This window comes from Chelonia mydas, chromosome 3, assembly GCF_015237465.2.
Source record: "Chelonia mydas isolate rCheMyd1 chromosome 3, rCheMyd1.pri.v2, whole genome shotgun sequence".
In the NCBI taxonomy this organism is placed as follows: Eukaryota; Metazoa; Chordata; order Testudines; family Cheloniidae; genus Chelonia; species Chelonia mydas.
In genome coordinates, this window is record NC_057851.1 from 192,668,834 (window position 1) to 192,740,922 (window position 72,089).

At 44.3% G+C, this 72,089-nt stretch overlaps 3 long non-coding RNA genes across 5 annotated transcripts; 2 read left to right on the forward strand and 1 right to left on the reverse strand.

Annotated features, from left to right (window-relative positions):
* Positions 1–2,497: 2,497 nt before the first annotated feature.
* On the reverse strand, positions 2,498–18,670 carry LOC119565873. The gene is made up of 2 exons (XR_005224959.1): positions 18,524–18,670; positions 2,498–7,919 (listed from the first exon to the last, which is right to left on the reverse strand). It is a non-coding gene; the product is annotated as an uncharacterized LOC119565873 (long non-coding RNA).
* Positions 3,983–56,748, forward strand: LOC119565872. 3 transcript variants are annotated; one of them, XR_006289959.1, is made up of 4 exons: positions 3,983–4,569; positions 4,858–5,052; positions 49,789–49,906; positions 52,989–56,748. It is a non-coding gene; the product is annotated as an uncharacterized LOC119565872 (long non-coding RNA). The 3 variants fall into 3 exon arrangements; XR_005224957.1 differs by having other exon boundaries at positions 55,872–56,748; XR_005224958.1 differs by lacking the exon at positions 49,789–49,906 and having other exon boundaries at positions 55,872–56,748.
* Positions 15,074–21,791, forward strand: LOC122465255. Its single transcript, XR_006289960.1, has 3 exons — positions 15,074–15,142; positions 19,989–20,153; positions 21,005–21,791. It is a non-coding gene; the product is annotated as an uncharacterized LOC122465255 (long non-coding RNA).
* Positions 56,749–72,089: the final 15,341 nt, after the last annotated feature.

Here is a 72,089-nt window from a genome sequence, read left to right on the forward strand (position 1 = left end):
AGAAAAACATCCAGTGTTGATTTTAGAAATTGTCATTGGTGGAGAAACCACCACAACCCTTGGTTAATTGCTTCGATGGTCCCTGTCAAAAATTTACATCTTATTTCCAATCTGAATTTGTCTAGCTTTAACTTCCAGCCATTGGATCATATTATACCTTTCTCTGCTGGACCAAAGAGGCTATTATTAAATATTTGTTCCCCTTCTAGATATTTGTAGACTGTAATCAAGTCACCCCCTTAACCTTCTCTTTGTTAGACTCAAGGACCTCTATCTGTTTTGTTTATCACTATAAGGCATGTTTTCTAATCCTTTAATCATTCTCATGGCTCTCCTCTGAACCCTCTCCAATTTATCAACATGCTTCTGGAATGGTGGGCACCAGAACTGGACACAGTATTCCACCAGTAGTCACACCAGGGCCAATTAAAAAGGTAAAACAACTTATCTACTCCCCTGTTTATGCATTTAAGGATTTCATTCATTCTTTTGGCCACATCATCACACTGGGAGCTCATGTTCAGCTGATTATCCACATGACCCCCCAAATCTTTCAGAGTCATTGCTTCCCAGGATAGAGTCCCCCCATCCTGTAAGTATGGCCTACATTCTTTGTTCCTAGATACATATATTTAGCAGTATTTAAGTATGTATTGTTTGCTTGCATCCGACTTACCAAGTGATCCAGTTGCTCTGAATCAGTGACCTGTCCTCTTCATTACTTACCACTCCCCCAGTTTTTGTGTCATCTGCAAACTTTATCAGTGATGATTTTATGTTTTCTTCCTGGTCATGGGTGAAAATGTTAAATAGCGCAGGGCCGAGAACTGATCCCTATGGGACCCCACTGGAAACACCCTTTAGCAAAGACACACATAAAAGCAAAATAGTTAGTATAAATGCTATTAAGTGAGGGGCATCCTGAAGCCATACCTCTGATCAGAGCCCCAAGGCCCATATACTGATTTATTTTTCTTCATCCAAAGAACAATGAGTCTTCAGTTCCATTCCTTTTCTTGTTAAGTTTAACAATGGGTAGCAGAAGTGCAATGAGGAACCAGCAGGTCAGTATCTTAATACTATTCTGCACTGCTGAACTAACGCATCAGTACATTAAAACCCATTTTGTCAGGAGTGCGGGAGGAGATCTGCAAATGAATTGTCTTCCATTCATCTTGAAGCAAACACAACAGCCAGTAAAGGGCAGCCCGCCAGCCAGGCTGGCTCTCTGAAGCTGCAAGTGACCTGTCACAGAAATTGGTGGTGGTTTTTGTTTTGCTGCACCTAGAACAATATTGTTACCCTCATTAGAAAGGACTGAGGCCCAGCTGGCGATTGACATTGGCAGGGGAATTAAACGGGGATAGGAGCCGGCTGCTGCGACTCATCCCCAAACTGCAGAGCCACAGAAATGGCTGACGTTTGGGTGGAGATGTTGATAACTAGGATTGTTGCTTGTCAGCCCCCGGAGAGGCGGCAGTGTTAGAGTGCTTCAGCTTGGTCTTCGATACGACAAGAGCGCTGCTCAAACAAGAGGCAGGGGGTCTGGCTCTCTTCTCACTCACCTCGCTGGGCTTGACTCCTGCCAGTGTAAATCAGGAGTGACTCCATTGATGTGAAGGGAGTGACACAGGTGAAAAAACAGTGTAAGTTTGATACAGCACTCATCCAATTTCTCCTGCCGGTGTGAATAAAGAGGCCTCAGCAGCAGCTGGCAGCCTGGTGAGGGGGGAATACAAAATCCAAACAAAACAAGGGGAGTCAGCACGACGAGAGGAAAGTGGTGACGCAGGAGCAGATGAAGGACAGGTGCTCCTAGAATGTTTGCTGTGGCTCCCGGGGTCTCATCATCCGGCCATGCCAGTCCTCTGGCAGCGCAATCCTAAACGTCCTAGCGTGGTCTGGTCTGGGGCACCGGGGGCGACCGACCAACTCTCACTGGGGGATAACTGCCTCTCTCATTCCAGATGTTACCCCTGCTGCATGGGGATTAGTCTGACGGTTAATTCAGGTTCAGAGAAAGAATTTTCGAAAGCAGTTTGTCATTGAGATTTGAACCCACTCAAAACTGCGACAAAGCTGTCTGTGCTACTGGCATACGCACACATGGATATTTATGGCATATTGAGTCCCTTCAGACTCATTCCAATCTCTCCTAGGTCACTGGGGTGACTCTGTTTAACATGCCAAAAAATGCTAGTGAATACAGCTGGCGCCTGACTTTCACAGGGACTGGAAGACTTCACCGGGAGTGACAGGCAACGAGAGCATGAGTGTGGCTGTTAATATTATGTAAATCTATCAGATGTGCCTCTAATTTCATTAGCTGTGTGTAACCCGTGTGCCAGGTGGAGCTGGCAGCAACCAGGGCCAGGTTCAATATCGAGGGGTTCCTTTACAACAAGACAACACAGAAGTGGCTCTCGCCCCCATTACACACCACCCCTGCGTGCTTCTGAGAGGCAGTACTTCCCCACTCACAAGCACAGAGTCTGACTATAGCAAAGAAACTTTTAATGAAAGGAGGTAAATCACCCGACATTAATTAGGGAAAATGCTGCAAGCATGATTTATAAAGCTAAAACTGTGAGCAGGATGCCCACCCCAGGGTGCATGGAGCAGAGTCTTCTGCCTCATGTTCTTGAGTTATACAACCAAAAGTTCCTTTACTGTGCTCCCCTCTGCTCCCTCACCACACCCCACTCACAGTGGTTGTCCTTGGTCGGTGAGGACACAGGGTTCAGAAGTGCCTCTGTGTGAGTTCACCTCCCACCCGGGGAAGAAGTCACCTGGCTTGCTCCGCCGTCTTAGCACTTGATTTGGCTGGCCGCGCTACCAGCTGACTGCTCGCCATGCCCATCAGTCACCTCCTGCTGCGACCTCCGTAGGTCAGTCTCTTAGTGATTTTTAGCTCTCAGCTAAAACACTGCCCCAGCACAAGTGATTTCAGATCTCACTGAGTACTTAACGTAACAAAAGCCTCCTAATGAAGCCTATTTAGTTCTATCTCTGAACATTGGAGAGGAACAAGTTAAACCAGACCAGGCACGCATAGGGACAATCCACACCTTCTGGCTGGGACATCTGTTCCCAACCCTTTTACTTTCACAGGGGTCTGGCATTTGAGCCCCTAGCTTAACGAGGTCCTATTAGCTGAGGGTGATCCCTTCATTTGGGACAGGTTAAGCACAGTTCTGCTCCCCTTTATTCATACAATAAAGAAAAGAACATTGATAACAGCATTTCACTGCCCCTGCATTCAGCACTAAAGTGATTTGTAACCCAATACCTGCCAACGTTGATCACTTTTGAGCAACACCGCTCTATCTGCTGAATATCTAAGCAGAGTACCTGTGTTCATGTAAATACAGTTTGCTTCTGAAGTTTCTCCCCCTCCCAGCTAGCTGTCAGGGGAGAGTTCATTCAGACCCTGCTTACATGTGTAAGGGGCTTTGGTCCATGACCACTTCTTCATTGTGTGCTAATGAAGATAAGTGGAGGGATGATGGGGGGACAAACAAGAAAGGTATTAAAGGGGAGATACAAAAGTCATCTCAGAAACCTGCTCTTTCAGAGCTGGCCATCGTCTTAGGGCAAACTAGAATTCTGTGGTGTAGAAAAATCTACAGTGCTTCCCCAGTCATCTGGAAAACGGGGACAATTTATCATGAAAAGACTGCTGCTTCTTGTCTGTGTCACTCGCGTGTGCCTGAAGAGATACAGGGAGGCAAGGGAGTAAACAGAAAATAAATTGTTAAGAGACCGTGAAAATGGCCTCAGTTACTGTTCGGTGGCAGGCGCACTCTGCAATCAGCTCTCACCAGCTGGGTCCTCTTGAGGATGGGCTTTCATCTCCCACTGTCTTTCTGACAGGCCTTTCTCCTGGTGACTTATAGTTGAAATATAAGAGGCTTGTTAGGCTGTGAAAGGACAAAGTTGCACATAACTGCACATATTTTCACTATAAGTTTCATAAGTTTCATTCCCCCCCCCCATCCTTGTTATGGGCAGAGAGGCCCTACACCAGCAGAGAAGGGGTTAAGGAGAGCCTGTGGCCCCCAGCTAGCCCTGCCTCCGCTATACACGAAGCCAATGCTAAGCGTGGAGGGGGAATAAAAAGAGAGAGTCTGGCTCAGTTGTGGACTGGCGGGTCAGGAAGGAGGATGGAGCTCTGCCTCTGTGCTGCTAACTGGAGCAGGAGCAGTCAGACGCCACGAGCGAGCGATGCATGAGCAAGAGAAGGATGGGGCGCCCCACTGGAAGGCTGGGGGATGGTCCAGCATTGAGTTGGATTTGCTTTTATTTTGGAACTTTTGGGGGCTCAACTCCCCCACCAGGGAAAGTAAGACTGGAGGGACAATTAGCTGGTGGGCCAGAGCTCTGCTACAGTGCACCCTGGAGGTGCAGACTTCTTCCCTGGGAGACGTGCAGCCACACTGGGGCAATAGAAGGCCCACAGAGGAGGACTCTGTTCCTGCCACGGCACTACACTCCTCCTTCTGAGCTGCAGTTTGAGCCTCAAGTTTTTCTACCAGGCCAGTAACATTATCCTCTGATGAGGAGGCATAGGTGAATATAGCTGAGAAAATAATGGTTATTTTTTTGGCTCGCTGATAATTCCAGGGAGGGAAAATGTTTGTGGTGAATCAAAATTGAAACATTTCTAACTTTTTGATGAATTTAAAAGTTAAAAAATACTGTGTTTAAGGTTGAAATAAACTTTGTTTTGATTATGACCATTTAAAAACGTTTTTGGTTGTTTCAAAATTTCTTTTAATTTTTTTTTAAGTTGTTTCAAACGTAAAAATCAAAAGATTTCATTTCAAAAATGTTGAAAGAAAATATCTGTTTTTTCAGAAGCTCTTTCAGACTCTCTTTCCAACTGAAACATCTTGGGGGTACTGAGGTGAACTTGTTTCATGTTGCTGAATCTGCATTTATCTGCCGAAAAAATTCATCAGAAAAAAAATTCCTTCAGTTCTACACATGAACGCCTTAACAGAACCAGCTTCTGCGCTCTGTAAAGGGGAAATCTCAGCTTCTGTTGAGAAAGTAAGTGTGTTTCTAGCACATCTCCTTGCACAGATAACCTTGAAAAAGAAAATCAATGTAAATTGATCTGATGAAACAAGGAGCTGAGCTGCACTCAGACTCCTAGCTGCTTACGTGTGTGTGTTTGTGTCTGTATCACCTCTGCTTGTTGACATTTACAGCCATTTCTCAGTTGGGAGCTAAGCTGAAGGCTATCTACAAAGGCACCTACTTCTGTAAGAGGAGCGCCCCTTCTCAACTGAAGCATTGGGTCCATTCTGGGCACCACAATTTGGGAAAGATGTGGTCAAAATTGGAGAAAGTCCAGAGGAGACCAACAAAAATGACAAAGTCTAGAAAACATGACCTATGAGGGAAGATTGAAAAAATTGGGTATGTTTAGTCTGGAGAAGAGAAGACTGAGGGGAGGACTTAACAGTCTTCACGTAAAAGATTCTATAAAGAGGAGGATGATAAATTTTTCTCCTTAACCATTGAGGACAGGACAAGAAGCAATGGGCTTAAATTGCAGCAAGTGAGATTTAGGTTAGATGTTCTGGAAAATTTCCGAACTGTAAAGGTAGTTAAGCACTGGAACAAATGGACTACAGAGGTTCTGAAATCTCCATAATTAGCGGTTTTTAAGAACAGGTTAGACAAACAGTTGTCAGGGAAGGTCTAGGTAATACTTAGTCCTGTCTCAGTGCAGGTGACTGGACTAGATGACTTATCGAGGTCTCTTCCAGTCCTACATTTCTATGTTTTTCCATTCAGAGCCAATCCCTGAGTGAAGGAGTTGCTAGAATTGCAGCGTGTTGAGGACTGTGGTGGAGGTGTCCGCTATCACTTTAAGAGCATGGGTTTCCTGATCCTGCTTGCAAGCTAGAGGGCTCTGTAGCAAAGTGTAGGGGGCCAGCAGCAGAGTCAGTCTGGGAAGAGCTAGCTTAAAGCAAGGTGGGGTGAGTTGTACCTCTCTGCCTTAGGGAAAAGCCTGCATGAGCACATGCGTGTGCGTGCTCCCTGTGGTTTTGAGTTCTTGTGTGTTCTGCATTCTCAAAACTAGAATATTTGTTTTCATCTGCTCCTCTGTTTGCATGCTGGGAAACATAATAACCAACTCCTGTTTTTCATAGGCTGTCCTGATGTCCTAACAACTTCTTTTCAGAACATCTGAAAGGTTCTGGCTTTTCTTCTCATCAAACAATGCGGTTGGGTTCTTTAAAACTACAAATGTTTGTCTCAGACATGCTCTTTCCTCACTATGAAATGTTTTGTGCTGCCCCACTTCTCTCTTACCATATAGCCAGCGTATGTTTCACACAAGCCATGTGCCAAACTTGTCAGGTGACAACATTGCAACCTGAGTCTGAGGAATCAGTAACACAGCCTAGTCAGCACAAGCCTCCTGCTCTGGCCCTGTAAGAGATGGGGTGCCAGAGCCATTGGAAGGAGGGAAGCAAGGGACAGAGGGAATAGGAGGTAAAGTTCTGCCTCTTCCCCACCTTTGACAGGCTCCTGGCAGAGCTTGTCCCACCCAGGAAGGGCTGATCAAAGAAAGGAGCAGAGCTAATCATGTTTTATACAGCACCAGGCACAATCATTTAAAAAAAATAATATTTAACAATGTAGCAACCACTTCCTGCCCCTCCCCTCTGGAAAAAGGAACAAGACCTCTTTGGTTACCTCCATTCCGAAATCACACTGATGTGGTATCATAGGTTTGTTCTTCTATGCCAGGTTGCTGATTTGTTTTTAAAGAGCAATTACGCTTTTGTGATGACAAAGACACAGAGAATTATAGGGACTTTGCAGAGAGAGACAGGAAAACAAAGGGTGTTAAATCTGGGATTTACCAACCTTGACAGCTTCTCTGTAAGTTTGTAAAGTGATCATTTTCAGCAGAATGGCTTTTAATTAATGCTCTTCCTCTATTAATATAGGAAAGCTAATTTTTACCTGGCATGTGTCATTTCTGATCTACAGTATGTTAATTAGTAGAATAATATTTCAAATGGAAAGCGTCAGGAAATGTATTTCTGTGGGAGCTGTCCTGTCTAGCATGTTAATGAAGTGTGATATGGCACCAGCCTTGTGTACAACAATACAAGCTGAATGTGGATAATATAATTATTTATAATGTAGCACAACTGCTGCTCTAGTAATGTAACTGACAATGAATGTTGTTCTGATAGGAAGGTCCTGCTAATGCCACTTAGTCTTAACATCAGTTCTTGATAATATCCTGTGACCCAAGCTAATAAATTGGAGATTATGTGCATTTTGCACCCTTATCTGTATGTGAACGAGGGTGCGTTTGCTAATACAGCTATAAAGAATCCTATTGGCAAAATTATCAGGAAGGCTGTACTTTGAAAACAAACCATCACCACTAACAACAAAAACAAAACCCAAGCCTGCTGGAGGGGGGAAGGGAAGGTTGGCACATTTGCTTCAAATGGAGGTACAGCACACTAAGTAAAAATGTCTTCTGCAAAGACAGCAGAGCAGCAGGGAAAAAAATACACAAAGAAACCGTAGGCTTGCTACCAGCCAGGACTGTTACATGTGCTACATGTGTTCAACATCCCTATTGAATTTCTAGTGGTGTGAAAAGCCGAACAGCTTTGGCTATCACATGTAATGCAGTGTGCAATGGCAGGCCCTTGGGTCGTGTTTCTGCTGTTTCCAGGCTTGCCAGCTGCACTGCTGAAAAATAGAACGGTTGTATCAGCAAGAACGAGGCGTGCCATGTGCACGGGCTGGTACTGAGACCCAAACGAAACTGCAGGAGATAAAAGAAGGGTCTTTTGTCTCTGCTTCTACGCAAAGTGAAAAACTGTGAGGTGTGTCAGCAGGGCTGGAAAGACAGTTATATATGTGTCACCAGGCTGGAAAGAGAAAAGAGACATTATTCAGGGAGGCTTTGCAAGCCCTCAGATGAAACCCTTATCCTCCCCAGAGAGTGTGAGCAATTCTCCTTTGAGAGGCTTAGAGCTTGTCTACGCAGTGCTGGCAAAGTGTACTAGAGGGATGTGATTTGAAAAGTACTCTAAAGCACCACACTCTAGCTGGCCTGTGTAGCTCCTACGGGCCTGCTCTGAAAGGAAGCTAAGTTCAGGTTAACACAGTCTGCCTTAACATGAAGTAGGTACCTTTTTAGATCACACCTGCAGAGTCTACATGGGTAGTTAGAGTGCAGAACATTAGTGTGCTTTACAAATCACACCTACCAGACCGTGTAGACAAGGCCTTATAGGAGGGCTGATGGGTAGCATAATCCTTGCCATTCACTGACAGAGAAACTTGAGCAGTCACTCAAATGAGGCAGGGATTGAAAAGGGCCCAAACTCTGGTGAGAAAGCAAATGAAGATTTGAAAAGTGGTGGATTATAGTGATGGAGAGGATGGGAAGATTAAACATTAGAGGGGAGAATTCCCAACAAATGTATTCAATGCATTTCCTCTTTTCTATCTGTCTATCTTAAATACTTATCAGGGCCCCATCATATAATATCTTAGCATCTCACAATCGTTAACATATTAATCCTTGCAGCACTGCTGTGAGATAGGAAAGGGCTATTATCCCCGTTTTACAGGCGCAGAACTGATACACAGAGAGCTTAAGTGATTTGCCCAACGTCACCCAGGAAGTCTGTTGCAGAGCTGGGAGTTAAACCCAGATCTCTGGTTAGCACCCTGACTACTGGACCATTCTTCCTGAACTGTTTGTGAATAGCTTGGGAAGATCTGGAGTGTATTCAGAATTATTCTTCAGCTAGTAATTTTGGGACTGCAGATAATTTGAATGGAAAAAAAATATTAACTATACTGTTCACAATAAGAATGGAGGTTTTTAGGAACAGATTGGACAAACTCCCATCAGGGATGATCTAGGTTTATTTGATCCTGCCTCAGCACAGGGGGCTGGACTAAATGACTTGCAAGGTCTTTTCTAGCTCTCCATTCCGATGATTCTATAATAGGATTTTCCAAAGTGTGCTGCACTGGCTTAACTCTGCTCCCATTGAAGGCAATGGGAGTTTTCCCAGTGATTTCAGGGGGAGCAGAGAAAGACGGCCACTCTAAAGCTGCAACTTTTGCCATTAACAAGCACAGCCTATGAGTTGCAAATTGTAGAGCTGACAGTAATAATAGCAATGTTGAGTTTGTGCTGTGGAAGGAACAAAAAAAAAAAAATGCTAAATGACTTGCATGATGCCCTGATCCTGCAATTAAATTGACTTCATTCAAACACTGTGCTGGCACAGGAATCCACCCAAGCAGCTCTAAGAGCAGAATCAAATCCTAAGCCACCAGCGCAATATGAATGGTAAAGTGTACAACTGAGTATACAACTCCCAGTGGCCTCAATGGGAATAATGTTTGTGGGACTGTCAAGGTTCCTTCCCCACTCTGAACTCTAGGGTACAGATGTGGGGACCTGCATGAAAGACCCGTTAAACTTATTCTTACCAGCTTAGGTTAAAAACTTCCTCAAGGTACAAACTTTGCCTTGTCCTTGAACCCTATGCTGCTACCACCAAGTGTGTTAAATGAAGAACAGGGAAAGAGCCCACTTGGAGACATCTTCCCCCACCCAAATATCCCCCCCAAGCCCTACACCCCCTTTCCTGGAGAAGGCTGGATAAAAATCCTCACCAATTTGCATAGGTGAACACAGACCCAAACCCTTGGATCTTAAGAACAATGAAAAAGCAATCAGGATCTTAAAAGAAGAATTTTAATTAAAGAAAAAGTAAAAGAATCACCTCTGTAAAATCAGGATGGTAAATACCTTACAGGGTAATCAGATTCAAAACAGAGAGAATCCCTCTAGGCAAAACCTTAAGTTACAAAAAGAAACAAAAACAGAAATATACATTCCATTCAGAACAACCTATTTTACCAGCCATTTAACAAAAGGAAATCTAACACATTTCTAGCTAGATTACTTACTAACTTAATAGAAGTTCTGAAGAGCATTCCTGATCTGTTCCCGGCAAAAGCATCACATAGACAGACTCTTTGTTTCCCACCCTCCAGCTTTGAAAGTAACTTGTCTCCTCATTGATCATTTTGGTCAGGTGCCAGTGAGGTTATCCTACCTTCTTAACCCTTTACAGGTGAAAGGGTTTTGCCTCTGGCCAGAAGGGATTTTATAGTTCTGTATACAGAAAGGTGGTTACCCTTCCCTTTATATTTATGACAGGGACAAATGCAGGAGAGAGAGCAGAATTTTAAGAAGGCGGAAGATTGGTTGACCCTTGAAGACAACATCCCTCTGGGCCCTGGCAGCTTCATGGTTTGATCATTAATCTCTGAAATTCAAAAGAGAAATAACAGTAGTCCCCATTCTGGGCTTTTGTGAGGGAGGTTTATTAGGAATCCAATAGCAATTTCCAGTAAGACAGACTCCTATCAAACTGTTCTAGGACTGTGAACATGATATCAGCTAGGTCTGGAAGCTCATGTCCTACTGGCAGGTGAATGGGGAGCAGGTTAATGGGGGAGTGGAGAAGGAGTGTTTGAGGAGTTGTTGCAGATCTTGTGCTACAGGGTAAGGACTTGGCAAGGTGGGTATTTGGTCTATGTGTTGTGTCCCTATGGGGGCCTTGGGTGTCAGCTTTTGGGGTTCTGATTAGGCCATGTGTTTTCTTTGGTCTGTTGGTTGCGTCTCTGAGAGGCATGTGATTGGGCTTCCAGGCTCATTTATCAGGCCCAGGGTTTGACGTCTGAAGTGTTGATCCTTCCCTGTTAATGAAGGGGCGATGCTGACCAGCTCCTGCAGGCATATGATATAGGCCAGAGGCCAAGTGAACTCCTGAGAAGGTTAATGGGCATTTCTGAGAGCGTTTAGGCATTTTCTGTCTAGGGTACACTTCTACATGAGTGACGACGATGGCCACTGATGGAACAACTGTTGTGACTTGCAATGGAGGTGCCATGTTCTGTCTTGAAACAAGAAACCGAAGGTACTTTCTGTGCATAAAGCACACATGGATGGACATATAGGAAGAAAATATTCATGGTTTTGAAGGATGATTGTGGATTCTGTATAAGAATCTATGACACTCTCCCTCCCAACCTATGGACATTTTTGGCACAGGTCTGATTCTTTCAGACTCTTACAAGTCTTTCTGGTCTAATGCAATGTTTTCTGGCCTCCTAACATTCTTGTATATTTTCTATTGTTGCCTCATTTGACTCTAGCTGGTTTGCCATTCTCTTTTCCCTGTTCTCCTCCCAGAATCCTTTGCTAACCACCCCCACCTCCTCCTGTTTATTTATCAAGAGTATGGAACTTCTTCCATATGAGGGGAGACTAAAAAGCTTAGGGCTGTTTAACTTAGAAAAGAGACAAGTAAGGGGGAATATAATAGGTCTATAAAATCATGAATGGTTACCCTTTCACACAATACAAAAACTGGTGATCACCTGATGAAATTAATAAGCAGCAGGTTTAATACAAACAAGAGGAAGTGCTATTTCACATAACACACAACTAACCTGTGGAACTCATTGCCATGGGATGTTGTGATGGCCAAAAGTATAACTGGGTTTAAAAAAGAACTGGACAAGTTAATGGAGGAAAAGTCCATCAGTGGCTATTAGTCAAGAGGGTCAGGATGCAACCCCACACTTGGTGTGGCCCTAAACCTCTGACTGCCAGAAGCCAGGACTGGATGACAGGGTGGATCACTCTGTAATTGCCCTGTTCTATACGCTCTCCCTAAAGCTAACAACTGATTTATGAAGGCATGATTTACATGATCCACTATCTTTTGTTATTAACAAAAGTATTCTATAGGCTGAATATTTATCCCAATGTACTATGTATCGAGGCTACCTGAAAAATTGCAAAAAACTCCATAATATTATATGATAGGCTCTGTCAAATAAGTATGTATTCCTTTGCTAAAATATAACCAAGTCAAGGTTTTGCCACCAAATAGTACATTATAGAAGATAAAAGTCTAAAATCATAGTGTTATTTATGATTTGTATTGTCACTCTTCTGCCAAACAGTAACGGATTTTGGGGCCTTGCAGATGAGTTTCCCATTAGAGGAGAAATCAGTGATGCAGAATCTGGGAATTTTTTAGTGTAACTTGTTTTAGTTCCACCAAGTCCTAGACCAGAGGTGGCCAAATAGCACATAGGCAGTCCCCTCTTTCAGGAAATTCAGCCCAAATGCCAGTGCCTGTTTCCCAGGGAGCACCTCTGCCCTAAAAAACTGATATAATTAGAGAGGTTAAGGCTTTGCCTACACTACGCAGTTTTGTTGGCAAAAGGCAGCTTTTGTCGACAAAACAGCGGAGGTGAACACACTACAATGCTTCTCCCACTGACAAAACTCTCCAGCTTTGCTGACAAAGTAAAACCACCTTGATGAGAGGCGTAGAGCTTTTTGCAGCAAAGTTAGATCAACAAAGCTTCAGTGTAGAACTGCATTCATTACGTCACAGTAACTAGCCTCCAGGAGGTATCCCATAATGTCCACCTTGACTGCTCTGCTCACTCTTTTGAACTCCGCTGCCCTGCATCCAGCTACACAGGCATGCACCCCTCCCCTTTCAAAACCCAAAGAAGTTTTGAAGCAGCGTGGACAGCTCACATAGCTACTGCCCAGCTGAGTATGCTGGCTCCTGGCAGTAAATGCACTCCTGCCTGGACTACAGGAGAGCAAGGGGACACCCGCTCTCTGTGCACCAGCTTCTGCCTCAGGATTGGTTGCTTCCGGCTGCTGTCTGAACTTAAAGAGATAGCGTGCCAACAAACTCACTGTCCCCCAACACACACACTCCCCCCCCACCATACACACTTCTGTGGGCTTCTTGTGTTAGAGTTCAGCAATGTCAGTTTGGTCATATAAAGTGCAAACCCTTCCCAAAGCACCCTGCAGCCAACTTCACAGTGGGATAACTACCCACAGTGCCCTGCTCTCTGTGTCGATGCAAGAGCTGCTAGTGTGGATGCGGTCCCACTGACACAAGGAGCATAGTATGGACACGCAACAGCGGGGGCTGTACGTCGGCATAACTTGTGTTGACGAAATTCTGTAGTGTAGACAAGGCAGACAGCAAACTCAGCTGCTGCTCACGACAGCTCCCTCAGAAAGACCCTGCACTCCAAAATTAACAACAGAGCATTTCTTCAAAGACTGACCTGTGTTTGCCTGCTAAGTAAAGTGATTTGTAACATCGCCATCTGATGGCTCTTGCCCTAATTGTATTAATGTAGGGTTTTCAGGCCCCAACAAGATCAGGACCCAAGCTGCTAGGCAAGGGACAGCCCCAAAGAGCTTACAGTCCAAATCGGGGGTCTCAAACATGCAGCCCATGGACCGTATGTGGCCTGTGGAGTTATTTCCTGTGGCCCACCATAGGCGCCGACTCCGTGGCTGGTCTGGGGCTGGAGCACGCTTGGGGAAAAATTAGTGGGTGCTCTGAACCCACCAGCAGCCAAGCTCCCCTCCTCCACCCGCTCAACCTCCTCCTCCCCCACAGCGCGCCGCATCCCTGCTCCTCCCCTACCTCCCAGCGCTTCCCGCTGCCAAACAGCTGTTTGCCTGCTCCAGGAGAGGGGTGGGAGGAGCAGGAACGTGGTGCACTCAGGGGAGGAGGCGGGGAAGAGGCGGGGCTGGGGCGGGGATTTGGGGCAGGGAGGGGGTGCGTTTTGTCGTTTGAGTGAGGTGGTTTGCCATTCTGCTTTGGCTGCTGTCTGCCAAAGGTGGAAGGTTTGCAGCTCTGCTGGATGAGCGATTTGCGTGGGAAGTTCTCCTCAGGGTGGGGGTTGGATGGTTTTGTTTACTTGAATTAGAGTCTCTATCCCCCATGCTCTCAGGACAGCACCTCATGCCTCCTGTTACAAGACATGTGCTCACACGCTGCACATGCTCCCTGCCTACAAACTGCGGCTGGCTGCTGCCTGCCCCTTCAGCATTTTCATTCTTTTATGTACATGAACTAGGAGGCTCTTCCCCCACAGGAATGGTTACAACAGAACATCATCTTGTGGAAGCTAGTGTCCTCTTTGCCTTTAACCCTAGCCCAGGTGCTCAGAGCTGGGGGAGTCTCAAGGACTGCATCCTGCACATGTTGCCATACCTCTGGCCCCAGAGCCCTAGACTACCTTTAAATCAACAGACAGGAGTCACAAGAGACTTGACCACCAGAGCCTAAGCTGAGACTAGCAAACTCATATCGTGTAACATCAGTTTGGCTTTAAATCATAGACTCAGGAGGTGAGAGCCAAGTGTCTTGCCCAGGCTCTCCATTTTCCCTTTCAGATCAAATCTCTCTTGGTGCCTGCAGAGTAGCTGACGGGGCAGGCGAGCCAGGATATGTTCAGCAGGACCCCACAGGTCTCACTTAGCTGTAGTTGTTCTTTTTTTTTTTTTAATTTTTGACTATACTTTTGTATCGTTGTATGAAAAGGTTTCAGTGATGCGGCCCTCGGGCCAATGTACTAGTCCTCATGTGTCCCTTCTGGTAATTTGAGTTTGAGACCCTTGGTCTAAATAAAACAGGCCCGGCAAAGCTGGGGAGGGAAAACAGAGAAATGAAGTAATTTGCCTGAGGTCACAGAGCAGAAAATAAAATCAAGGTCTTCGGTCTCCCAGTCCAGCGTCAAGACAATTACTCCAGTGCCTACCACACGAGCCTGTCACTTACGATAATGAAGTATATTTGATTACCCTGCTTTCCTGTGGGAATAATCAGTTTCAGACCCATCAGCCAGAACTAATTAATTCCTGCTAGGGTTCGGGGAGCATTGAAGGTGATTGGCCACCACTCCTTTTCTATTATTGTAACAGCAAAGAGCTAGCAATATGCAGCAGTTTAGAACCTGGCTTTTCCAATTAAGGATTTGACTTGTTTTTAAGCCTTTCAAATGACAATATTTGTCAAGCTGTTTGCTCGGTGAATTGTCTGTGTGTGCAGTTATACAAGAATTGGTTTAATTAAGGTTAATTGGTGCATAATTAGAGCTGCTGCCAGCACAAAAGGAATGGCCGCAGAACCCAGAGAGTCAATTTCTAGCCAACTCTGAAGGACAAAAACCAAGAAGAGCAAAACTGCTGGAAACTGGCAGGCTGAGTAGTAAAAATGTAATTGTTTAATATGTTAGAACAGATTTTTGTTAAGCATTATTTTTAGCTTGGTGGAGGTTTTCCTCCTTGATTTTATGGGATGTGCTGTGCAGCTAAGCCCCTTACCACTGTATGTAGTATCCTACAAACTTATTTTGAACAATCTAAGGTGTTTATGGTTGAACATAATCAGTTAGACAATAGTTCTCCCATCTTTTCATTCTTCCTCTTAATGAAGGATTGTGTGTAACTTCAGCAGGGCTTTAATGCAGCTGGAGCTGTCTGGAGTGGAGTGCTGGTAAATGTTTTCAACCCTTGACTCCAGTTTGATGCTGTTGGTTTTCAACCGGGAGTCCTTGGCCCCCAAGGGGCTGCGAGTCAGTTTTAGGGGATCTGCAGGGCCTCATGGTGCTGGAGCCCCAAATGTCAGGGGGAGGTACAGGGGAATCTAGGAAATACTCTGAGAATTTAAGCCCTGAATTTCAGAGTTCAATGTATGGTGTTATGGGGCACAACAGTCTTTCATGGAAGGCAGGAATTGGTTAATGGCTACTGAAGGCCCAGTCAGCCCAAATTGGGACACCTGTGGCAGGAGCCAGGCTTTCACTGAGGTGCTTTAGAGGAAGACCCCAGCTCAGGTGGAGGGGGCAGGCAGAGAATGTGTATGTGGGGGCCTTCACGGCGGGAGGGAAGGCTGGCCAGGGCCAGCAGATTTCCTGGAGGTAAGGGAAGAGTTTGTGTTGTTTCATGCTTGTTTTAGACTTTGAGTGCTCTGGAAGATGTAAACTTGTAAGCGTAAGGCTTAGCTGGAGGGTTAAGTCTGTGCAGCCCAGCAGGTATCGGAGGTGGTGTGGAGTAGCAGAAGACCAGGTGGGAAACTGAGGCTGAATGCTGTACCACACAGTGCTGCAAGGCAGTGCTCTGGTAAGGATGTGCAATAACATATATGAATATTGGACCTAAGCCTCGACAATGCAGGAAGCAACAGAGTGGGGGAAGTGTAATGGAGACAAAAAGATGGACAGCTGCTGTGGAATGATGGGTGTGAACTGTCCTGCTGTACAGTCCTAGTGGAGGCAACAAGGCACTGTAGTGTTTACCACCAAGTAAAGTAGGTGAGGGCAGCCACGGGCAGGGATATAGCGCTAACCTCATCTGGCTACCCTGGAGAAACTATGGGGCATTAGTCACTTCATGGTAACTGGCTCCCCACTCCCTGCGCGCACAAACCAATAGGGTTACCATATTTGAACATTCAAAAAAGAGGACACTCCACGGGAGGGGAGAGGGGGGATTTGCTCATGCCCCCAGCCTCGCCCCTTCCCCCTCCCTGCCCCATTGGACCCTGCTCGCTGCTGGCTCCCTCGCTGCTCGCCTCTTCACCACCCCCCGCCCTGCTCGCCTACTCACCCCTCCTGTCGCAGGTCCCTCTGGCTCCTAGGATCAGGGGCAGCCGAAGGGTCTCCACGTGCTGTGCCCGCCACAAGCACAAGTCCATGCCCCCATTGGCCGGGAAAAGCACCAGTGGGAGCTGCCAGAGCCGTGGAGTGGGGCTTGCAGGCTCCTGCAGCCTGCTGAGCGTCCCCTGCCCCAACCCTAAGAGCCAGAGGGACCTGCTGGGGGGCAAGGTGGGGAGTCCCGGCAGTGCTTACCTGGGGCGGCTCCTGGGAAGCATCTGGTGGGTCAGGTCGGGGGGGGGGAGGGGGTGGAGGGCTCTCTGCCCACTGCTGGCATCTGCAAGCCCCACCCCTGCAGCCCTGATTGGGCAGGAGGGAGCCGGTGCAGCACGCAGAGACCCCCTCTTCCTCTGTACCTAGGGGCCGCCTGCACGGCAGGCTCCTGCCGGTGGGCGGGCGTGTGCCGGGAGCTGCCCCAGGAAGCGCCGCCAGCCCTGGGACTTTGGTGCACGCAGTGAGGTGAGCAGTTCCCGATATCGGGACAAAGGGTGTCCTGACCGATGTGGCAAAATCCCAGAGGTTTTTAGATATTTAAAAATTCCTCCTGGACAGCGATTTAAGAACCAAAAAGACTTTGTGTAATTCCACATTAGACCCCACATAGACAAAAAGACATGTCCGGAAAAATATGGACGTATGGTAACCCTAACACCAAAGGATCAGTGCCCTCGACTAGCTCCTGTGTGGGGCTCAGCCAGCTCCCCTATCCCATTAGCCAAAAGGTAAGAGAAATTTCAGGCTTCATTCCTGACTAGCCAAGGTGTGCATGCCCCCCCACCACATTACCCTGATATGACCCTGCTGCATGCCAGGAATAACACTTGAAAGGTCTATGCACCCCCTCTTTCTTTCATTGGGCAGGAAGGATGATCCAGTGGTTAGAGTGCAAGCCTGAGATTTGGGAGACTCTGGTTCAATTCCCTGCTCTTCCACAGGCTCTGTGTGACTTGTGGCAAGTCATTTAACTGTCTGTAAAATGAGGATCACAGCACTTCCCTGCCTCAGGGGTGTGTCTGGAGGACAAATATACTAAAGATTGTGAGGGGCTCAGATACCGTGATAATGGAGACTGGCACAGGGTAACTGGCCCCTTTAAGGAGAGATGGGGGCGGGGGCAGCCCCACTGTGCCATTATTGATTAGCTACCTCCCAGCCTGTGGGGGTGGAGGGGAGGAAGGAGAGCGAGTGAGGCCAGTCTGGAGTTGGAACTACAGGGAGTGGACAGGTTCCTGTGGAAGGCCCTGAGCCAATGTCTGCAAGAGACTGGGTGCTTCAGAGGAATGTGCCTGGGGACCCAGCGCTCTGCACCAGAGCCAGACAAATTCACACAAGTACTCTAGAAAGGGGTTGGGAAAAAGGGCCCAGTAGAGGGATGGCCTGAAGAGAAGCCCCCAAGGGGCAGAAGTAACTTTTTGTTTGTTGGGACTCTTAACCCTTTTCTGGGGTAGCAAGTTAGTCTGGAGGACTAAGCCACATCTCCAGCCCAAACCAGTCTGTGGAGAGTGGAGGAGACCCATCTCGGGCATGGAAACTCATCTTCCATTTAAGTGCCCAACTATAGGCAAACTGGCCTTTTAGGCACCTTACATGGCTTTGAAAATGCCAGTCTATGATTTTTAAAATGCATGGATTGAATACTAAAAAGCATGAAATAAAACCAAATAATGTTTGACTATAGCTATTAATACACAGACGACTTTGAAGTGAAGTGTAAAGTTGGAGTGTAGGAGGGGAATTTCCTTCTTTTACCGCAATTTGCTTCCTTCTCTGGCTTATTATTTATTTGTAACATTTTAGAGTTGAGTGCCCGCAGTCAGGATCAGAGTCACATTGTGCTAATGGTAAAAGAAAACCCTCACTAGAGAGAACTTATTCCCAGCTCCTGAGGATATTACTGAACATTTTTCCATTTTCCCCCTGCATTTGCAAATCACCAACTGACCTGATTCTCCAGAGAGGTTTCCCCGGAAAAGACATCACCACGTCCCACTGGACAAACTTTATCCTCTTCCTTCCCCACTCCCCCATCTTGCAAATTACTTACTTTTTTTGTAGTAGAAAGAGAAACTAGAGATCACCCTAGCGCACAAGAGCTGTCTATCCACCCAGAACGGAGCAAAGTGGTCTGCAACGACAAGATATTTCTGAAAGAAAAATCTTTTTTGGCACATTTCCCTCAAATGTCACCTTGCGGCAATCCGCACAGTTTCCAAGGCCCAGGGCAAATAGCATAAACTGTTGCACCAGGCACCATTGGAAATGAGTCATGGTTTTTTAAAATTTTTATTATGTAGGGGAAAACATGCAAAATGGTCATACTTAGTGGATGTCTGGTGTGTTGTTAGATGTATCAGAAATGCTGCAAATCTCTAGTGGTGTGAAGTGGAAACATGTTGGTACAAATTCTGGAGAGGTCTGTTTTTAAAGGCAGAATTCCCTGGATGGATGGTCTGGCAGTTAAACCTAGAGCTGATCAGAAATTCTTGGAAAAAATTTCCATGAGGAAAAACACATTTTTCCATGAAAAACGTTTTCTCTTTTCTGACCAGGTCCAAATAAGACACAGGACAGGGTTACAGGACCTGGGTTCTGTTATGGCTCTGCCACAGACTTTTAAGTGATTAAATATGAAATTAAGTGTTTAATTTTAGGCACTAAAGTTCAGAAATGTTAGTCTATGCCTCCCTGTCCCCTCTTCACTCCCCCACTGTAAAATGTACTTCCCTTCCTCAAAGGGTGTTATAAGGCCTCCGTTAAGCCATGTGAATAGTGCCACTGATGGTAATAACTACTCGTGTGCTTAACTTTAAGCACATGCTTAAGTACCTTGCTGAATTGGGCCCTTTGATATCTTTGACCAGAATTCACTAAGGGCCTGATCCAAAACCCACTGAAGTCAACAGATTCCCATTGACTTAAAAAGGTTTGCAAAGTAGCATTGCACCTTTTCAGCTGGCGTTGCTTAAGAAGCCAACTCAGTGTTTGCCAAGTCCTGATCCAAATCCAAGGACAAATTCGCTTCCAAACTGGCCTCTTGACCTGTAAGTGCTGCAGCTTTAACAAATTCATTAAGTGAGAGAGTGCAGGGGTAGGGGAAAAAAAAATATTACATGACTCAGCCACACGCATTCTGTAGGTGACTTCAGGTTGCTGAGCTGCAGGGAACAATTAAGTAAGAGCTTCCAAGGGAGCAGAGCAATGAAATAAGAGTGTAATAAAAAGCAAAGGCATCAATGCACACAATGAACGGGAAAAGCAGCATTGCTAAAGAGTCCTTGATAGCTGGGTGAAACTGAAAATAAGGATGAACGTCCTTACTATTGGGGGAGTATTGTTATTATTTTATTTTTATTATTATAGCTTTTATTGTGTGCTCTGGTTTATACAGAGTCTTTTTTCCCAAGCAGGTAGGTTCCTTACAGAATTACAGAGGAGTCTCTTCACTCCATCCAGCACTGAAATGCAGTCTCTAGGAAAGAACACAGTGGCCATGATAACTTATAGTAGTTGGAGGACAAGAAAGTGGTGAAGAATGCATCATCCAGTTGAAGCGACGGGGGGATTTTAAGCAGGTAAAATAGAGGGTTCCAAATTGGAATTTGGCCACTAATGCTGGTATTAACAAATCCCCCAGATGGCCTTCAGAATAATCCAGCAAGGAAACAGAAGATAAACTTACACAGCAGCAACATTCTGCTATAAGAAGCTACTTAGTACATAGGCAAACAAGTGACTTTCTGTCTCTACTGGAAATTGTGAAGGGCTGAGTAAGTTTTGGGGGAAAAAAAGCCTGTTAGAGGTGAAACCAGTTTCCTAAATTATTTTTATATTTGAAGGGCCGGATTGTTATCTGGTGTAAATTGGCATAGATCCAATGATTGGCAAGCAGCTGGACTGGCTCAGGATCTGGCCCTAAAAAGAATGGAGAACAAGCTTCTGCACAGCAAAAAATGGCTCTCCCCTTGTTTCAATTTCCCACAGCAACATCCTAGAGAGAGGAAGGGTGGCCAGCTTGTTTAACAAACTGTACTTTATTACAGTGCTGGAGAACAGCCCCTCCAAGGTATCGAATGTGATGTAGGTGCCTCACAGTCAAGTGAGCAGCCTCTTCTTCTTTTTATTATTATTATTGATTTCAAGATCTCACACACAAATTGGCTTTGCAAGATGACAGGGAGTGCAGAAGAACCAAGTAACAAATTTAAGAGTGGATCAATACTGCCAGAGCAAAAACATTAGGAATATAAGTAACAAGAACCTAGTGTCTATGGGGCTCCATGGGCTGGGGGGGGGGAGGTCCATGTAGGGACCAGGAAACTTTTAGCTTTAATTCTCAGTATTTCCTTCACTGTTTACATCTGGAGGGCAGGCTTTCCCTTCTGGCAAATGGGGTGAAACACACCATACCTGTGATTGTTCTTAGGTCCATGTGTGGCTCCAGCAGGATTTGGCCCTCTGTGAAGGACCGTGTGATATGATGAGCATCTCCTTACAGGTGGAACACAGAAGTAGGCCTCTGAGTGGGGAGAAAGAAAGGGACAAGTTCTCAGGAGACTCATTTTAGGCCAGGAATTGGGGTTCTGACATCTCTGCCTCGGTTGAAGGGTCCCTCAGAACAGATCTCTCATGAACAGGGGGGAAGCACCTCGTGTCTAATTTGTTGTGTGAGGGCTGAATTGGCAGTGAGACCATCACCCGCAGAGGGGATAGTTCTGGTGGGCTTGATTTCAGAGAGGGAGAGCATTCCAGAAGGCTGTGGACGCCAGACGCAGCTGGGTGGAGTGCCATATGGAGTTGTTTGAGCTAAGTTCAAAAGCTGGGGCGGTGGTTTCCTTTCCTGAATGCCAACGTACATTTGCTAAGAGCCCTGTGGTTCTTGATGTTCAGCAGTGGATTATCATTATCAGCCTCTTACAAGGGCTGTGTTTCTGTCAACAAAAGGCCAGGGATTTTGAATTTGTTTAAGCAGGGGCAGAATTCACAGCCAGGGTCTGTAGAAGCAAAGAAGCAGGGCAGGGTAACCCAAAGGGCCTGATTCTCCTCTCCCTCTGGTATAAATCGGGAACCACTTCACCGAAGTCAGTGGAGTTACACCAAGGTAAAAACTGGGGAGACTGGAGAATTGGGCCACAGTGTCTCTATAGTTATCCTCCTGGCTGGCAGCATCCCTTAGAGCACAGATAGGTGTGCACAGGTAACACAGTATTATCATCCACAGAGAAGTCCCTGCAGTACTGAGGAATAGAAAATGCCTCTCGCCTTGCTCCCTCACAAGCTCAGGTGCGAGAGGAGCATGCTGCATAGCCCCTGCTCTCATGCTTCTGCAGCTGCTGGCTGACTTCCCCTGAGTCTGCTTCCCTCCTCCCACGTTAATGGAGGAGGGGAATTTCAGACTGTGGCAAGCATAGCAATTAAGCCAACTGTCTCTTGACAGACGTTTGTTGTTCCATAGATAGTTTTCTTCAATATAGATGCAATTTCTCCAGTGACATTTCTCTCCTTTAATACATGTGTTGGCTGAGTATGGTATTTAATAAACTCTGCTGACTGACTCTCACACCCAGGCCATTTCATAGAAAACAGGTTCGTTTATGGCTCTCTCATATACTGCAGTTCAGAATTGAGCCTATGTCCCTGGGTGATTGTAAAGTCTATTTGTTGATTCACAGTGTCCCCTTTAAATGTTGCTGGCTTATTGGTCACCTTGCCTGCTGATCCCAGTCAATAACCTACTCCCTCTGTGTTTCTGAACATAGCTCCCCAGAATGAAAATCAGCGCTAATTGTGTTTTTACACCCCAGCCTCCTGTTAACTGGAATCTTCATATTTTCCACCGAATGAGTGGGGAAAACCTATCCTGAGAGATACGAATGGGTTATTTATACTTTTATTAATATGTTCCAGTTATATTAGCCCTTACATCTATCCATTGGATTGTGCATTTTGTTCTGCTCTTAGGTGCTCTTACCACATTCATATGGCAGGTTTTGTGTGCGTTCACTAACAAGTGCATTAAAAACCAAATGTACACTGTATATAATGGTTACTATAGCCTGTGTAATGAATCCCATATTAAGCTACCACCCAGGGACCAGTTAAAACCATGTGCCTAATTAAAAAAAGATGCTTAACTAAATCCAAGCGAAATTGTATTGGACTTTGAAGTGATCACTTACAAGAAGAGTGTGTATATATTGGCTCAGGCCTTCAGCTAAGGAATGCACAGTGCGGGTTAGGACCAGGTGGTGCAAAGGTGGCAAGATGGTTTGGTGTTTTTCCCATGGGGAACTTCAGTTTTTTCAGTGAATCTGAATCCAAAAATTCAGTTTAGAAATGATGTTGTGGCACCTCATCTTATACTCCCAGGGTACATTTCCCCCCTCCCTGACCCTGCAGAAAACGAAACAACGAACAGGGCAGTGACTCTGAAAGCCTGGGTCAACAGACTTGGGCTCGCGCTAGAAAGAGATGCTGTTGGTGTACACCAAGTTCCCTCGTGTAGACGTTCTTGCTTGGCTGGAGCCTGTGCTCTCGGAGTGCCCTGGCTCCAGCCAAGGGAGGTGGGTCTCAAAGCCCAAGCGGGAAAGTTAACATTACTATTTTTAGACCTGGAGCGTGAGCCTGAGTCAGTTGACCCAGACTCTGAGACTTGCTGCTGTGGGATCTTTTGCAGTGTGACTGTACCTCCCCATTTTCTTCCATAGGCTGGGCTCCCAGGATGCACCATGATCTTGGAGGGGAAAGGTGTAGCCAAGGATTACCAAGGCATAGAGAAGCTCTGACCACACCCATTTTTCCCCAATTGCAGTGAGCAGGGATTAGGCGCCTTGATCTAAACAAAGGATCCCTTTATACTGAGTATTCCTTCAGGGGTCTGTCTGGGCTAGCTTTAGGGCCGGTTGGTGGCGTGAGAGGAAACCTTGGTCTTAGTTCGTGCTCCAATTAGTCTTTTTATTTAACATTGATTTTTAGTGTAATTTATATAAATAACTATATAATATATATATAAAAATTTTAAGGTTGCAAACTATAAGTCTCTGGTGTAAATTACTTCAAAGTGAGAAAAATGATGATGCAGCAAATTGGATTGCAACAGAATGTATGCAATAGAGTTTATACTTCGATCCACCTTGAATTCTTTTTCAGGGATTATCTTTTGTTGCTTAGTTACTGGATGCTGCCATCACCAAAAAGCACTGCTTTCAAGGATGACCGACAGGAATCATTTCTGGAGGGGGCAGGGGCAGGGAATCTGTTGAATACTTCAATGGAGTAAAAGAGGTAGTCAGATGTACGGCTACGGGAAAGACTCTGATAATAAGGAAAAGTTATTAGTGTTATACAGAGCTAGATTTTTATAGAAAAATCTCAGAACACTTCAATATCAACAAAGCCCTGAAAATTAGGTTTGATGCTTGTGAAAACCAAATATATTTATGAGGTAGGCCCTATGATTAGTGATGAGAGTCCAGGTGCTTTCTTTCCAGGGAAGGCTATGAATGCTACAGAAGCAGCAGTGACCCAAGGAATGAAAGAGACAATGAAGGTGACTGGATGTGGAAGCTGAGGCATGTACATTATCCTGGAGTAGGTACTAAAAAGTGCTTCATTTGTATGAAGTGCCACCTGATGGACCAGAAGATCTGAGGTTTGGAGATGCAGGTAGAAACTATGGTTCAGTTTTGAAGGGGATTTGAGCAGATAATAGAGGGAAGGTGAGAGGAGGCTGAAGGGAAAACTCAAGACTTGCAGATGCAAGCTGGACTGGAGAACTGTGAGGGTAGACTGATGGGTGAGGAAACAGGCCAGTGGAAGTATGTGACTATGAGAACCAGGCAGAGTTAAAAACCAGCTAGTGAAGGAGAAATAGAGCTCAGGAACAGGTTTGCTGATTTGGAAAATGAAGAAGGGGCCCAGCAGGCAGTTACAGGCAGTGGGAGGGCAAGGAAGAAGAGAAGAGTGGCTAGCCCTACAGGAAGAGGGGGAAGAGTCAGTGGAAATAGCCAGAGTTCAGAGCACTAGGAGGATAGAGGATGACTTGCAGAAGATTGCAAGGAAGAACTGAAGACAAGGACTTGCAGTGAGAAAGAACAGAAGGAGGAAGGCTGGAGAATCGCACCAACCAAGAGGCAGGTATCTATGATTGGGGACTCCCTACTAAGAAGAACAGACAGGCCTGTCACCAGAGCTGATCCGGAGAACAGAAGGGTGTGCTGTCTGCCAGGAGTTCAGCTACAGGATGTGGAGCAGGAAAGAATCCACTGATTGCCCTAAATGTAGGAACAAATGATACAGCTAGATTGTTACTGGAGTACATCCAGGGAGACTGTGCAAGGCTGGGAAAGACTCTAAAAGAAAGAGGGTCACTTGACCTTCAGTGGGATTCTACCTGTGCCTGGAGGACGAGAACGAAGTCAAGACAAAATTTTGATGATCAACAGATGGCTCAGGCAGTGGTGCTATAAGGAGGACTTTGGAGTGTTTGACCACTAGGAGGCACTGTAGGACAGAGGTCTGTTCTCATGGGATGGATTCCACCTGAGCAGGGAGGGAAGTAAACTTCTGGGATGGAGGTTGGCACAACTGACTATAAGAACTTCAAGCTAGGAATTCAGGGCACATTGTTGGAAGATGCTTATGTAATTTCTATGCCTCCTGATACTGAGCCAGGAGGAAAATCAAGTAAAAAAGGATAGCGCCGTTGAGAAAGGAATGACAGAACATAGAGAATGGTAGTGGCGTTGTCTTTCCTCTTGGCTTCCAATGATGCTAACAGGTAGGTGATATTGGCAGTAGAGTGACTGTACCTAATCTAGCAAGGAATCTGGGTGAAGCCAAGCAGAAACAACTAAGATGTCTGTGCACCAGTGTGAGGAGCCAAAGTAACAAAGTGCAGGAACTAGAACTACTGGTGCAGGAAGTGAAACCTTGTAACAGAAACATGGTGGAACAGTAGTCACGACTAGAGTACAGGTATTAAAGGGTATGTGCTGTTCAGGAAAAACAGAAATAGCCATCTAAATAAAAAGAAAGCAAGCAAAGATGAAATGGGACCATTAAGCAGAGAAGATGGAGTGGAGATGAAAGATGATATAGGAATGGCCAAACACCTAAATAAATACTCTGCCTCGTTTTTTTTTTTAATGAAGGGTAATGAGGAGTTTAGGGTAGTGGCAGGATGCCTAATGGAAATGAGGATATGGAAGTAGAAATTACCTCATCTGAGGTGGAAGTCAATACTCAAACAGCGTAATGGGACCAAACTGAGGAGCCTGGATAATCTCCGTTCACAATATAAACAAACTGGCCCATGAAAGGGCAAGCCCAATAGGAAGGAGTTTTAATAAATCCATTAACTTGGGGGTCATACTCTGACAGGAGAATTGCTAATAAAGTATCTACTTTTAAGAAAGGGGGGGGGGAACCCTACAGGCATGCTAGTGTGACCTCAATTATATGCAATGTCTTAGAACAAATTTTGAAAGAGAGAGTAGTTATGGACATAGAGGTAATCAGCTATTTGGATAAAATACAGCATGGTTTTACAAAAAGTAGATTGTGTGAGACCAACATGAACGATTTGAGAAGACAATAGTTTGTGGCTTTTTGTCCAAAAAAAAAAAAAAAAAAAAAGGTATCTAATTTACCTGGATTTCTGAAAAGCATTTGATACAGTTCCATATGGGGAATTATTAGCTAATTAGAGAAGATGGGGATTAAATGAGAATTAAAGGTGGATAAGGAACTGGTTAAAAGGGAGCCTCCAAAAGGCCATATTGAAAGGTGAGCTGTCCGGCTGGAGGGAGGTTACTAGTGGAGTTCCTCTGCTCCCAAGACCGATCCCTATCTTATTTAGCATTTTCATTAATGACTTTGGCATAAAAAGTGATAGTGTACCAATAAAATTTGCAGATAATACAAAGTTGGGTGGTATTGCCAATATGGAGGAGGACCGGAATATCATATAAGAACGTCTGGATGACCTCGAAAACTGGGGTAATAGAAATGGGATGAAATTTAATAGTGCAGGGATTGGCAGCCTTTGGCACGCAGCCCGCAGGGTAAGCCCCCTGGCGGGCCGGGCTGGTTTGTTTACTTGTCGCTTTCCGCAGGTTCGGCCGATCGCGGCTCCCACTGGCCATGGTTTGCTGCTCCAGGCCAACGGGGGCTGCAGGAAGCAGTGGCCAGAACAACCCTCAGCCTGTGTCGCTTCCCGCAGCCCCCATTGGCCTGGAACGGCAAACCGTGGCCAGTGGGAGCCGCGATCGGCCGAACCTGCGGAAGCGGCAAGTAAACAAACTTACCCTGGCAGGCCGCGTGTCAAAGGTCGCCTATCTCTGTAATAGTGCATGTGAGGACTAACAACAAGAATACTTGCTATAAGCTGCGGATATGTCAGTTGGAAGTGACAGAGGAGAAAGGGACTTTGGGGTCTCATCTTCATCCTCTGAGCAACCAATACACCCATGTGACATGGTCATGAAAAAGGCTAATGCCATCTTAGGGTGCATCAGGCGAGGTGTTTCAAATAGAGAAACGGAAGTGTTGCCATTATACAAGGTACTGGTGAGACCTCCTCTGGAATATTGTGTGCAATTCTAGTCTCCCACCTTTTAAGAAAGATGAACTAGGTACAGAGAAGGACTACTAGGAATGAAGAACTTATTTCTGAGAGGCGTCTCAAGGAGCTTGGCTTGTCTAGCCTAACCAAATGAAGGCTGAGGGGAAATATGATTAATCTTTATAAATACATCAGAGGGATGAACACCAGGGAGGGAGAGGAGTTATTTAAGGGCCAATGTTGATACAAGAACTAACAGATATAAACTGGCCATTACTAATTTTATGCTTGAAATTAGGCAAAAGTTCCTAACCATCAGAGGAGTGAAGTTCTGGAACAGCCTTCCAAGGGGAGTAGTGGGTGCAAAAAACCTAACTTCTTTAAGACTGAGCTTATTAAGTTTATGGAGGGGGTGGTCTGATGAGATGGGTCAAGTGCCATTGTAGACAATCTTAGACTGCTGCTAGCAAGTGGACAGAGATGGAGAGGGCTCTGAGTTACTACAGAAAATTATTTCCCAAGTGTCTGGCTGGTTGCTATATTTGGGGTTAGGAAGGAATTTTCCCCCAGGTCAAATTGGCAGAGACCTTGTGTTTGTGTGGGGTTTTTTTTTTTTTTTCACCATCCTCTGCAGTGTGGGGCGTGGGTCACTTGCTGGTATAAACTAGAGTAAATGTGGATTATCTGTAACTTCAAGTCTTTAAATCCTGATTTGAGGACTTCAGCAACTCAGCTAGAGGTTAAGGGTCTATTACAGGCGTGGGTGAGTGAGGTTCTGTGGCCTGTGATGTACCATGATGGTCCCTTCTGACATTAAAGTCTATGAGTCTATTAACATGTGCACCAGCTTTGAACCAGTGAGCACGCTTGCTTTTGTGTAATTTGTACTTCATTGCATATTAATGAGGTAATTGTTCTTTGCAATTATTTTTATTACTAATTACATTAGCAGTTTATGTCTTTAGTTTGCTTGTATAAGCATTTAAGAAGAGACTTAAGTAGAGCGTTAAGTAATACCCAAAAGTTGTTCGTTTAATACTTTTGTAATTGGTTTCAACTTCAGTTCAGAAGCTGAGGCTCGCAAAGCCAGTCTGCTGAATAAAATCTCACTTTGTGCAAATGAAAGCAAGCAAGTTATCATTCATCCAAGCACTGTTATCCAAGAGGGATGTTCCCCATGTGAAATAAAATAGTTTAAATTTTCCATAGTGCCTTGGACACATCAGACACGTGACAAAATGAGGATGCAGATAGTGCTGAGGCACGGACTGTGAGGGTAAATGCAACAATAATTCATGTGCTTGGCAATAATCCTCACATACAGCCACGGGACTAAATCATGGAGCTCATTTTAGTGTCTTATATTGAGGCAGGCACATTTAGAAATGCAGTGTATGAGAACATCATCATCAATTCTGTGCCTCAAGCTCTTATGGGAGAGGATCAATGAGCCTTAAATTTTGAACTCTTGAAACTGTGACCTTCTAGCCTGAGGGGTGAGTGTTACCAGCAACAGCTATGGGAAACCACTAATTTTCATATAGTGAGTGAAAGTCCAGGTGTTTCAGGATTGTTTACAAGACTTTGATTCTGGCTCTACATTTGCAATGTGTATTAAATCAATGGGAATCTTTCCATTGGGTTTTAATGGACAAACGGGCACTGGATAAGGCCTTCACAAAGACTTTTCACCAGCACAAAAGGCAGTTGGATGTTTAACTCCCATTTTTGCTTTTGAACATCATCTCCTTAGTCTGGAGGGATATGTCGCTATTTCTTCTGATGAGCATGACAAAACTTTGCCACTGATCAACTTCTTCATACTGCTCTAGGGCACAATTTTGTATTGTTTGTTTTAACAGTAGGGTTTCATCAGCAAGAACTGCCTTTGGTTTTGGAGATTCATAGATTTTTAAGTCCAGAAGGGACTATTATGATCATTTAGTCTGACCTCCTGCATTATATAGGCCACAGAAATGCACAACATAATTCCAGCATCACGCCCTTATCTCTCAGGCATCCAGTCTTCATCTAAAGACTTCAAATGATGGAGAATCCACTGTATCCTTTTGTAATTTCCAATGGTTAATTTATCCTCATTTGCACCTTATTACAAATCATATTTGTCTAGCCTCAGCTTCCAGTTATTGGATCTTGTTATGCCTTTAATTTAGCAAAAAGCCCTCTACTATTAGAAAGATTCTCTCTACAAACGTATGTATTGACCAAGATCAAATCACCTCTTTGACCTTCTCTTGGATAAACTAAATAGATTGAGCTTCTTTAGTCTCACCTTGTAAGTCAGGTTTTCCATATCTCCTATTATTCTTGTTGCATAATATGAACCTTATCCAATTTATCAAGAACCTTTTCACACTGTAGACAACAGAACTAGACATGGCTACGGCCTTGCTAAAGTTTATACGGTGACAATAACACGTTTCTGCTTCTACTCAATATTACTCTAGTTTCCCTAGACCAGGGGAAACATTAGATATATATATATATATATATATATATATATAACCGGTAAAAGAATGTGCAGATATGCGTTTGCACCTGGGATCAACTACACAAAACACTTTTTGGGTTTCCATAAATCCATGAATATGACTTTTTACGGCTTTACCAAAGACAAGGGGCTATTTTTTCATATAGAACTGTCAGTGTACAGTTGTATAACACTGGAAATTCAGTTTCTTTTTCTTCCTACTATGCATAATGCCAGGAGAGACAAGGAGGTCACATTCGCTGAAATATTTTTGTGGTAATGAGTCCTGCATCTCTAGAAGACTGGGGCAAAAGTGACCCAGATTAATAGAAGCCCAAATTCACCAGTAGAAATGGGCATACCTTTGAGTCTGGATCTTCACTTTGAATCCATTCTCTCACTAAGAGATGGGAATCTTGAGATCCAGAGGTGTGTGTGGTTTTTTTGTTTGTTTTTTTTTTTCCCCCCCGGGCCTATCTCTAGTTGTAACTCTACAGAAGTCACTCAGTGACTCATCCGATATGAATTACCTGTGTTAGTCTTGGTCCTAGTGGACTCATAGCTACATCTCAAGCGTGAGAGTGATCTCCACTTACATTTCCAAAGGCAAACCAGTATTTGGGGACTGTATGTGGAGATACCGATGCAATTAATTGATTTCTGTGCAGAAATTTTGCTTTGTAGGTACATGCACATACACTTAAGCCAGTGAGAATTTTGCCTGCGCGGGAGTGGGGGCGGACTATGTATTGTAGAATTTGCACCTATGAAATAGTTCTGCTTCTGAGAAGAAGCAACAATATAATAGACTGGATCCAGCTTCTACTGAAGACAATGGAAATTGACATCAGTGGGAACTGGACAGGCCCGTAGCCTTTCAGTTATACTGGAAGGAGAATGATTGATTGAAATACCATTAACGCGTGCCGATAAATGTAGGGGAGAGTCAGTGTTACAGTTTATTACACCCTAATTTAGACAGATAGCAGAAAATATCCCGTGGCTAATTTGCTACCCAGCAGTACCACGGTGTGTGTGCACTCCCAAAATGTGAAGGACACTCTAGCTTTGCCCCTTTACGTATCTTGCATCTCAGCTTGCCCTGTTTGCCAGAAGAAGTTATCACAGACCTCGCTGGGCCTGTGGACTAGCTTCCCGAGAAATTCTTTCCTTAGAAGATAAGGCATTTGGTACCCTGCCAACAGCATATTCATTATAGAAAATAAAGTTAAGCAACAGCACGGTCTGGCTAGATGCCCAAATCACTATGGAGCTGGTGTTATTGACTGTATGTGTCTGAAGTGTTCTCCAACAGCAGAACTCAATCTGCCTTTCACAAATGTTCAGTTCACTTTCATTTGCAGGAAGGTGCAGAAAGCCCAGGAGCTGTCCATGTCTAAATTGTTTGGAGACAGAGATGTGATGTGACTTTAAATTGCAGAGGGAGAGAGGGGAGTGGAAAGGATCTCCTGCAATCTCTCTATTCTTTCTGTAGCAAGGCCAATGTCTGCACTACTGGGGCCATTTTCATGATTTGTGTTGATGTTTACCAATGGCTCTGAGATTTTTGCAATGGGTTGCATTACAGCGAGCCATCATATCCACTGCAGTACAGGAAAGGAAATGCAACTGTAGGCTCCTATTATCTTGCGGCGACTGCCAACCATACTGACACTTGGGAGGCAGTGTGGGCTAGAGGATAGGGCACTGGAGTCAGGAAATAGGGATTTTATTCCCAGCTTTGCCATTGACCTGCTGTATGACCCTGAGCCAAATCCCAATCACTTCATTTCTCTGTGCCTCTGCTTGCCCACCACCACCCTTTGTTTAGATTGTAAGCTGTTTGGGACTGTACCCAGTACAATGGAGCTTGAGTCTTGGTAGAAGCCTCTAGGTGGCATTGTAATGCAAGCAATATTAACAAATCTGCTTTGCCTGTGTATATACTCTAGTTAAATTACCAGAAACACCCCCCAGAACCATCTGATCCCACAAAAAACTAAGAATCATGTCTTCTGTCTGAAACCCTTCTCTTTCTCTCATCCTGTTTGTGTCATCTTAAGTATGACATACAGCTGGCAGAATGGTGGGAGACCGCTGCAATTTTTAAGCCCAATGAGGTGGATTAAGGATGGAGTTTTATCCTGATCTACTTGTGTTACATTTATAGAGTACCATGCATGTGGCTGGCACTATACAATGCAGAAAAGAAGTGGTCCTTGTCCCAAAGAGCTTCAGCATAAATAGACAGTACACCTCATGCATGTATCCTGTTGGCTGATTAAGTGAAAGTCACTCTTAAAACTGCATGGGGGTTCTTGTTGCAAATGTTTTCCTAGGTCACTTCTGCTGGGGGGGGCGGGGGGCGGCGCAGAAAAAAATGTTGAGTGATTGAAGAGAAGCTGGACGCTTAATGCACTAGGACAGGGGAAACTTTTAATCAAAGGCACAACATGGGCAAATGAACCAAGCTCAGTGCCAGAGAAATATAGTGTTGTCACTTCTGACACCAGTGTCCCATCACCCTGTGTAGCCTGGAAACAGAATTCTGGGGTCTTGCTGGTCAGCTTCCCTGTGCCAAGATCAGTGAGTCTGGGTATGCTCTCGGGTAACCTGCTTTATTGGTGCACACACCTCTCCTGGAAGGGAGGCAGTCACAAGGAGCACATGGGCAAGCCCCTCTTTCAGCTGACAAGCCAATGCTAGGTCCTGGGAAGCTATTCTAGTTGGGCCAGCTCTACTTGTCAAACTATGCATAGCAGCACCATCTGGTGACTCCTGATATGAAGGCACAAAAAGGCTCTCTTTTGTATAGTGAAGTCAAACCCGTAGCATCCTGTTAGAGCAATTGGGGATATTGTGGGCTATTAATAAAAACCCATCGAAAAATGTCATTGAGATTATTGCTGAGTTCCAGAATACCTTGGACTCCATATGTTTGCTTAGCCCAGCCAGGTGCTTGGGCATATGTCCATGGGGAAAGGAGGCATCTTCTTGGCTGAAGTATCTTCTGCAGTGTGTGCGTGCGCGCACACACACACATAGAGCAATGAATTCTTTGGCACTGCTCTCAGCCTCAACCTGTCCTTCCACACTCCCAGCACATATGCACCAGCTCCTCTGCCAGGAGACCCCTTAGCTGCAGTTAAAAGGAACCTAACCAGTGTAAGAGCAGAATCAGACCCTGTGGGTATGTCTACACTCAAGTTAGCAGCCCCTAGATTTGTTAACCTAGGGCTTGAGCTTCCATACTCATTTGTAAGTCCAGGTTAAGAATTGTTGAACCCTGGGCCCCTACCTGGGGTCCAGGGTCTACACTGCTTTATGCAGGCCCAAGTCCAACCACCCATATCCCAGATTTGCTAGTGCCCTCCCAAAACGTGAGCACTCTAGCCCTTTGTTTGTGGTGCAGTGAGGGAAAATTTGACTGTCCAGAGGGCAAAGAAAGTTGGCCTGTGAGATTAAGGGATACTTTTAGCAGACTCCCAGAGCACGCATGAGTCCAGGAGGGGTGCATCTATGCTGCAAACCACAAGAGCTTTAACCCTGGCTTCCAGCTTGACTCCGGCTAGGGCCCTCCACCCCGTGGGGTCCTCGGACCCAGGATTCGAGCCCTGGATTAGAGTGATTTGTGTATAGCTGGAAGAGGGGTTAGGATTGCAGTGTAGACATAGACTATATGGTGGTCACATAAATATACAGATGAAGAAACAACTGGAAAATATCAGCTGAAGGCTTAAATGAAGTAGGGTGGGGATATATTCGCACTGGTAGTGGATGCTGTGGCACAAAAACATTGCTTCTTGTGGATAACCAGAACTAGCTAATCAGCTAAAATGCTTCAGATGGCACGCTTCCAAAGCAAAACCTTTGCCAGGCTCTTTATTAACAGATTTCATGCTTTCGTCGGAGGACTGCGAAGCACTTTTCAAATAGAAATTAAAATTCAAAACATCCCCTTGATGTAGCAAGTATTACTAACCCCATTTCTGTAGTCCGTCCTTCCTGTCTCCTGTGCCAACCTGTGTGTGTGTGTGTGTGTAAGAGGATGGGGCAGGAAAACTGCAACTTCACTAGGAGGGGGGTGAAGCACTGGAACAGGTTACCTAGGGAGGTGGTGGAATCTCCATCCTTAGAGGTTTTTAAGGCCTGGCTTGACAAAGCCCTGGCTGGGATGATTTAGTTGGTGTTGGCCCTGCTTTGAGCAGGGGATTGGACTAGATGACCTCCTGAGGTCTCTTCCAACCCTAATATTCTATGATTCTATTCTATGTCGGCACTTTTCACATATTCTGTCACATCAGCTATGTCACACTAGTGCAAATCTGCACAAATCTATTGTGGGTTCAGTGTAATGTTAGATGAAATTCATTTTATTCCATTTCTTGTTTTCAGAATGGTATCTGCCATCTGTTAATGGGTCTGAGTTAAAAGTTCACTCAGTGCACTGCTTTGTGATCCCTGCTTTCACGTCACTAGAGACCAGCTGGTTTTGTTCTTTTCATTCTTTTAGTTGCAAACTAAATGAGAGTATATCAAACTGCTGACAAATGTAATGTTTGTTATCGAAGCCCTGGTGCGCTTTGCCGAAACACTCCCTACAGCGCAGCTTATGCAAACGCTGACTGCTGTTGGGAGCGCTTACCACCAGGGGTAGTTCTGATTTGGAATCCTGGAGGAATTTTACCCCCACAGTATACGGGCAGGAATTTTTCTCTAGAGCTCAGTTTTCACCAGATAACTGAGAAGTGAACATCTATTACCATGGTTAGATGGATGACCTTGTGATTAAGCACAGGATAGGAGGTAGGAGATCTCCGTTGAATTCCTGGCTTCCACAGTCTCCCCGTCTCACTGTGGACCTGTCACTTAATTTCTCTGTACTTCTGGTCCTGCCCTGTGAAGTGGGGATGTTAATGCTGGTTTCCCCCATCCCTTTGTCTGTCTTGATTCAGTTTCTCAGAGCAGGAACTGTTTCTTACTAAATGTTTGTACAGTGCTTATCACCTACAGGGCCCTGATTTTTATTGAGGCCTTTACGTGCTACAGTAATGAATAATAATAGTTGGTTTCCTCTGTGTGCTTAAAGGATGTGGGCATTTGTGGATCAAGGTCACCCCTTCTTTCTTTACATTTATTTGTTAAAAATTGTGTTCACAATTTTTATTATTTTTAACTGGGGAAAAACTCATGCATCCTTCCTGTGACTGGTTCTGCTCAGGGTGGCACCTAGAACTGGGGTACCACTGAGCCCTCTGACCCACCAGCCTGGGCTCCCTCTCACACTGTTGCTGTGACAAGTTGCAAAGCCCTCCAAGCTTGCACTTCCACCAGCATTCACACAGGTAGGGACACACCCAGCTGCAGTCACATGCAGGCTCTCTAACCACCAGCCCCCAGCCTAGGACCCCAGAGCAGTACCGTCCTGCCCTGGTCAAATCTGGCCAGTATATGGGTTTAACACCCAGTCTGCCTCTCCCTCAATATGAAGAGGACCATGCACACTTGTGGTAACCAAGCTGAGACTTTCCCCAGACACCTTGTCAAACACACACTGGTTTGGATTAAAACATAAAATAAGTTTATTAACTACAAAAGGATAGATTTGAACGGATTATAAGTGATCAAAGCAGACCACCTAGTAAATAAACTCAGTTTGCAGTTTTGTTTAACATAGTTCTCACCCTGAGTGATAAACAGGCTGGCAGATTCTTAAGGCACAAGCTACCTTGGCTTTGCACTTGGGTTTCCCAGGTTTACATACACAGGCTAGAAATCCCTTTAGCATGGGACCATCACTTACCCCCCCGTTCAGTCTTTATTCCTCAGGTGTTTCCAGGTGTGTTGTTGCAGAGAGAGTGAGGTCCCATCTTGATGTCATTTCCCCCCCATTTTATATCTTCTTCCCACTTGCTGGAAAGCTCTTTTTTGCTCTGACCTGGGTCAAACAGTTCCCATTGTGTAGTGCTATCTCGGAGAGTGTTCTATTGTATACAGTTCCTGGGGTAATCCTTGTGCTTGTGTGCATTTCCTCAATAAGCCATGAACATTGTTTGTTTGGCCTTTTTGCTGTTGTACCTGAAAGACTGCTTGTGGGTGTGTGGGTATTTTCAACCTCACTTCATGTTTCAGTAACACATACATAGCCAAACTCCATAACTTCACATACGGTGACAGCACACACAATCCAACAAGATATTAATCTCTAGTAGATTAAGACTTTTAAAATGATACCTCTTTGTACAAAACATATCCTAATGACGTGACAGTGGTGAATACTGGGGTGCCAGGGTGTCACACTTCCCTCCCTCTCAGATGTGGGAGCGGTCTTGGAGATGGGGGCTAGGGAAAGGAACGGGCAATCTTGGGCTGCTTGGGATTGGGAGCATGTATGCTGTTAGCAAGGCTCTTCTTTTGGCTGGTTTCAATCCCATGTCATTTATAAGGCCCTCATCACCACAGGATAGGAGCACTTCGGAATTATTAAGGTAAAGAAGTGAGGCACAGAGGCTAATGACTTGTTCAGGGCCACACAGAAAGTCATTGGCAGAGCTGGGAATTGAATCCATGTCTTCTGAATTCTTTGGGGAAAAAAGATGGCCTTCTGACTAATGTATGTGAAGTGACCAAGCTCCATATTAGCACCAGGCGGGCATGTTGTTACGGTGGCATCCATGAGCCAATAAACACATGCTTCTATTTATTGATGCCAAGCAGAGCTAATTAATACATCTGTAACTGATGGAAACCTAGCTGTCGTGCCCTTCATTTCATTTTTTTCCTTAACTGGAAAGACACAAGGATAACAACAAAACATGAATATTAATCTTCTAGTTTCCTTCCCCCTCCTACACTTTCGATTATTGTTCTGCTATGGTTGCCTAATTAACAGCTTGTGGTTATGCATAACAAAATAACAAGGCTCTGCTGCTAATTATGGCTGTTGCATTTGCAAGATGAAATAAGAATTTCAGCTGCCCCCCCAAAAGGCCAAAGGTTCAAACAAAGCCAGAAGTATCACATGCTTTGTCTTGTGGGGTATTGTGAGAATGGAACTTTACACTAGAGGATTGAAATTTGTCAACAATCTTGAAAAGAAATTGCAAAGATTTTTTTTTTTCTTGGTGTTTGCGGTGGGTATTTTCAAGTTTTAATAGAATTCACCCTTCGTATTTTAGATACTGTTTAAATAGAACAGCAGCTGTGGATGGCTAACCTGTGTTATTGCTCAATGCCATGTTTTAAACTAAAAAGAAAAGGAGTACTTGTGGCACCTTAGAGACTAACCAGTTTATTTGAGCATGAGCTTTCGTGAGCTACAGCTCACTTCATCGGATGCATAGCATATCGTGGAAACTGCAGAAGACATTATATACACACAGAGACCATGAAACAAAACTTCCTCCCACCTCACTCCCCCGCTGGCAACAGCTTATCTAAAGTGATCCTCAAGTAGAGCCATTTCCAGCACAAATCCAGGTTTTCTCACCCTTTCCCCCCCCCCCACACACACACATACAAATTCACTCTCCTGCTGGCAACAGCCCATCCCCCTTTGAAACCCCTCTTTATAATGCGCATGATAATCAAGGTGGGTCACCTCCAGCACTAATCCAGGTTTTCTCACCCCCCCCCACACCCCCCCCCCCTTTTTTTTCCAAAAACCACACACACAAACTCATTCTCCTGCTGGCAACAGCTCATCTTACAATGTGCACAGCAATAATCCAAGTTTAACCAGAACGTCTTGGGGGGGGGGGTTTGCAGGAAAAAAAACAAGGGGAGACAGGCTACCTTGCATAATGACTTAGCCACTCCCAGTCTCTATTCAAGCCCAAATTAATAGTATCCAATTTGCAAATGAATTCCAATTCAGCAGTTTCTCGCTGGAGTCTGGATTTGAAGTTTTTTTGCTTTAAGATAGCGACCCTCATGTCTGTGATTGCGTGACCAGAGAGATTGAAGTGTTCTCCGACTGGTTTGTGAATGTTATAATTCTTGACATCTGATTTGTGTCCATTTATTCTTTTACGTAGAGACTGTCCAGTTTGACCAATGTACATGGCAGAGGGGCATTGCTGGCACATGATGGCATATATCACATTGGTGGATGTGCAGGTGAACGAGCCTCTGATAGTGTGGCTGATGTTGTTAGCCCCTGTGATGGTGTCCCCTGAATAGATATGTGGGCACAGTTGGCAACGGGCTTTGTTGCAAGGATAGGTTCCTGGGCTAGTGGTTCTGTTGTGTGGTATGTGGTTGTTGGTGAGTATTCGCTTCAGGTTGGGGGGCTGTCTGTAGGCAAGGACTGGCCTTTCTCCCAAGATTTGTGAGAGTGTTGGGTCATCCTTCAGGATAGGTTGTAGATCCTTAATAATGCGTTGGAGGGGTTTTAGTTGGGGGCTGAAGGTGACGGCTAGTGGCGTTCTGTTATTTTCTTTGTTAGGCCTGTCCTGTAGTAGGTGACTTCTGGGAACTCTTCTGGCTCTATCAATCTGTTTCTTCACTTCCGCAGGTGGGTATTGTAGTTGTAAGAATGCTTGATAGAGATCTTGTAGGTGTTTGTCTCTGTCTGAGGGGTTGGAGCAAATGCAGTTGTATCGCAGAGCTTGGCTGTAGACGATGGATCGTGTGGTGTGGTCAGGGTGAAAGCTGGAGGCATGTAGGTAGGAATAGCGGTCAGTAGGTTTCCGGTATAGGGTGGTGTTGATGTGACCATCGTTTATTAGCACTGTAGTGTCCAGGAAGTGGATCTCTTGTGTGGACTGGACCAGGCTGAGGTTGATGGTGGGATGGAAATTGTTGAAATCATGGTGGAATTCCTCAAGGGCTTCTTAAAGTAGGGGCGTTAGGGGACGAGAGCTGAGGAAGCGTTGTTCTAAATCAGCCATAAAAATGTTGGCATACTGTGGGGCCATGCGGGTACCCATAGCAGTGCCGCTGATCTGAAGGTATACATTGTCCCCAAATGTAAAATAGTTATGGGTAAGGACAAAGTCACAAAGTTCAGCCACCAGGTTAGCCGTGACATTATCGGGGATAGTGTTCTTGATGGCTTGTAGTCCATCTTTGTGTGGAATGTTGGTGTAGAGGGCTTCTACATCCATAGTGGCCAGGATGGTGTTATCAGGAAGATCACCAATGGATTGTAGTTTCCTCAGGAAGTCAGTGGTGTCTCGAAGGTAGCTGGGAGTGCTGGTAGCGTAGGGCCTGAGGAGTGAGTCTACATAGCCGGACAATCCTGCTGTCAGGGTGCCAATGCCTGAGACGATGGGGCGCCCAGGATTTCCAGGTTTATGGATCTTGGGTAGTAGACAGAATATCCCAGGTCGGGGTTCCAGGGGTGTGTCTGTGCGGATTTGATCTTGTGCTTTTTCAGGAAGTTTCTTGAGCAAATGCTGTAGATGCTTTTGGTAACTCTCAGTGGGATCATAGGGTAATGGCTTGTAGAAAGTGGTGTTGGAGAGCTGCCGAGCAGCCTCTTGTTCATATTCCGACCTATTCATGATGACAACAGCACCTCCTTTGTCAGCCTTTTTGATTATGATGTCAGAGTTGTTTCTGAGGCTGTGGATGGCATTGTGTTCTGCACGGCTGAGGTTATGGGGCAAGTGATGCTGCTTTTCCACAATTTCAGCCCGTGCACGTCGGCGGAAGCACTCTATGTAGAAGTCCAGTCTGCTGTTTCGACCTTCAGGAGGAGTCCACCTAGAATCCTTCTTTTTGTAATGTTGGTAGGCAGGCCTCTGTGGATCATTATGTTGTTCAGAGGTATTTTGGAAATATTCCTTGAGTCGGAGACGTCGAAAATAGGATTCTAGGTCACCACAGAACTGTATCATGTTTGAGGGGGTGGAGGGGCAGAAGGAGAGACCCCGAGATAGGACAGCAGCTTCTGCTGGGCTGAGAGTATAGTTGGATAGATTAACAATATTGCTGGGTGGGTTGAGGGAACCATTGCTGTGGCCCCTTGTAGCCTGTAGTAGTTTAGAAAGTTTAGTGTCCTTTTTCTTTTGTAGAGAAGTAAAGTGTGCGTTGTAAATGGCTTGTCTAGTTTTAGTAAAATCCAGCCACGAGGAAGTTTGTGTGGAAGGTTGTTTTTTTATGAGAGTATCCATTTTTGAGAGCTCATTCTTAATCTTCCCCTGTTTGCTGTAGAGGATGTTGATCAGGTGATTCCGCAGTTTCTTTGAGAGCGTGTGGCACAAGCTGTCAGCATAGTCTGTGTGGTATGTAGGTCACATCAACACCACCCTATACCGGAAACCTACTGACCGCTATTCCTACCTACATGCCTCCAGCTTTCACCCTGACCACACCACACGATCCATCGTCTACAGCCAAGCTCTGCGATACAACCGCATTTGCTCCAACCCCTCACTCAGAGACAAACACCTACAAGATCTCTATCAAGCATTCTTACAACTACAATACCCACCTGCGGAAGTGAAGAAACAGATTGATAGAGCCAGAAGAGTTCCCAGAAGTCACCTACTACAGGACAGGCCTAACAAAGAAAATAACAGAACGCCACTAGCCGTCACCTTCAGCCCCCAACTAAAACCCCTCCAACGCATTATTAAGGATCTACAACCTATCCTGAAGGATGACCCAACACTCTCACAAATCTTGGGAGAAAGGCCAGTCCTTGCCTACAGACAGCCCCCCAACCTGAAGCGAATACTCACCAACAACCACATACCACACAACAGAACCACTAGCCCAGGAACCTATCCTTGCAACAAAGCCCGTTGCCAACTGTGCCCACATATCTATTCAGGGGACACCATCACAGGGGCTAACAACATCAGCCACACTATCAGAGGCTCGTTCACCTGCACATCCACCAATGTGATATATGCCATCATGTGCCAGCAATGCCCCTCTGCCATGTACATTGGTCAAACTGGACAGTCTCTACGTAAAAGAATAAATGGACACAAATCAGATGTCAAGAATTATAACATTCACAAACCAGTCGGAGAACACTTCAATCTCTCTGGTCACGCAATCACAGACATGAGGGTCGCTATCTTAAAGCAAAAAAACTTCAAATCCAGACTCCAGCGAGAAACTGCTGAATTGGAATTCATTTGCAAATTGGATACTATTAATTTGGGCTTGAATAGAGACTGGGAGTGGCTAAGTCATTATGCAAGGTAGCCTGTCTCCCCTTGTTTTTTTTCCTGCAACCCCCCCCCCAAGACGTTCTGGTTAAACTTGGATTATTGCTGTGCACATTGTAAGATGAGCTGTTGCCAGCAGGAGAATGAGTTTGTGTGTGTGGTTTTTGGAAAAAAAAGGGGGGGGGGTGTGTGGGGGGGGGTGAGAAAACCTGGATTAGTGCTGGAGGTGACCCACCTTGATTATCATGTGCATTATAAAGAGGGGTTTCAAAGGGGGATGGGCTGTTGCCAGCAGGAGAGTGAATTTGTATGTGTGTGTGTGGGGGGGGGAAAGGGTGAGAGAACCTGGATTTGTGCTGGAAATGGCTCTACTTGAGGATCACTTTAGATAAGCTGTTGCCAGCGGGGGAGTGAGGTGGGAGGAAGTTTTGTTTCATGGTCTCTGTGTGTATATAATGTCTTCTGCAGTTTCCACGATATGCTATGCATCCGATGAAGTGAGCTGTAGCTCACGAAAGCTCATGCTCAAATAAACTGGTTAGTCTCTAAGGTGCCACAAGTACTCCTTTTCTTTTTACGAATACAGACTAACACGGCTGTTACTCTGAAACATGTTTTAAACTGGAGGACTAAGGACCTGATCCAGCACAATGGGACTAACTTCAAGCATGCAAAGTCAATGAATTAATTAGCTGCTTACCGTTAGGCCTGTGCTAATGTACTTTGTTGATTTGAGGTCCCATAAGCACAATTTTAAAAAGATCCAGATACAATATTTTTGTAGCATTCATGGGAAGGCCATGTGGGAAAGAGCTTGACCCTGCACTTTTTTGATGTTCGTGGCAGAGCCAAAATGCGCACACAAACGTGCAGCTGTATTTGCCTGCCTGGCTGCATGTGTGACTGGGGGTCAAGGGAATGCACCCAGGAAGAGCCATTTAAAGCATGCCCTGGTCAAGTGCAACAATTGCCTGCTCTGAGCATGCAGCTGTGTTAATGCACTTGCCGTGTACGCACGCATCAGACAGGAGGTCGTGAGTCTCCACTTCATGCCCTGACTGCATAAGCTAATGCAGAGCAGGGCTGTAACTTTTGCTTAATGTCGGTTTTTCTTTTGCTTGCCGTGAGCATTTAATGACTTATAAAAGCATTCTCTGAGACATCTGAGAAACGTACTAAATAAGTACATTTGGTCAAAGTGTCCCAATTTTTTTCCAAAAACTTATTTTTGTTTTTTTTCTGAAAAACAAACCAAAATAGGATTTCTCCTTGTTTTTTAAAAAAGTGGGGAAACAAAACAAAACAAAAGGTTGGAAATGTTGGGGGGGAAAAAAATTTAAGCCAGATCTAACACTAATGCTTTGCACCTCCGTAGTACTTTCAGCCAAGGTTTTTAAAGCTTTTTAACATGAGCTTCCCAATTCACCCACATCAGTGTTTGATGTTCTCCTTATTTGATAGATGGGGGAGGGGAAAGGAGGAACAGGTAATTTTGTTCAAAGTTGCACAGAAAGACTGTGACACAGCTGGAAATTGAACCAGATCTCCGGATTCTCAGTCTAGTCCTCAAGCCTGTACATGATACTCCCACTATTCTTCCCAGCTGTGGATTAAGAGTTTGTTTTAAAAACAACTCAAGAGATTAACAGTACCTTTAATCATTTTAATTGATAAATAAATGATGGGTTTCACTGTTTCACAGGGGACATCATACCAATAGCCTGTACTGGAGTAACATGACAATTCCATGTAAACACTATACGTGATTTTGGCAGAAGAATGGCACTCATACTTGATATTGCTAAATGTTTCTGGAAGCTTTCAGATCTTATGATAATGCTGTAGTGGAGCTGACAGCTATAACCAGATAATTATTACCTTCTGATGGCACAATATTTACTACTTACTGGGTTAGTAATTATGCTGCAGTTTCTGTGTTTTGCAATCTGTGACATGTATAAACATAAGTAGAGCTGGGCAAAAATTTTAATCCAAAACTTTTTTCACTGAAAAATGCAGATTTGGATCAACCGAAACATTTTGCAAATTCATGTTGAACTTGCTAAATTAGTTTCAATCATAACCTCCCACTGCCAGAAAAATATATTATGAAAACAATTGAAACATTTCATTTCATTGTTTTCAAAATGAAATATTTTGATATTTTTTGATTCAGAACAACTTTTCTTTTTTGAATTCTAATTCAATTTTATTTAAAGAAAATGTTAAGAATCAAACAAAATGAAACACTTCATTTTGGGTCACCAGAAATGTTTTGTTTGGCCAAAAATGAATTTTCTATGTACTTTTGTGGTTATTGGAAGAAAATAAATTGTCATTCTGAATTATCCTGAAACAATTTTTCCCCCACTAGGATCATCCAGCAAACCAAAAAATCAGTTATTTTCACAGCCAGCTCTAAACCCAGGTTCTGTATTTTCTATACCATTGATTCCTTCCAGGATTCACTGAAATGCTGAATCGATCTTATTTAGCCGAGTAGTGTTGCCTGAGAAACATGATTAGTTGAGGATGGTAGTGTCCTTCACAATGGAAAGTTTCATGATGCTAGTTTCAGCTGGTGAATTTTCACTGCAATGCTAGAAGTATTCGCTGGCAAAAATAAGAGAATGACATGGTAGAGCAACATGTGTTAGAACTGCTCATGGTACAGTTTGAATGACCATCAGTAACAGTGCTTAGAAGGGTCTTAGCTTTGTGGTTCTGTCTCCCATACCATTTGCAAGATAATCTTCATAGCATAAGAGCAAGGGCATTACCATCACTCTCCCTGCTTGAGCAGAAGGCATTTAAAGCCTTCTAGTTTAAATATGAATAATGATCACAGTTATAAACTGATCATCCAGTACAATTCCATAGCTCAGAAGTCTATGTCTACCTTCATAACAACAGATTATATTGTCACAAATACCAAGAAAGATAGTCCACCTGACATACCAGCTCCAGCAAAATGTCTCATCCCAGCATGCCCTAGCCATCCCCCACTCATCCTCCACTAACCCTTCCTCCTTGCCAAGCCAGGGAAAGGTTAACAAAACAACATGCAGTATGGTGGGTGCTCTAACGGTCACCAGATTGAGGCTGTGGTGGGCCAAGCAGGGAAGCGAATTCCAAAGCTAATTTTCAAGTCCATCTTTTTCTGTAAGCAGGGACATCTGATCCAGTGATTTTCCATGTTTACTCATTACAGGGTTGGGAGGTGACTTGCAGTTGGTTGAAGTTTGTATGTTATAAGATTACTGCATGAGAACATGGTCATTTGTGGCTCCTGAGGTATATTTAGTAATTTAGGGTTGTTTCCTACAAGCAGTTATGGCTTGGAGTTCTGTGTGGTGGTATCATTAGGGTTGTAATTTTGTCAGGGTAAATCCTTATTTAGTTATGATAAACTATCAACAATTATCTCAGTAAAGTGGAGAGATAACAGGATCAAATCCACCCTCTGAAAGCCATTCCCAGCGCCCCTCTACTTCATCAGAGATTCAGGCTTATGTGGGAAGGCAGAATTTAGCTTGGGTTTCGGTAACTGAACTACCAACAGAGAGAATAACTTGTTCAAATGAATGATAGCGGACTACTCCCAACACCCATAAGACTGGATGGCTGACAAATATTTACCTGAACAGCCTTTCCTAGGTAAGAACCTGGTCTTGTGGTGTTTATCTCAGGTAAACTGGAGAATCAACTCTATATATGGTCTTCTCATGGAATTCAGTTGGAATTATTCCTATTTAGAGCTGACTGATGTTTCTCAAATTTGTACAACTTATTTCACTGACATTTTGAATTTGAAAAAAATCATAGGACACAAACACAGGTGGTCAAAAAAGGGGAGAAATGAAAGAGACAGATGTTCGTTTCAATGAAAAGTTAAGTAAAAATATTCCAGAAAAAACGTAATAGGGAATATATTGGATGCCACTTTAGAGTACCTATACTAATATCCTACAATGGGAAAATAGGGCCACAGGGGACCAGACATATACACACACGCACAAATATTCCTCGTGTGTGTGTGTGTGTAATCCAACATTTCCCAACCCTTGAAAGGTTTGATTCAAGTAACAAGGCAATGTTTGTGGAGGCCAAGTGTGTCTTTGTTTGATATGAAGCATTTTGCGCTGTTTCTTCTTGAATAGAGCTGGCTGACATTTTTTGAAAGGAAAAAGTCATTAAAATATGGCCCCTTTTTGAAAATGGGAGTTTTTACCAATATTTTTTTCAAAATGATTTTTGTATAAAACCGGTTGTTTTTGTTTTTTCATTTTCCTCTCTTCCCCATTTCCCCATCCCCCTTCAGTGGTAAGTTGGAAGAAGGGGGAGGGGACCCAAGCCCCTTACATTTTCAAAACAAAACCTTTTTGATAATTTTGAATAACTGAAAAGCTACTTGCAGAAAAAATATATATATTTTTTTCAATTTTGCTCACGCTCTTTACGCTGTTTCGTTGGCCAGCTGTGTGCAACCCTTTCCAGAACTCTGGTTGGGCAATCCCAATAATTCCAATCATGCATAAAGAGCACTTAACCACCTTCATCTGTCATTGAGAACTCCCATGGAAAATCAAGGTTGTCTGAAGTGCCGGAGTCTTTGGTTGTGGTAGTCAGGAAATATAAAGTGTAGAAGACCTGGGATTAAGTCCTTTTCTTTTCTTTCAAACTATATTATGTCGTCATTCAGAGTCATGACAGATGCCAAACTCTTATTTGAATTACTGAGATGTCAGTAGCTCACTTACCACATGCTTACCAATGGGGTGCAGGGAACACAAATATGTACATTTCTTTTGATGTGAACAGCATTTCCAGACTCTTATTTCAATGACCGATTGAGTCATTTGTGCAATGAACTCTGGCACTGGTATTAATACCACCACATCTGTTTTCTATATGCTTGTTGGCTTTCACTGGCACCAGCATTGATGACGGTATCAAAATGTCTTGGTGCATTAGCGAGCATTTTACCACAACTGACTCTTGCTTGTGACCTCCCTCCCTCCATGCCTTTTCCGAATGACTCGGCTATGTTGAGAGAGTATTTCCAGGTTTCACTTTTTGAAAAGCTTTGTGTACTTGGGCAGCTGGGTGGGAAGGGGGAGACTGGGGGCAAAGGACATTCAAAGTATATTCACCCATCACTAGATTGCAAAACAGGTTTGTAAATCACCGTCATTTAAAATAAACTCCTGAAAAATCCAAACTGAAGATCACTCCATCTGCAGTAGAGAGCTATCCATCCTGCAGCAAAATATCAACATGATTCATCTTTTCTCTTCCAGTGGGCTTTGATTGGATCCATAAGCATATATATAACTTTAAGCAGAGAGTAGCTGCCGTGACTTCAATGGGTCTACTCGTGCGTTTCAACTTATGTGCATGCTTGCTGAATTGAGGCCTCTAGAACTCTTCCTTTTTAACATTTTGCACCTTCAGAAGCAAATAGATTTTTTTGGGTTAGGGGAATCTTGTTTGTAAGGGCCTTAGAGCAAGGTGCTAATATTTTCTTTGTTGGTAAAGCCCCATGCACACCTACAATGCTGTATAGGTTGGAAGCTGTTTGGGGTAGGGGCCATCTGTGTTCTCTGTCTATACCGCACCTAGCACAATGGGGCCTGGTCAATGACGGGCTCCTAGGTGCTACTGTAATACAAATAATAGTGATAGATAAATAATTATTTTGAGTTTACCATCTCAGGAAACCATTTCCAAAGATGGGAAGAAAAGACCTCAATGGTCCTCTTGTGAGTACTGATTTTTTGTAACCACTGGACCAAAGGACCTATTTCATTAGGAGGGTGGTGAAGCACTGGAACGGGTTACCTAGGGAGGTGGTGGAATCTCCATCCTTAGAGGTTTTTAAGGCCTGGCTTGACAAAGCCCTGGCTGGGATGATTTAGTTGGGGTTGGCCCTGCTTTGAGCAGGGGGTTGGACTAGGTGACCTCCTGAGGTCTCTTCCAACCCTGATATTCTATGATGCTGACTCCTGCACTGACTGGGCCCTCCCACGGCTAGAGAGGAACCAAGCCTCAACACTGGGCTCTCATGCAGAGGGTTGCCTACAGTGCCTTTACCCGGAGTCTACAGTAAGAGCACTCACATGCTCTTAGATGGACTAGAAGATGACCATGGTACAATGATTTTTACATAAAGCAAAAAGGTCAAGGGATCCAGACAATCGTCCTCTCCGTTTTCTACACAAGTGGGGTGGCTGGTGTGACTCTGGATGAGAGAGAAGGGTGGTACAATTTCAGTCATACTCTTGCCCCCAGCTGCCTGACAGCTGGGGGAACATCAGGGCTCAGAGAGGTAACTCTAGACTGGTTTGGGTAAGTTTGATTGAGTTTATCTTTCTCCGCAGCAAAGTGCTCTGACAACAGGAACAAAATCCTAGTTTAACAACACTGTTGCTCTACATAAGCAAGATGAAACCACATGTTCTATGTAATTTTGTGTTGTCTGTAGTGTACGCTCGTTTACTTTGTAAATGAACACCACATTTTTATAATTCTTTTCGATATTACCGTATTTAAAGGTGTATATGCGGTCAAAATGTCCCTCCGATACAGTGTCCTGAAAATCTCTGCGTAATCTGGATGGGCCTGTCAGACTTCATTAGCTGCAAAAGCAGGAGAGCATTTGAAACACAGACCCTGGCACACTGTAAAAACCAAGGTCTTGTTCAAAGTCAAGCTGTGAAAACTGTACGTTACAGCATCAGACTGCAACGTATGGTAAGTGCTGAGGAGAGACCGTAGCAAAGTGTCTGAGACAAGACAGCCAGGCAGGCCACACCGCAAGATAGGATCTGTAGGAATTCTGTGATGGATCCAAGGCAAGGAATGCTGTGGGCACTTAGCGAATAAGAATTAATGGCACTAATTGCACTGGGGTTTGAACTATCAGACAGAGAAAGGTGATATGGGAAATACAGACAGTCAAAATGAGCCCAAGGAGATCCCCACTAATGTAATAACAGGAGTAAATTGTATTAGCTGATCGGTATGTTTAAAAATGAGAACCACAGCCAATTATTTTTTTTAAATATTAAACTGGCTTGTGTCAGAATAGAGGACTGGGATAGCCCAAGGTGTAGGCAATGGAAAAATGATGGCTTTCGCCTCTTGCTCAGTGTTTTAAGTGCAGTCCAGGTTGGTAGTAACTGCCAGGGGAAAACTCCGACTCAAAATCCATAAGAGCCCCCACCTTGTCTTCCTTCAGGTCATTCTTCAGAACTCTCCTTTGCTGTAAGACTCACAACCAATGGCAATCTGAGAAAGGCTAGGGCATGGCCAGTTGTGATCGCCACCCCTGATTGGCTAAGGCCAGGTCTACATTACAGACCAATATCGCTATAACTCCAATGCTCAGGGGTGTGAAAAATCCACACCCCTTCCAAGCAACATAGTTATACTGACCTAACCACCCACTTAGACAGCACTGTGTTGATGGGAGAGTTTCTCCCCTCAACATAGCTACCGCCTTTGAGGGAGGTGGATTAACTACGCCGACAGGAGAAGCTCTCCTGTATGTTTGAACTGTACCTAGCGCAAGCGGCACGATCTGGTTTGGCCTTTAGGTGCTATCATAATACAAATGTTGGCTAATGAAACAATAGCAGCAGCTAAAATATGTTGCATTCTGATAAGTGTTCAGTGGCCCAGGTGAAATGATCTGATGATCTTCATTCTGAATAGGCTAGGATTTGCATCACAAAACTGCTCCGCCACCGATTTACCTATATGACCTTGGGGAAGTCACTTAGTCTCTCTGTGTTTCAGGTTCCCATCTGTACAATGCGGATAATAGGATTGCCCTGCCTCACAGGCAGATTCTGAGAGTAAATGCTTTGCAGATTGCTGTAGGATCAGAGGGCCTCACAATGCGGCCATGCAAGTACCTGACATAAAGACAGAGCACACACCACAGTTGAAATCCTTATTATCCATCTCAATTAAAGGGCTGAATAGCAGGCTGAATTTCTTTCTCATTTTTAAAGGTGATCTCTCCAGATCAGGGTTGAGATATTTTATTCATCTTATGTGTATCTTGTAGGCCCCACCCCAAAGAGCTTATCTTTTTTGTTATCGATGTGTACAGTGCCTATACACGGTGGGGCTTTGATCCATGACTGGGTCCCCTACGTGCTATTTCAGTTCTACTACTAATAATTATGTTAGCAGATCAGCTAGGAGAAGCTGCTGTTGCTAATATAGCATCACTTTTGCAGATAAAAAGATTCTTGTGGCTTTTAATTTGACACTGTTCGTGAGCAAATATAGAATTTTTAAAAAATGTTCCTAATATGTACGCTGCTAATTTAATAGGATGCACTTCTATTGTGCCTATTAACAAAGGATCTCTTAGCACTTCACAAACCCCAATCAAGCCTTACAGCGCCCCCTTGGAGAAGCGAAGTATTTGTTCTCCCCATTTTTTTTTTTTGTAGATGGGTGTTATAAAAAAGTGCTTATGCTATTTTATATGAATGTTTAATAAGTTTGTTCTTATAACTTAGCATAAGTTACTAACTTAGCATAAGTAATTAAAGTAGTTGAAGCCTTAGGCCGAGGTCAAGCTGACCTGAGAGGAATGCTGAAGAAGCAGCTTCAAAACCAGTTGAGACTGCCCGTTATCACTGAAAATAAGAAAGAATGCAAGGAGTAGGACTGACTGTCTCCAGGAGCAAATCCAGCACCCGGCAACGGACTGTCCACTCAGCAACAGAACTGTCCAATGGGAAAAAGCAGAGACCCCTACTCAAATTAGGGGATTGGACTTTGGACATGGGCGAGGGCGGTGTTACCAACTGTCGAGGATATAATTGCTTGCAATTTCTGAGGGGCGGGGTTCCTCTCCAGAGGCACCCAGCTCGAACTGTATTTCTGTACACCAATAAAAGATGCCCGTGTAGATTGGACTCTGAATCCAGAATTCTGTGGGATCCTAGAGTCGAATCAAGCGCCTAGAGGGGTGAAAGAAAGGGCTAATTGTTTTTTTCCCCTAACAGTTTGGCGACCGCGGCAGGACTCTAGGCGACCACCGTCGGGGCCTCTTGCCTCCAAACGTCCACTTGGCGCCAACGGGTGAATTCACCTGGGATCTTTGGCAGCAGGAGGCACCGAAGGGTGAGTCTTAAATTCCCACATTCTAAATTCCGAATTCTGGTTTCTGGTTACAGTGCACTTGGGAAGGGTGCATGGGCTGGTCAGCATAAAGCGCAGCCCAAAAAAAAAAAAATAGAATGGGTAATTCTTCGGTCGTGGAAAAGGGGACACCCTTGTCCGAAGTGCTGGAAAATTGGAGAAGGATTGATGGTACCAAGGGGCTAGGGAAAAAGAAGCTGGTACAGCTGTGTCAGGAGGACTGGTCGCTTCTAACCAACGGCAGTAATCCTGCAGAGCAATGGCCAGGCGTAGGGACTTAATTTTTGTAAATCAAAACCTTTTTATGCCAACAATTGAAAGATAGGTTTCCTAAACAGATGAATTATTGGTATGTATGGAACAACTGGGCTTATGTGCGTGTGAAAGGACGTCCTCTTTCCTCCTCCTTTTCTTATTCATCTCAGGGGTCTCCAGCCCCTCTCTGTGCTATGCCTGCTTCTGCCCCTCCTCCGGCTTACCCTTGGCTTTCTGACTTATGCCCGTCGCCTCCTTGCTTGCCAATTGGCCATGCGGTCTGTCCAGGTGACAAGCCTCGTGGGGGAGGATTCGGGTAGCCCTTGTAAGTAAAAATATTTTAAAAAAGAGACCAAAAGGGCTGGGGGGCTAGTTAAGAAGCCTGCCCTCCTTGTTAAATTGGTAGTGGAACAAAGCTGGTGCTCATAAAAGAAACAGTTCTGAAGAAAAAACCAGGATCGGGCCCAAGTGGGCAGGCAACAAATAAAAAAATTAAAGAACAGGTTGAAAACTTAAAAGGCATAATAAAAAGTAAATACAAAAATAAAAAACGTAAATCCCAAAATAATGCTTAAAATGGTAAAATCTAAGTTAATTAGGTGTCGTTTTAAAAAACAAGCAAGTAATTTAAAAATAACTCTGTAGTTGCTTTAAAAAAAAAAAAAATTAAGCAATCCAATTCTACTTTATAAAATACTAAAAAAAAATAAATCTTGGTTTCTTTGCAGCCATTTTAAGAAAAATGGGCCCTTTTCCAAAGGAATGCAATTATACAGTGCTACTTAATTAATATCTTACTAGGCTCCAAAGGGCGACAATAGTGGTGTCTTCCTTTTCAGGTCGCTGTGTGTTTAACAGCAGGAGTTAAAAGTAAAAGGCAATCAAAAGTCTGGTAAAGTTTATTGTGCCCTTTTTAAAGTAAAAATCTTTAAGCTGTAAATCCAAAAGCAAGCCAAAAAGCATTTGTTTCAATGTAAATTACCTAACTAATAAGGTAAAAGCCACTGAAACTTGGGCTGCCTATAAAACAAATACCAAAAAATATGTGTAATTCCTCTGTTTTGCCTGCAATTAACAAGGGTGGGTGTGTGTGTGTATATGTGTGTGTGTGTATATATATATATAAAATAAAATATTTTAAGCAATGACTGACTGCCCAGAAGGGGTAAATCTGTGTGTTGTTTTTTTTTTTTTTGGTCTTTCAAAAAATCAGGAAAAACTAATGCCAGCTAAAAAGCAATTCAACATATCATGAATTTACTGGCACAATAGGAATTTATGTTCTGTGTTCTATGTTCTGTCTTGTGTTTGTCTTGTGGCCAAAATTGCTGTGTTTAATTTTTCATAGAACAGTTTAGTTTAAAACTAAATAGAAGGGTTAAATCAAAAAGCAAATACTTGTTTTATTCAACTTAAAATACAAAATGTTTAAATAATATAAAAAAGTAATATGCTAAAGTTTAATACATTTACTTAAATAAAAAAAATTTTATTGGCCAAATCTTTTAATTAAAAAAAAAATGTTGTTAAAACTTGCACACCAACAGTCTTTGGAAGCAAGGACATGAAAGGTTAACCTACTCCCCATATTATACATGCGATCCTTCTGGCTACCTCAAATTTCTAGCCAGAGGGCTAGGGGAAAAAAAAAAGCTATTAAACACCAGAGGTTGTACCAAGTGGACTCTTCAAAAGTGGGTATTCTTGTCCTGGCTTGTTGCTCCAAAGCTCCGTAATAAAGTCATTTTCCTAGAAGGGTGTATGTGGCATACATTAAACAATAAAACTAAAGTGCTGTGTAATGGGCAATATATATATGTGTTCATTTTTAAACAAAAGTGTAGAAATAAAAAGTAAAAGTTTCCTTTGCAGGTTAATAAAAGCCAAAAAACAAAAACAAAAAAACAAGTTAATTCAACGCTGTAGCTGGCAGGCTCGGTCCAAAAATAAGATGCTGGCCTGCCCAAGGACACTACTCACAGCTAAAATTTGGCTGACAGCCAAAAAAGAGGAGGGCTTAAATGTGCCCAAGCAGCTGTAAAATCTGCAAAACACTGCCAGACATTAATAAAATGTGTTAGGTCTCTGTATTTACAGGTAAAAAGAATCCTGCTCCAAAAATCCTAAGCAACCTGCCATTTGCTAAAACCAAATAACAGGGTCTACATAAAGGTCCATCAACAAAAAACTACTTTGGTCCCACGCTAAAAAGGCCCTTATTAAGTCCTGCTAACTATCAACACCGCTGTAAAGTGCCAAGGACTGACTGCCTGGACCCATGCTTCTTACTGCAAAAGACCCCTCCACCTTAAAATGACTTCACTTCGACTACTGATCAGCCTGTCCCTCCTTCTGGGTTTTTTCTTTCCTCCTTTTGGACAGCAGGGGAAAAAACAAGGTAAAGTGCTAGTAACCTGGCCCTTGTCCGCTGACAGAGCTAACCTGCATTCAGTATTTGCTAAAAAACCAAAGCACAACAGGGTAACGTGCTAGTAACCTCTCCCCTGTATAATGCAAAACCAGGACTGTTCCCTCCCGCCCCCAAAAAGGAATGCCTGCTCTGCTAAAACCACCAAAATCCAAGAATTCCTGACTGCAAAAGACACTAAAAATTGGCCTTGGTGGCAAAACCAAAGCATTGTACATTGGCCAAAAAAAAGTTGCGGAATGTATTCTTGGGAACGTGGAGTGAAGTGGTGGGGTGGGTTTATTCCAGGGGCTGGAATCGGTGCTTGTGGGCAAGCATGAATACCAAAAACGCCTTACAGCCACGAACATTACTCCCACATCTGCCACCACTCCTTTGCAGGTAAAGGTTCCTGAATCCATCATAGCTACATTAAGTTAGCGCTGGGACACCCACCTAACCCTGACAAGCCATCGGACGAGCCACTTCATGAATAAACGCCACTACCAACCCATGGACTAAGCTTTCCAGTTATTGGGACCTTCACAGCCCTCCAGGACTTCTTGTGTTCCTGTTTATTAAACTTACATTGGTGGTGGTGGTTTTTTTTTTTTTTTTTTTTTTTTTTTAAAAATACCATATAAAAAAGGCCAACATTGGTATGGTTTGCCTGGGGCTTCCTCTCCCTATTCCCAAGGATGGGAGGGCAATAGCTTTTTAAATTTAACCCGCGCCATAAAACAAGGAGTAAATCAAACACAATGTTAAATTTGTATTCATACCCCCACATATTTAGGTCGGGGTCCCGTTGGTAGGGGTACCTATCCCTCTTAATCGAACAGACTCGCCCTTTTGGAATAAAACGTCTTTACAGCAAGCCACCTCTCAGGATTGGGAATATTCAGTTGCAATACTAACTAAGGGAGTATTTTGTTTTGCCCGAAATCAATCTGACCAGTATGCGCGTCCTGTTAAAAAAAAGTTCTTGTGTTATCACTCAGTTGGCAAATAAGTATTAAATAAAAATGAAGGGTAAAGGCCGGCAATGTAAAAGTAGTAATTCTTCCCCTTTCGGAGAAACTCTCTTACAAATAACCTCTCCACAATAAAAAGTCAAACAGGTATAACTTGTCGTTCGGTTAATGTCTCTGATATATCAGGCCAATGATAAGTCTGCAGTAGTCCCTATAAAAAGTGTAATTTAAATGGTACAACCAAAAACACCCCTACCCATAGTCAACAAAGAAAAGGGAAAGCCCCCTTGGGAGCATATAAGCTATTTGGGAAAGCAGTGTTAAACATTGCAGGAATTCCCCTAAAAGCCAGTCCTTATTAGGCCCTACAGGGTCGTTATTTTGTGTGTGGCCAAAAAGCTTATTAAGTGTTACCAGCTAACTGGACTAGTAGCTCTTATATAGCCCATGGAATTCCCCATCTTTATATTACTACTACCTTACCTAAAAGCAAAATTAAAAACATCCGGAATATCCCTATTAAATCACGGGGGGGGGTAACTCTTCAACGGCTAAATGCTGCGTTAAAGGGCAACGCAAAAAATCCCCTCACAACAGAAAAGCTCATAGGGTGTCCCATTCTGGGAATAGTACCACTACTGACAGGGCCAGCCATAACATGCATAGGCCGTTACACTGTAAAACTTCAAATGGTACTTAAAAAGATTGCCTTAAAATTTAAAAAACTCAATTAGTGGTTTAAAATCAGCAATAAAAACATTAAATAAAAAAGTGCAACAACTCAAAACGTATTCCTTCCAAAACAGGTTGGCCTTAAACTATCTTTTAGCATCCCAGGGAGGGGTCTGCGCTCTCACTGGGTCCCGTTGTTATATGTATGTAAATAATAGTAGCTATAAAGTCTATTTAAAAAAAAAAAAAAATGGTACGGGCAGAGGCCCATGCCCGAGTCGAAGCACAAGCTGCCTACACCGCCCCTGAAAGCAATTGGTTGCAAACTCTGTTTTCAGGGTGGGGTTTATCATCATGGCTTAGTGGTTTGTTCAGTTTATTACTTAAAATTTTCCTTCCTGTATTAATTGTACTAATAATATTATGTTGTGCAGTGTCGCATATTAAAAAACTTTTGCAAAATATGTTAACTCGTTCTTTTCAAGGCTATCGCAAACTGCTCATGCAAAGTAAATTGTAGCATAAGTAGGCAGGGATACCTACAAAACCAAAGGGGGGACTGTTATAAAAAAGTGCTTATATGCTATTTTATATGAATGTTTAATAAGTTTGTTCTTATAACTTAGCATAAGTTACCAATTTAGCATAAGTAATTAAAGTAATTGAAGCCTTAGGCCGAGGTCAAGCTGACCTGAGAGGAATGCTAAAAAAGCAGCTTCAAAACCAGTTGAGACTGCCCGTTATCACTAAAAATAATAAAAAAACAACAACAACAAAAAATAGGACTGATCTGTCTCCCGGAGCAAATCCAGCACCCGGCGACGGTCTGTCCACTCGGCAACAAAACTGTCCAATAAATAAAAGCAGAGACCCCTACTCAAATTAAAGAATTGAATTTTGGACATGGGCGAGGGCGGTGTTACCAATTGTAAAGGGTATAATTGCTCGCAATTTCTGAGGGGCGGGGTTCCTCTCCAGAGGCACCCAGCTTGAGCTGTATTTCTGTACACCAATAAAAGATGCCTGTGTAAATTAAACTCTACATCTAAAATTCTGTAAAATCCTAAAATCAAATCAAGCACCTAAAAAAAAAGGGCTAATTGTTTTTTTTCCCCCAACAATGGGGAACCTATGCCATTTATTGGGAAAGTGACTTGACCAAGGTTACATAAGATGTTTGTGGCAGTGCTGGGGATAGAACGCAGATTCCCTGACTCCCCTTCTGGTGCCATACCCACTAAGATGCCCTTTCTCCACACCCCTCTTTAAAAAGGCTATTTGCTTGTGGCAGGATCACAGCACTCTTATGCGGTATTTACAGCAGCTGGGATCATCTGGGTGGAAATCTCGTATAACATACAAAGATGGAACATGTCTGGCATAACAAGATTGTACAGCCAGAGCAGAGAATAATAAGAAATGGCAGCAGGATATCCATCTAGACCAATTTAATCCAGCCTTGATTTTGCAAACTTCAAGTGACGGAAGGAATAGGAAACTGTGGAAATACCATGTCAATTGCTATTCCAAAGCAAGTCAATGCCCATAACGGCTGCATTCTATAGCATGGGGATTGGTTGTTCAGGGTAGGAGCAGAGCTTATTTTCTGACTACATAACAGAAATCTCCATCACAACAGGCACCCATGAATGCCTCTCAGCAGAGAGGACAATGGCTGAATGGGCATGAAGATGGAACCTACCATCCAGGATGAAGCACTTTGATGGGACCGCACCAGGGTAGCTTATCCTGCTACTGCCCTGTGACAGTCTGCGCCTCAAAGTAGCACCCTGAAACCCTCAATCACCATGGTGATATTATGATAAGTTTTGTATAGAGTATGCCATGTGAGGTATCATCTGAAATGTCTCGATCTGTTGAACATTTATGTCCTGTCGGATTGTATGTGCTGTCATTATAGGTGAAGATATGAAGCATTGCTCTATGCGTTACTGAAATACAGTGTGAGTTTGGGAGATGCCCACAATCAATGTTTCAATTGCAACAAAGGACCAACCAGATGTGTGTGCTGCTGGGCCATTAAAGGGAATCCACTCTCCCAACTCTGGCCATCCCAGAGACTTCTCAGAGAGGGCATGTAGGCAATGGAGACTGACTGACCAATGGGGACTACCTGATCGCCAGGTCACAGCAAAGATCTTCCCAGAAAGCTGGAAGAAAATATAAGAGGGGAAGTGACATCATCACTTGGTCTCTCTCCCGCCCCAACTCAACACCTGGAGGAACATCTGCAGGATAAATACTTTGAACCGTGGAAGGGTGGACCCAGGGTGGAAAAGGGAGTCTAGTCTGTGTATGGAGGATCTGTAACCTGTTTGTACCATCTGTCGGCGTGAGACCCTGCTTGAATCCAATCCGGTTTAGTCTGTAGAACTTAGACTGCACATTTATTTGTGTTTCTTAAGTACCCAACGCTAATCTCTGTCTGCTATTTATAATCACTTACAATCTATCTTTCTGTAGTTAATAAACCTGTTTTTATGTTTTCCCTAAAACAATGTGTTTTGCTTGAAGTGCTTGGGGGGAAATCAGCTCAGTTTACAGAATCTAGCATACGTCCACCCCATATAGAGGGAGAGGCGAACTGGTTAATGAACTTATGCTGGCCAGGCTTCTGACCAGAGCAGGATGGTACAGTTCTGGGGTGCAAGACTGGGGAGTTGGGGGGGGGAATTGGCTGAAACCTCTCTATTGTTGGTTCATGAGTGTCTGGGAGAACATTCATGTAACTCAGCTGTGTGTGTCCCTGCCTGTGAATAGCTATGTAAGGCCTTGTCTCTATGGTTTTGCTGACAAAACAGTGGAGGTGTACACACTACAAAGCTACTGTTGATGGCAAAACTCTGCCTTTCGTCAAGGCATTTTACTTTGTCAGCAAAACAGCATAGTGCTTTTCCCAGCAAAGTTAAAGAGATGAAGTGTCAGTGTAGACGCTGTAGTTTATGCCGACATAACTGGCCTCCAGTGGCCGCTCAGCTCACTGTTTTGAACTCTGCTGCCCTGCATCAAGCTATGCAGGCATGTGCTCCTCACCTTTCAAAGCTCACAGAACCATCCGTGTGGAATTGGCAAGCAATCAGAGTGGGCTGCTGCTGGGGGTCGGGGGGGTGGGGGGGGGCAGGAGAAGACCTGTGCAGAGCTGGGGGTGATGGGGGGGCGGGGTGTCCCTCCCCCTGCCTCAGGATTGGTTGCTCCGGCTGCTGTCTGAAATTAAAGAGACCACATGCCCACACACACACTGTTTCTATTTCTCCCGCACACATTCTCCCCCTTCTCCCCCACACAGTTGAAAAGCAGCAGGCAGTCTAGTAGGATGCCCATGGAACGATGGGATTGAGACACCTGCATCATGTGACGCTGTACCTGCCCCACAAGGCATTGCAAACCCTTCCCAAAGCACCCTGCGGGCAGTTGCACAGTGGGATAGCTACCCACAGTGCATGGCTCTCTGTGTCGATGCCACAGCTGTTAGCGGGGATACGCTCTGCCAACACAAGGAGCATAGTGTAGACACGCAACAGTGCTTTAATTAAAGCGGCATAACTTTTTTGTGACAAAACTCTGTAGTGTAGTCAAGGCCTAAGTGCAGCACCTGCCAGAAGTGTGTAACTTGACATCAGCAACACAGTGTGAGGGCCAGCCCAGGTTGCTGGGACAGAGGGCTCAGCAATCCCACAGTCCAGACTGCACCTGGGTATCCTGTCACATGCCCATACTATACCTGTCCTTCAGCAGACAATGGTCTCCAGACCTGTCTATCCAGCACTTTTCAAAAGTATCATGGGCCTGATCCAAATAGGAGCCTTTCCATGGACATCAGTCAGCTTTAGATCAGGAAACTCACCATGGCCTTGTGTGACAGCTGCCATCTGGGATTGAACTGGAGATTTCCAGAGCTAAAAGCATGAGTTAACGAACCAGGCTTGCTAGCTTAGAGCAGCAGCAGGCTCACATCCTCTGTGGCTCGGGCACTTGTACCACACAATGACCAGTGTGTTACACTTGCTGCTTGTGTAGCCACTCACTCCAGTGCAACATGGGTGTAAACCAGTACCAGACTGAATTGGGAGTGCTTTACACTCAGTTTGCACAGGTGTAGATGACCACACAAAGTGCAGGGCAATGGTGAATTAGACCGTGTGTGTGTGTGTGTGTGTGTGTGTGTGTATATATATATATATATATATATATATATCTTCTTACTATATGTTCCATTCTATGCATCTGATGAAGTGGGCTGTAGCCCACGAAAGCTTATGCTCTAATAAATTTGTTAGTCTCTAAGGTGCCACAATACTCCTGTTCTTTTTGCGAATACAGAGTAACATGGCTGCTACTCTGAAACCAGTATTTTCATCTGTATCCCTTAAAAGTGTGTGTGTGTGGGGGGAAAATAGTTTATGAAATGACTTCTCTAATTGGAATATACATATTAATGTTCTCTGTATGTAGCTAAAATTGAGGGTCTGTCAGCATTTCCGTTATAAACCATGTAGTTAGAGCTTTATTTCCCAGCTGCAAATAGCCGTAGGCTGAAACTTGGCAACATGATCTCAGCTAAAGAGTGCATTTTTATTTCCCTAGATTTTAATGAAAAATCTTTTTTGCCCCCTTTTTTTGTATTCTGTAGATGTAAAAAGCTACAGACTGCTGTTACACAAGTGCTGAAAAAGCATCTTTAACTGAGAAGAGGCAGACCGACTGAATTTCCTTAGTATTGTGAATTTGTGTCTGACCCTCAAGATTATTTTAACGTAGCTTTGGAAGTGAGAAAGTAAAGAAACCTACTGTACATACTCTGTCAAAGGAACAGAGCAATGCTGTCTTTCTCAGTGCTGTGTGTGTGTGCGTGCATAAAATCATTTTTTCTTCTAAAATGGCATATCTTTCTCAGCTTTGCAAGGCTATCTTTGTTAACATGTTGTCAAGTTATGTGGAAATCAACACACAGTTCTCAGCTGCTTGTCTGTCCAAGTCACTGAGCTTGCTAGAGGAATTCTCAATTGTACAGGTATCTGCAAAAATCTGAGCAGTGAAATGGGGGGAGAAGAAGAGGAGTGCTTATGTCACATGATGCCAAGGCAAACCACAATGCCTAATCTGCTGATGTCTCCGCCTCTTATCTCTGTCTTCTAGTGGAAAATCTCCCCATAAAAATGGGATTTTGTCAGGGCAGCGTTTAGATTTTCCTGCTTTTTCTCTGTCATATCTGCTCCCTTTACTGGAGGGTGGAATCTGATGCTTTCGCTTCTATGGGGTCTGCTTGTTCATGGCCTGCCCGATTGGTAGCATAGTCTGTATGAACCAGATAAAGACATTTGGTTGTAGGGTAGAACACTGGTGCAGAGAAACAATTGTTCTGGCTAGTGGGTCACACAGAGAGAGGAGTATCTGATATGGGGCAGTGCCTTAGTCTGTGGGTCTGAATTCATACATCTGGAAATTGGATAGAGGGAGAAGGGCAGTGGGAGCAAATACCAGGAGGTGTTGATGTTCAGTCATAAAGAAGAAATAAAATCTGAGCTGAGCAGGGAAGATTTCAGAGTAGCAGCCGTGTTAGTCTGTATCCATAAAAAGAAAAGGAGTACTTGTGGCACCTTAGCATCCGATGAAGTGAGCTCACGAAAGCTTATGCTCTAATAAATTTGTTAGTCTCTAGGGTGCCACAAGTACTCCTTTTGAATTGGGAAGAGTTTTTGATACTCAAAATATGTCTCGAGAGCTGGGAGTCTTCACAGGCCTGTGCTGCCTCACAAACGTCCATCAGCATTGGGCAGGGAAGTTACAAGCGGCCTTTCACCTCTCCTTAGCTTGCCTCCTTGGGCCTCTTCTGGCCTCTGGAGGCCATTCCCACGCGTGCCAGACATCACTGGGGGGTTTCCCACCTGTCTGCCGGGTGCATAGGAGGAAGTAGATTTCAAAGGTCAACTTGAGTGATTTCTTCAGAAGTGTAATCCTGCCTGGGAAACAAACACCTTAGTGGGAACCCATGAGATATCTCGTTAAATCACCAGGGAGGCCTCTAGGTGGTACGCATAGCAACACTGGATCAGACCCAAGGTACTTCCAGTCTATATTCGGTTCCTGTGTCAGATGTTTTACAGGAAGGTGCAAGAACCCCCACAGCAGCAGATGTGGGATAACTTGGCCCCCAGGAAGGCCTCATCCTAAATCCAAATAGAGATTGGATTAGGCCCTGAAGCATGAGGTTTAGTATCCGTTCAAAAACGTTTTTGACTTAACAATTAAATGCTGACTATCCTTGTTATCCACCTAAAATGTCCAGCTGCTCTCTGAATCTTGATAAGCTTTTGGCCTCAATAACATCAAGTGGCGATCAGTTCCACAGTCTAATTACAAGCTGTGTGGAAAGGATTTCCTTCCCTCCCTCAAGAGACGAAGCCACACACGGAATTTCAGAGATGATTTTACTTTAATACTGTGAACCCTGCAGGGACCAGCATAGTCTGACCTTGTGCATAACACAAGCCTTTGGTGCTAAGTAGAGCTGAATTCCGACAAAACACTGTTTCTTCAGAAATTGCTGAGCTGGAGAAATTGGAATGTTTTGCAGAAGTAACTTGATTTCACCAAAGTTCCTTGCCTGGTTTTCTGCCAGCTCATTCACCCATCTCCATGGGCCTGGCAGGCTGCTGGGGTGCCTGAATTTAGAGGGCCCATAGTTCTGGGGCATGTGGACTGCCCCAGAGTCAGGAAGCGCAGGGTGGGAGCAGACGGCCTCAGGACTCCATTCTCCTTCCTGGAGAACTTGAAATGTTGGAATCGTAGGGTTAGAAGGGACTGCAAGGGTCATCTAGTCTAACCCCCTGTCAAGATGCAGGATTTTTTGGATGGGGGGAGGGCTTCATTCCTAATTGGAGCCTCCACAAAAGGTATATGTGGTTTACCAGACCTGGGCTTCACATAATTTTTCCATCCAGCAGGAAGGTAGCATACTGGGCAAATTTCATCCGACTTCAAATTACTCCTTACTCATCTCTGTTGAAACTTTGGCTGATGTCTCCAAAAATGACCACAAATCTCAGAGCCCATGTCAAGGTTCCTCCCCCACGCTGAACGCTAGGGTACAGATGTGGGGACCTGCATGAAAACCTCCTAAGCTTATCTTTACTAGCTTAGGTCAAAAAGTTCCCCAAGGTACAAAATATTCCACCCTTTGTCCTTGGATTGGCCGCTACCACCACCAAACAAATATTGCTTACGGGGGAAGAGCAGTTTGGAAATGTCTTTCCCCCCAGATACTTCCCAAAACCTTGCACCCCACTTCCTGGACAAGGTTTGGTAAAAAGCCTCACCAATTTGCCTAGGTGACTACAGACCCAGACCCTTGGATCTTAAGAACAATGAACAATCCTCCCAACACTTGCACCCCCCCCTTTCCTGGGAAATGTTGGATAAAAAGCCTCACCAATTTGCATAGGTGACCACAGACCCAAGCCCTTGGATCTGAGAACAATGAAAAAGCATTCAGTTTTCTTACAAGAAGACTTTTAATAGAAATAGGAGTAAACAGAAGTAAAGAAATCCCCTCTGTAGAATCAGGATAGTAGATACCTTACAGGGTAATTAGATTCAAAACACAGAGAATCCCTCTAGGCAAAAACTTAAGTTACAAAAAAGATACACAGACAGAAATAGTTATTCTATTCAGCACAATTCTTTTCTCAGCCATTTAAAGAAATCATAATCTAACACGTACCTAGCTAGATTACTTACTAAAAGTTCTAAGACTCCATTCCTGGTCTATCCCCGGCAAAGGCAGCATATAGACAGACACACAGACCCTTTGTTTCTCTCCCTCCTCCCAGCTTTTGAAAGTATCTTGTCTCCTCATTAGTCATTTTGGTCAGGTGCCAGCGAGGTTACCTTTAGCTTCTTAACCCTTTACAGGTGAGAGGAGTTTTCCTCTGGCCAGGAGGGATTTTAAAGGGGTTTACTCTTCCCTTTATATTTATGACAGCCCAGTTGTGCAACAGAAGGAGAATACAGCTGAAGCACAAAAGTGTCCTCCTCAGACTCTACCTGGTGCTCAGTGAGAGGAATGCTTTGCAATGAGCACACATTTTGAGCTGATTTTTATCATACTCTACCCTGCTCTGCTGCATTTTCCACGTGTCATTGTTACCACCATCTTCTTTATAAAAGCCTATCCGTTCTTGGGGGTCTGGTTACTATTTAGAGAGTTGCGAGCATTTTGCAAACGCACTTATGCTAAGCTAACTAGGCATGTCAGCAATTCTCTCTGTACTCCTGGTGCTTTACAGGGATTCGACGTCTACAGATGTAGACTGTTACTTAAATAATCTCCTATTACGTTTGTATAAACAAATTAAATACATGTTTGTATCTCTCAATAATCAGGCAAACCACCCATGAATGACTGATCTGCTCTGACACTCGTGACAAAGTAATTCATTAACAGCTAATTATTACCATGTTATTAGTATATAAGTACAACTAAATAGGTATATACTTTTGTTAATTAGATTTTGGTTTGAAAATGTTAAATGAAAAACTTTGAAAACCTCCCATTGACTTCAATGGACTGTAGATCAGACCCAGGGTAGCCTGTGGTTTCTCAAACTAGGTACCATAAAATTGCAAGAACTCACCCTCAGGGAAGTATTTGATGAGGAAAATGGTCCTGTCCATGTGTGCAGACATTTCCTTATATAAACTCAATGCAGTAAATTCGTTTTAGAGAATAAATGGCCTGGCTCATTTATTTTTGAGACAATTTTTTGCATTACCGAAGGGAGAGGGTTTTTTAAAGCTACAAAATGTAATTACTCCTCAGTCTTCATCCAGGGGTAGGGGGAAGAGGGGAAATTGTCCACCCTATGCTGCTGTGTGACCCGTCCAAATTGAGATGGAAAGTCTGACTGCTTCTTAGACATCATGGCGCTTGGTTGTGACACAGGAAAGCAAGTGGAGTGAGAGCCAAGCAACAGCGGTGGGTAAAAATTTGAGTATCCAACTCTATATAGGATAGACGAAGCCAAACTTCCCCCCTCTCTAATGGCAGCATTACTTCCATGCTGTATGGCAAAAAAGCTGTGTGTGTTTGTTTGTTTGTTTTGTGAATCAGTAAAATATTTAAGCAACAAAATAATGCTTCTCTCTTTTGAGTTGCACCCCAGGCCCGTTTTAAAAGAAAATAACTATTTCCTGATGGTACTCTTGTATTTTTAGCTAAGAATAAGGCAAGTGCAGAGACTTTTAACAGACTGTACCTTGCGGGGGCAAGGGGTGGTCTGAGCGTGGGAGAAAGCATCACCTCCTCGCCACCTTGTGGTAGATAATTGAAATGGCAACCCCCCTCCCCCTTTTATTTTAAAGGCCCCTGCAAACTTTTGTGCCACTGGTTGACCTTGATTTCAAGGGTGAAGTTAAACCCAAATAAGAGTATCTACACCACGCACTTGCACTGGGTTAGCTTTCAAGCACACGTTTAGTGAAAATTGTGCAAGTTTGGGTGTAGCCAGAGCCCTAGAGGCAGAGCCAATGTGAATTCCGCGACCTACACGCTGACGGATCAGCCTCGTTCTCATGTCGACAAGCCTGATTTTATGTCATGTGTTTACTTTACACTTTTGTTACATAAATAATCATATTTAAGGGGGGAATAGATAACAAAAAATTAACTTCTGCTGCATACTGGGTTTGTTTTGCAAGTGGAAAGGTACTGCGGACATAGACCCCTGTGAGGGCACACAACCTCACTCCAGCAAAGAAGAGGCGAACAAGCTTTTCTTGGCTCAGCCAGCACTAATCAGGCACACCTGTAAGTCTTGCTGTGCCTGGAGGGGGTGAAGCTTAAAAAGGGAAAGCCTGGCCCAGGAAGGAGGGTGAACAGGAAGAAAGCTGCTGAACCACCGAGACAGATCAGCCAAGAGGGAGACAGTCTCAGATCTCACTACCCCTGAGACTGCATGGACCAGGTATAAAGCAGCGTAACCCAAGAGGAGGGGCTGGTAGCAGACCCTAATCATGATTAGACACTATACCTGCTGATAAGACAAGCCCCAAAGGGGCAACCCAAAAGACTGCCTAATAGATAGACCACCTCGGCCTTTCTCTTCTTTTACTCTGAGTCCCCTCTCTCTCAAGGTGGAGAGAGAGGAAAGGACCTTTGTTTGCTAGTTTGTTTTTGTTTGGAGAACCCCTTGTGTGCGATGAACAGAAGGACATTGCAAAAAACTTAAATCGTGGCTTGGTGGGGACCCACAGGCGTCCCCAACCCAGCACAAAGCCTGTTAAAGCTTTTTTCCCCTCTCACCAATTGCTTCTATACTAGGGTGACCAAATGTCCCATTTTTAAAGAACAGTCTTGTATTTAAGCCTTCCTGCAGGTGTATCGACTTTTTCTTTAAAAGGGGCAAATTGTCCCCTATATTATGTTTCTCCCTATAAGTACTGGTGTGTCCTGCTGCCGGCCGGATCCTGGCTCGCCAATCACCTGCCCACCAGGGGTCAGTATGGGGATCCAGGGGCCGATGACGGGCGTTGAGTGTGCAAGGCTGGTGGCAGGGCGAAGATGCAGTGCATAGGGCTAGCGGCTCCCCCTGCTGGTCCGTCAGCGCAAACACCTGCTGCAGGCCAGCTTGTGGCCAGCAGGGCCCCGTCCTGTTGCTGGCCGGCACTGGCTACACACTGCGAGCTGAGCTGCAGGGACTGGTGAGTGCGGGCGGCGCCAGGAGGCGGCCAGTTACTGTCACCTCTGCTGCCCATCCATCGGCCCTTTCCGTGCTCCACCTCTTGCTGTCCTCTCTCTTCTTTGCCCCTTCCCCCTCCAGCCCCGCTGCTCCTCCCTAGCCCCTCCAGCGCTGTGCAGAGAACCAGCCCCTGATCGGAGCACGCAGCTTGCCAACAGCCTGGCCAGCAGGCTCCTTCCTTCCCCCAGCCACTGCCTCTGGCTGGGCAGGCGCCCCAGGAAAGCCCAAGACCCTCCGGCCCGGGCCGCTGGCCAGGAGGAGCCGAGCCCTGCATGTGCCCAAGCCCTGCGCAGCTCTGGCACAGGGAAGCCTCTCTGTCCCTCAGCTGAGCTCTGGAGTTGGGTGGGGGGAACGATTTCCAGCCTGTTCGCACCCTGGCCCTGCAGGCTTCACAGCAGCAGCCCCAGCCAGGGGCTTAGCACACTCTTCATCCCCCCCCCGCCACCATCCGTCCCCTGGGTCCTGCCCCCAGGGAGCGCGGGGCTGCTCCGTCCCGTAGGCACCCTCCCCTGCTGAGCCACCTCTCTGGCCAGGTTCTCGGAAGCCCCTGCAGTCAGGTTCCCTGGGCCCTGGTACAAAATGCATCCTTAGGGGTTAACCCCTTCCTGCCCAGGCTGTACCCGGGAGACAGGAGGTGGCTGGGTTATGTCTGTGGCCAGAAGCAGGCTGGAGGTGTTTGCTGCCTTTCAACATTGTGCGAGCAGGAAGGGACAAGCTGCTTCCAGCCACAGAAGAGGGGGGAAGAGGTGAACTCTGCAAAGACACAGGCCAAGTCATCCCTCCCCTCCCCCCACCCCCGCAGCTGGAAGCAGCTCCTGTTCCTCCCTCACGGTGCCAAAAGGCTGCTGCTGCCCCCCCCGCCCCCGGCAATTTCTGTTGTCTATGCCAAACACACTCTTCCCCTAGCAAGTACCCCATTCTGGCATGCTGTTTATGACAAGCTACATTTGTTTTAAAAGGGGTAAATTTTCTCCAGAGCAACCTTGTGAAAATCTGAGCATCCCCTCAGTAACTAGGAGGCACAGGGTGCCATTCACCTTCTGATAGACCTCAGTGCAGCCTGGCCAAGCAGGGAAGTAGCGCCACTGGGCAGGGAATGGGAACTATGAAGTTGTTGTTGATGAAATCAAACAAGTGAAGTGGCCCTCCTTGGAGGGTGGGTATCATTTTTAGTTGGTTGGCTCTGGACTTCCTTCGAGACAGAACTCTGCAGAGCATTTCTAAGTTGGCTGTTAAAGATATTGGGGGGTGGGCGTGGGGGGGAGGTACAAGGGGTGGAGAGAGAATGGGTTAGCCCATTCTGATGCTTTTGGTCTGCTTTGCCTCTTCCTGACTCCTTGTCCTAAGACAACAGCTGCCTTTGGCCTTCTAAGGAGTATCTTTGTGTAACTTTTTTTTTTAAGCCTTAAAACCTTCAGCCAAACAGATGTGTTATCTCTGCTTCTACATCTCTGCAGCATGCAGAGACCTGGCATGGATCCAGTGCTGCTGCTCGTCCAACGTTTCCTCCCTAATTCTGCTTGGATAACTGAGTTGTTTTGGTTTCTCATTGTTCTAGTGTTCCTGCCATGGATTTTTTAGAGAGTTTAGCCTTTCTATGGAAAGGGCATTCATGTCTCACATGCTGGATGTGGTGAGTTATACAATATGTGAATTATGTGTGAGAGTTCTTCTTATTCCATCGGTGCCTAGAGGCCCCAAATGAAACTGGAGCCTTGTTGTGTTAGGTGCTGTACATACAAATAGTAAGAGACAGTCTCTGTCCCAAAGAGCTTACAATCTAAATAGGCAGAATGGGCAGAGGTTGGGAGACTGGGAATTATTATGGCTTTTACCTTTTCAGAGGCACAAACACAAGAGTTGGTCTGATTCTCCAGTGCATTGTACTGTTGTGGTGAGATGCAGCCAAGGGAAGAAAATCAAGGAGAAGAGAAATGTTTCTGGCATTTGCTTTAAAATCTTAAAGCAAACCCCATAGCTAGTCAAGCAAAGGGGTGTGTGTGTGGGTGTGTGTGTGAGAGAGAGAGAGAGAGACACACACACACACACACCCAACATTTAATATTCATAAGTATCAGGCCAAATAATTTTCAGACTACGTGTTGTTCACTTGCCAGTTCACTACAGGCCTGATTCTGCTTCTGCTAAAGCCAATGGGAATTTTGCCATGGACTTCAATGAAAGCAGGACTGAGCCCTATTTGCAGAGTCTGGTGACATGGTATTTTTTTGGATCCCTGATTGGCTGACAAACATTTGAACTAAAGCTGGTCGGAAATTTTCTGTTGGAATGATTTTTCAATGGAAGTGCAATTTCTGCAAAATCGGAATTTTCCAAGGAAAAATTCTGATTGTGCTGAAAAATTTTGATTTTCCATCAAGAAAATAAAACTGAAACATTTCATTCTGGGGGGGTTATTTGCTTTTGTTTTGTTTTTTGGGTTTTGTTTGTTTGTTTTTTTACGGTCCCAAAATGTTTTGTTTTGTATCAGTTCAATATAACATTCAACTACATTTCTCTGTCTCAGTGCATTAATGGCATTGTAACTCAGGTCCCCATTCTTTCCAATGGGCCAGGTTCCCTGAAGTACTACATCTCCCACAGTGCAACGTGGATTTCCCTCTGGCCTATGCATGGTGCCTCATGAGAGTCACATGATTATGGGTGCAGAATGGGAGACAAAGCCTGGCTTATGGGGAGAATAGGACCAGAACTGCAACTCCCATAAGGCAATGTGCTCATACAGAAATATCGTTTAACACTGAATTCACTAAAAATGGAGTGTTTTGTTCCTTTAAAAATCTTTCAAAATCTCAACTTGTCCCAATTTGGGATGACAACGTGTTGAAATGTCATTATTTATGATGAGATGGAAATGCGGAATTTCGCTGAGCTCTAATTTTAACAAAAGAATAACAAGTAACACACTCCCAGTAAGAAATACGTGAAACATTTCAGATCCAGGAATGCTTTGTGAACATTGAGCGATTATCCCAATATCTGTGAGTAACGATCCCCCACAAATTGTAGTGAATGGCATGCGTGTCATTTATTTGCAAATATATTCATGACCCAGGTTTCTTTCAGTATTTGGCCAATTCTAGTGGTGATAAACGGAGTCCCTTTAGCTGGCCTTGGACTGCTTAAACCTGACAAGAGATCCCAGGAGATGTTGGTGGCTCGGAGGGTAGTGCACTCTGACATTCTCCTCAGCATGAGATACTACAAGCATTCGCTTGCCCCATGTACCTTGTTGCTCCAAAGCTGGGCTGAAATCTCATGAAATTCCGATGAATGGAGATGCAGACTTCTCCATGCCACAAAGGCTAAACTTCAGTTTTACATGCAGTAGGAACAACCGGCAAATAGCAATGGGATATGCAGGATGAAGCGCTGACCACTGTCACTGTCCTTGTAGGTGGTTGTAACTAGTTTACCTGTGCTTCCACCTCACCATGCCATTGAAATCCTCCTAGAGGCCATGCATCTGTGGACTGGATGCGAAAAGGTATAGCTTCGGACAGCGGTTAATCAGCCTGGCTCAATTGGTGGAGCAGACTATCAGCAAGAACAAGAAAATCCTTTTCTAGAATAAGAATTCCAACACATGCAAACAGACCGGGCTTTTTCAGCATTGCCCTCAGAAGGACTCCAGCATCTCCTCCCACATTGCCCTACGGCTCTGATCCAAAGCCTATTGAAGTCAATGGAAGGACATTATAAGTCAATGGCTTGATTATGTGTAAAGTTCTAATAGCAGATACTACTGAACAGCAGGTAAGTGAAGGACCAAGGCCAAAGCAATTTAAAGCTACACACTTTGGTCAGCAAGTGTAAAAACCTGCAGGAATCTAGGATCTTCCTGGATAACGCTCGTGTCAGCACTCTGATTGGACTGTGGACTGCTAGGTGGGCCAGTGGTTTTATTTTTGGGTGGGATTTGGGTTTCTGTCGAGGGCTTGTTGGGGACTGGGACTATCTTCTATTTTTAATTTTCTGTAAGGCTGTCTTTGTTTTGGTTTAGAGACAGCCTTCCTCATACACCCCACTGCGATGGTTTTGTTTACTCAGTGGTCACGTTAGGACTGCTAAGATGATTGACCAATACTGCCATGAGCTGGAGATGTGGAGCTTGGTGGAAGGACTAGCTGCAGGGGTTTGTGTTCTTTAGTCCCTGTTGTGATGGGCAAGGGAGGGTAGACACAAGGAAAGTCATATTTAAAGCATAGACTAGGTGTTTGGTGTTTACCCGAGTCTCACTGATCTTATCTTTGATATCTATAACAGTGTGCTGAGAATCATAAAATCATAGGACTGGAAGGGACCTTGAGAGGTCATCTAGGCCAATCCCCTGCACTCTTGGTAGGATTAAGAAAGTTACCATCATCTGTGGTTTGATCATGGATGATGTCCTTGGCCAGCACTTGGCTGGGTGATATTGCAGTCACAGTATGAAAGATGGGAGCATCAGGGAGGTGATGTGGATAAGCTGGCTGCATCTAATCTTACATGTAGGAGTCTCCCACTCCACATTGTGCTTCTGTACGGGCCACCCCATCCTGGCTGAACTGACCAAGTTCCTCTCCGTGCTGCTGGTGGAGTAGCCAAGGCTGATACTAACATATGGGTGGATGAAAACTTGTATTTATTTACCCAGTCTTCCTGAGTGGCGTATTTGATGGAGTGGGACAAGTCTTGGGTTGGTTCAGGAGTCAAGTGGTTGCATTAATCAGCTCTTATGTAGTTGGCATATCATCCTGATGGGTTTATTGCTATAAATCATACATAGGCACAGTTAGTTATAAATGGGGCAAAAATGACTGAGGGGCACATTTGATAAATAAACTCATAAAGGAATAAATCAGTGCTTGCAAACAGCTCTTGGATCAGCACCTCCTCAGAAGTGCAAAAAGAATAACTCTGCCTCCTGTCTTATACATTTGCACTTTCTGACATGTTTGCAAATTATGGTTTTGATTCAACAATGTGTTTATGGACATGATTTAACTTTTAAACACATGCTTACATCATCCATATTCAGCAAAACACTGAAGCATGTGTTTAAGTGCTTTTCGGAATTGGGGCCTCTATCCTTGCACAACAAACTCAGGAGACTTTTTCTATTCAGAGAAGCTTGAAGGCTGCTCTCCACTTACGCATTTCAGTAACCCAGTGCTAAGAATTCAGTTGAAAACCTTTTGTTAATCTTGAACCAGAGAAATAGACCTGCTTGGAAGATAGCTGAGAGAAGATTTTTGAAGGCCAGTCAGAATTCATATGCACACATTGTTATTCCAGCACAAAGCAGGAGCCTGAAAACAGGTTGACCAGTACTTCCAAGTCCTTCTCTGTGGGCCTTAGCGATATCACAATGAGTGTCTGAGGAAAACAATTATTTATGCCTGAAGGCACAATTCAGGAGCTATTCAACTTAATGAAATCAGGCTTTTTATAGAGGATAAAAGCAGGTCATAGAAGATTTTTAAATCTAGCAGTGAGTTAGCATTGGTGGTAGGGTCATATAATGAAGGTATCGCTGTTGTGTTTACTACTCTGCACTGCTGTTGAAGTTAAGTACCTGCTTAAGTACTTTGCAAAGTCAGGGACTGGTACAGTAACTATTCTGAACAGAAAGAACATCAGCAATACAAGCCGTTTCAGTGAAGTTTAAAGCAGTGAATATACGTGCACGTATATAAACACCACATGTGCTGCTGATATCCACATTCAAATATGGCAAAAGGGAGAGTGTTCATAATAAGGAACTAATAATATGCAAGGAGGCATCCAGCAGATGGCAACAGCAGATCAGTTTGTGCGCTTTTGCACACTAGCTTCCAGAGATGGCTGTAGGGAGCTTTCTCTGGGCTTCTCTGTGATTGATTGAGCACCACTTTCTCCAAATGTAACGTCTTTCATTCCCTTTTAACATGTCAGGTTAGCACCTCGGGGCAAAGTTAATAGCAAACATAGGCATGGAAGAAACCACAGCTGTAGATAACTGGCAGTGTGAACCCTCTGATCTAACTATGTTTTAAAGCCTTTTTTTTTTTTAATAATTAAAAAAAAAAAACTTTAGTTGATTTAACAACTAAGGTTTTCCATAGAGCTAGGATTATATTTAATATGTAGCTGGTAATTAGGTTCAAAACAAAAATAAACGCAGTGCAAAACAGGTGAAGCACTTGACTAATTTATTATCAAAAGATAACCTGGTCATGATGAGCACAGGCCAGATGTATGGGCAAAAGTTTAACCATGCATTCTTTTCATTGCTTCCTGTCCATCTCAAACAATTGCTCTTAAGGAGCGGCTGCTGCCTGTTTCTGAAAAGCACTTGAAACTCTAGGCTCGATTCTCAGACTCTAGACAAAGAGGTTTTTGTATTAGACCACAGATGCTGATATCTCTTGTATGATCACAAAGGGAATGACACTGAGGTTCCATAACTGAACCTCTTCCTTTCTCTCCGTGCCTTTAGGGACAAGGAAGAGTTATATACAGTAGTAATCATTTCTGTCCAATGTTGTTAAGTTGTTATGGGAGCTGTATTGTTTTTTTATATATATATAAATGGCAATGCTTTTTTTATTACTTGCAGAGTGTAAGGTGAAAGGGCTTTAAAGAAGAATAACACAGGCAGTGGGGAGGAAAATTTGCTGCAGAATGGCTCCAGCCTTGCACTTCTAAACTCAAGCAGAGTGTCAAGGTTTTGCCTTGAGCATGGAGGACAGAGTCAGGTTCCAAATGACCATCCAGGAGAAAAGTGCGGCCTGGGGAAACCCTGGAGATTGTGGATGATGGAAAGGAGAATGGAGGGTATGGTGGGGGGAGAATGGAGGGTATGAGTTTGTCATGAAGTTCTTGCAGGGATTCTGTAAAAAAGATTCTGAAGGAGCTACGCTTTCAAGCTGGCCTAGACCATGCTTGCAACATAGTTCCGCTTTCTGAGCCTGATCCAACGCTCATTGATGTAAACTCCCATTGAAATCAATAGATTTTGGATCAGGCTCTCTGTGATCCAAGCTGTTGGCAGCTTTCAAAATCTATAACCCCCTACTTGCAGATTGTTTTTCCTCCTTTCCCTTCTGACTGGTTTA